This window comes from Pongo pygmaeus, chromosome 1 (genome assembly GCF_028885625.2).
Source record: "Pongo pygmaeus isolate AG05252 chromosome 1, NHGRI_mPonPyg2-v2.0_pri, whole genome shotgun sequence".
In the NCBI taxonomy this organism is placed as follows: Eukaryota; Metazoa; Chordata; class Mammalia; order Primates; family Hominidae; genus Pongo; species Pongo pygmaeus.
The window spans coordinates 23353999-23425289 of NC_072373.2; the positions used below are offsets into that span (position 1 = coordinate 23353999).

General features: G+C 44.5%; 1 protein-coding gene and 2 pseudogenes across 2 annotated transcripts; all 3 read left to right on the forward strand.

The window, feature by feature from the left end:
• Positions 1–2621: 2621 nt before the first annotated feature.
• On the forward strand, positions 2622–3001 carry LOC129034667 (large ribosomal subunit protein eL34-like; annotated as a pseudogene).
• A 2012-nt stretch (positions 3002–5013) lies between these two features.
• Positions 5014–49033, forward strand: ACBD3 (acyl-CoA binding domain containing 3). 2 transcript variants are annotated; one of them, XM_054449861.2, is made up of 9 exons: positions 5014–5439; positions 27519–27660; positions 28600–28740; positions 28823–28897; positions 31830–31988; positions 34143–34317; positions 38898–39084; positions 41119–41403; positions 46903–49033. In XM_054449861.2, exons 1-9 carry the CDS (start codon positions 5154–5156, stop codon positions 47112–47114), a joined length of 1662 nt encoding a protein of 553 aa, XP_054305836.1. In that variant the 5' UTR covers positions 5014–5153; the 3' UTR covers positions 47115–49033. The 2 variants fall into 2 exon arrangements, with proteins under 2 accessions (XP_054305836.1, XP_054305898.1); XM_054449923.1 differs by lacking the exon at positions 28823–28897 and having other exon boundaries at positions 5027–5439.
• LOC129034705 (uncharacterized) lies at positions 47117–49033 on the forward strand (annotated as a pseudogene).
• Positions 49034–71291: the final 22258 nt, after the last annotated feature.

Here is a 71291-nt window from a genome sequence, read left to right on the forward strand (position 1 = left end):
CCCGGGAGGCAGAGGTTGCAGTGAGCCGAGATCGCACCACTGCACTCCGGCCTGGGCAAAAGAGTGAGATTCCATCTCAAAAAAAAAACAAAAAGAAAAGAAAAGTATCCTTTTTTTTTTTTTTTAATGAAAGCAAGTTTATTAAGAAAGTAAAGGAATAAAAGAATGGGTACACCATAGGCAGAACACCCAAAAGTATCCTCTTTTATAAAAGAACAGACATGGAGAAGATATTTGAAAGGTTTCAAAAATACACCTTTTTGATCAATCTGTGTGCCTCCTCACATATAAAAGACAGGGATATAGAAAAACAGGTAGTTGGCCAGGCACGGTGGCTCACGCCTGTAATCCCAGTACTTGGGGAGGCCAAGGCAGGCGCATCACGAGGTCAGGAGATTGAGACCATCCTGGCTAACACCGTGAAACCCCGTCTCTACTAAAAATACAAAAAAATTAGCCAGGTGTGGTGGTGAGTGCCTGTAGTCCCAGCTACTCAGGAGGCTGAGGCAGGAGAATGGCGTGAACCCGGGAGGCAGAGCTTGCAGTGAGCTGAGATCGCGCCACTGCACTCCAGCCTGGGCGACAGAACGAGACTCCGTCTCAAAAAAAAAAAAAAAAGAAAAGAAAAACAGATAGTTGCGCTGAACTGTTTATATAAGTTAGATTCTACTGTGACAAGTGCATTATAACAAAGATCTATTGAAAAGTCCTGGGGGAAGGAGGAATTACAAAACAGTAATGGATGTTTGTTATTTTATGGTAATGGTTATACAGGTATATGCCTGTGCCAAAACTCATCATATTGTAAACTTTAATATTTGCAGTTTATTATACAACAATTATACTCAATAAAGCATGGGAAAAACACGTTTCCTAGACTTGCTATTCAAAGTGTGGTCTGTAGACAGCAGCATCGGCATCACCAGAAAGCTTATGAGAAATGTATACTCTCAGGCCTCCCTCTATACCTACTGAGTCAAAATCTGCAGTTTAATAAGACATTCAGGTGAGCCTGTCTGGAACTCATCTCCCACAGTGAACTGTTAAAGGGAAGTTATATTCTCTAATTTTTTAATTTTAGTTTTTAGAAACAGGGTCTCATTCTGTCGCCTAGGCTGGAATGCAGTGACGCCATCATGGCTTACTGCAGCCTTGACCTCCCAGGCTCAAGTGATCCTTCCACCTCAGCCTCCCAACACATGCCACCATGCCCAGCTAATTTTTTATTTTTTGTAGAGACACGGTCTTCCTATGCTGCCCAGGCTGTTCTCAAACTTCTGGGCTCAAACAATCCTCCTGCCTCAGCCTCCCAAAGTGCTGGGATTACAGGCATGACGCACTGTAAACCCCTAATGTTTTTAGTCATTAAGGGCAACCACCTACACAATGGCCCTTGATGGTTCTATTAGCAAGAGGTTCAGATGCTTTGTCTGGAGGATGTTTGTGTTTTCCAAGCCTATTCAATGTGTTAAATTACAAAACAATAAAAAAGTCCATATAATTTTTTTAATGTATGTCTTTTTTTGAGACAGAGTCTCTCTCCATCACCTAGGCTGGAGCGCAGTGATGAGATCTTGGCTCACTGCAACATCCACCTCTCAGGTTCAAGCAATTCTCCTGCCTCAGCCTCCTAAGTAGCTGGGATTACAGGTGTCTACCACCACACCCAGCTAATTTTTGTATAAAAAGTCCATGTAATTAATTAATTACCATATTTTACTTACCTTCCTAGGTATATTCTACAGGTTTTAATAATTATTGTATACTTTTTAAAAAAATAACCTTTTTTTTCTGATTACAGAAGAAATGCTTATTGTGAAAACTTGGAAAACAGAATCTATTATTTCATGAAGAAGGGTTATATTTACCCTACTCATTATCATCCCAACAGTTATTGAATGTTAAAGGTAGAACACTGAGCTAAACACAGGGGAATATACATATATATAAAAAACATTTTGAAGGTTAGGCACATAATATGCATAGTTTTAAGCTAATGAAAGCTAAATATAAAGATCCAAGCTAAGTGGGAAGAACGAGCAGTAGAATTAGAGTTTTTAGTCCTCTACAACTAGAAGTGGGTTTACCATAAAGTTAATGAAGCTCAAGCTTCAGGGCCCCTTGCTTACACAGGCCCCTCCCAAGGCGCTTAGAGCGGCCTTAGCAGTATACGCTTCTGTAACAGTTTTGAGAGTAAGATATTTAAGACCTCTGTCTTCCTTTCTAACTTCCCTTCGTCATCCTCCTCTGGTTAGGAGTTATTGAAATGGCTATAGGCTTTGTGGGGGATTTGGCTAAGGGGACAATGAATAGGGATACATTTAATTTGGGGTTAGTGGCATGCATTTAAGTGGTTTGCAGTCAATTCTGTATGTTGTTAAATTATTGTTCACCATGGGTGTAGGAATGGCTTTCTGGAATATACCTACTACCCATTATGTCAATTCAGCCAGCACCATGTCACAAAAGTGCAAGGCCAAAGGGCGAAGGAACCCTATGTTGCCTGACACAGGAAGTACTTGGGTAGTGGAGGAGCAACAAGGTTTGAAAGAAAAGAAAGAGCTAGTAAAATTCTTCCATTCTTTTTCCTCTTCTGGGGACGTTGTCTATAGGCACACAGAATGGTCCAGCGTTTGACATACTGTTGTAGGCTTTCCTACAATACAGCTTCTAATAAAACTAGGCTGTCCTGAACCCCTGGTAATAGAATTGCTTACCTTTATACCAAGAAGGCTGGGAAAGCACCAAAATCTACTGTGGTGTGTACCCAGGCAGACTTCAAGGGGTTCGTGTTATAAGACCCAAAGTTCTTATGAGATTGTCCAAAACACAAAAAACCATGTCAGCAGGGTCTATGGTGGTTCCACATGTGCTATATGTGTTTGTGACAGGATCAAGCATGTTTTCCTTATCAAGGAAAAGAAAATCATTGTGACTGTTGAAGGCACAAGCACAGGGTCAGAAAGCTAAATTAAAAAATGAAGCTTTTTTGAGTAATTAAAAGACTTAAAAATATGCTTCCAACCATCAGAAGTGGAAAATTATAAGGAGAGGGATCAATTCTCTCAATGCCTAATCAAAATGAAGTTTCTGACTCACTGAGAATCTAAGTCATATCTGCAATTATAACTGTACCATACTTCTGTTTTTATGTGAATCATGCAAAAGGGAATAGATTAGAATCCCTATGTTTATGGGACATAAACTTATAGTTTTACTACAGTGAGTCTGTCTGTACGTGAAGTTGTATGTCTTATCCACCGTAATGGATCAGATCCTGTCTGAATGTGGAATACAAATCTTGTCCTGAAAAAACTCTCAGCCGGGCGCGTGGCTCACGCCTGTAATCCCAGCACTTTGGGAGGCCGAGGCGGGCAGATCACGAGGTCAGGAGATTGAGACCATCCTGGCTAACACGGTGAAACCCCGTCTCTACTAAAAATACAAAAAAATTAGCCGGGCATGGTGGCGGGCACCTGTAGTCCCAGCTACTCAGGAGGCTGAGGCAGGAGAATGGCATGAAACCGGGAGGTGGAGCTTGCAGTGAGCTGAGATCGCACCACTGCACTCCAGCCTGGGCGACAGAGAGAGACTCTGTCTCAAAAAAAAAAAAAGAAAAAGAAAAAGAAAAAAACTCTCTAGGGCTTCAGTAAAAACCACACACAAAATTGTCACTGAAGCAGCCAAACGGCCATAAAAATCTCATAGCACATCTGTGAAACTTGAGATTTCCCAAACTGAACAATAACCCTAAAAAAGTACGTAACAATATCAGTAATGAGTTGTGATGCTGAAATAAACTTATAAACAATTACTAAGAAACAAATTTGATCAGCCATGCTGGAGAAAAGACTGATCTTCTCTTTTCTTTATAGAAAATTACAAAATAGGCTGGGCGCGGTGGCTCTCACCTGTAATCCCAGCACTTTGGGGAGGCTGAGGCGGGCAGATCACATGAGGTCAGGAGTTTGAGACCAGCCTGGCCAACATGGGGAAATCCTGACTCTACTAAATTTACAAAAATCAGCCAGGCGTCGTGGTGGGCACCTGTAATCCCAGCTACTCGGGAGGCTGAGGCAGGAGAGTTGCTTGAACCCGGGAGGCAGAGGTTGCAGTGAACCGAAATTGCACCACTACACTCCAGCCGGCTTGGCACAGCAAGACTGTCTCCAAAAAAAAAAAAAGTTACAAAATAATTGTTATAGGAAAAGGCAATCAAAAGTACGTGGCCAAAACAAAGGTGGGAAAAATGATCATAAATGGTGCTCCCAAAGTCTGGAAACACAGGTGAATATACATAATGTCTGGGGCGACTTCAATCTTTTAGAAAAAAATAGGTTTCTGGGCTCTCAGACGCCCTGTAGAAGAATATCAGGCAGTCAATGAAAATATTATGGTTATGTGTGTGATGTTTGTGGGTTTTGTTAACTTTTAAAATGTCATTTGTTATTTCTTTCTCTTTCTAAATATACATTCACTTTCCTACCCTTCTGCGCTAACTTTTTGTACTCTTTCCTAATGAGGGTCCCCACAAATTGTATGAGATGCGCTTCCTCCAAAACCAGGATCAGCCCCATCTGCAACCTCAAAGTCACTGAATTTCTCTGCAGTCTCAGTTTCCCCTTTTAAAAAAATTGGGAATTTGCCCTGCATTTCCTTAGAGTTGCTGTGAAGGCCAAACGAGATGGTGGTGGGCAAAAGAGCTCTGCCAACCACGCAGGCCCCCGCAAATGTGAAGGGCCTCTGACCTCGAGGGTTGGGTGCTGGCCGACCTCGTCAATCCTCCCTGCTCCAACCCCCGCGCGGGGCTCCACTGACCCCGCCCCTGCTGGGCACTGACAGCCGCAGTACCGAACCGAGCGGTGGGGGTGGTAGCACCCGCCCACCTGGAGCAACTGGGATAGGAAAGGATGGGGTGGGGGGGGAGGGGAGTTCGGGACCAACGGGAGTTGGGGAGCCTGAAGAGTGGTCGCGGAGCCAGCGCAACTGACGGTTCCGGAGGGGGTGGGGCACCAGGCCTCAGCCCCTCTCCAGGAGCCCTCCAGCCTCCTCAGCAGCGGAAGTTCCGGTGTCGGTAAGCGGAGGTCAGAGGTCAGCAGGAAGTCGATACGTGGCCGCCGCCTGTCCCCGCTGAGGAGGTGCAGCAGCCGGAGATGGCGGCGGTGCTGAACGCAGAGCGACTCGAGGTGTCCGTCGACGGCCTCACGCTCAGCCCGGACCCGGAGGAGCGGCCTGGCGCGGAGGGCGCCCCGCTGCTGCCGCCACCGCTGCCGCCGCCCTCGCCACCCGGATCCGGTCGCGGCCCGGGCGCCTCAGGGGAGCAGCCCGAGCCCGGGGAGGCGGCGGCTGGGGGCGCGGCGGAGGAGGCGCGGCGGCTGGAGCAGCGCTGGGGTTTCGGCCTGGAGGAGTTGTACGGCCTGGCACTGCGCTTCTTCAAAGGTGAGCCGGGGCAGCCCCACCCCCGCCACTTCTGCCCGGCCCCGGGAGCCCGGCATGGGCTGTGGTCCCCAGGGTGACTGGACCAGACTTGCCCTCACCCACTCATATTGGGCTGTGGTGACTCAAGCGGGGTTCCCTCCTTGGCGGTACTCGAAGTTTGTCACTACCCGCTTGGCCACTAGGTCACACCCCTGAAGGGCCTGCAACCTTGGTTTAGCAGTCATGTCCCGCCTCCCAGAGGTTACCGGGACATTTTACCTGATTTAGCTTCTGGGATTTCCAGGAGCCCCGGTGGAAGAATGAGCCCACTTTCTTCCAAAGGATCCCATTCTGGGATTGCCTTTTATTATTATTATTTTTTTAACTGATGCTTTTCTTTTCCTGTTTCCCATGGCTTATCACATCAGGAGTCGCCGATTTTTACCCTTAATGGAAGAAATCTGTCAAGAGGTTCCATACATAGCCTTTCCAGCCGTTCTTGGGAACCATAAACTGGAATAGGACTTGATCCCCTGGCAGATTGATGTGGCAGAGAGGAGGAAGTAAAGTGTTAAGCTCATCATCCCCTCCGGCTTGTCAAACTCTTGAGGAGAGATGTCCACTATGTTCTAGTAACTTCTAGGTGGTTAAAATTTTACATTGTAAGCAATGTGGAAGAGTGAATTCTCAGAGTAAGGCCTAACAGTACGTTCTGTGCTTTTCGCATAATAAATTGTTAAATGTCTCTTGTCTTAGAGCAAGATTGTAGTGTGCGGATTTTTTTTTTTTAATTGGGTGATTCACTTAGTCAAATGGTGGAGAGACCAATCACATGATTTTTGTCAGTGGGAAAAACTGATGAAGAGCCCGTTAGTTTGATTCTTAAAGATACTTAGTCTTGTAGGGCAAATGGACAGGGAGGGACATCAGCAAATGAAACTTTAGAAGTGGTTGCTAGGTTCCACGTACATTCCAGAACAGCATATTTATGACACTTTGCCCAGAGGGAGTACCTTTTGGAGTACATATTTTACTAGCCGAAGTTGAGTAGTTCAATGTAATGATACACACGGAAGTTGTTTTTCTCAAAATAACTTTAATTGTGCAAACTAGTGAAAGTTTTATAAATTTTCCAGAACATTTGATCATTTCACATTCAATGACATATTCGTGGTCATTGCACAATGAGTTGAGCCCTCTGTGTACTAACTAGCTTGGGGAATTGGTAATGGCTAATGGGTTTTGGATCATTTGACTTTTAGATCACCGGCTTGAATTTAGAGTTTGCTGTAGTGATGATATATTACCACTTTATAAAAATCAGGTGGTTTCTGTACAACTCATATAGCTACATTCCATCTTAAATTTTTATTCTTGGAACTTATTTTTCAGTAAAGTATATTGTAGCAGAGAGTAAGTGTAGAAATGAACTAATTCCTTTTTTTTTTTTTTTTTTTTTTTTTTTGAGCTGGAGTCCTGCTCTGTTGCAGGACTGAGGGAGGCTGAGGCAGGAGAATCACTTGAACCCGGGAGGCAGAGGTTGCAGTGAGCCAAGATGGCACCATTGTACTCCAGCCTGGGCGACAAGAGCAAAACTCTGTCTAAAAAAAAAAAGAGAATCGCTTCAATATGGGAGGCAGAGGTTGCAGTGAGCCGAGATCATGCCACTGCACTCCATCCTGGGTGACAAAGTGAAATTCTGTCTCAAAAAAAAGAAAAAGAAAGATTAAAACACTGTAACATGTAGTACACTTAGCATTGTTTGGAGAGTCAGGAAGCTCTGGATTCTAGTTACCTTGTAAACTAGACAATTAACTTTTCCAGAATCAGTTTCATATGTATAAAGGGAGCTGGATTCGATGAAATATGATGTCTCAGATTTAAGATTCAGTGGTCTTAACCTAACAGATTATTTTAACGTGTCTCGAGTGGTAGGAATCCTGGGGAAACTTATAACTTGGGGCCTAGGTGTTAGTCACCTTAGAGAATATAGCTACACTGATAGGTGTGGTTCACTCACTTCCTAAATTAAGTTCTCAAAGCAATATCCAGGTACTAAAAAGGAGAAATAGCTGTGTAGCAATTAAAAGCTACCTTTCTGCATGTATCATTGGAGGCTGTTAGTATATGAGACACTAACTGACAAAAGAAAGGGAAGGATGTAAAAGCAGTCAGAAGAGTTATGGAATGTATGTGGAGTGAGCCAAGTAATGCTGCCTTTGTTTTTTTTGTTTTCGTTTTTGTTTTTTTTTTGAGACCAAGTCTCACTCTGTCGCCCAGGCTGGAGTGCAGTGGCGCGATCTCAGGGCTCACTGCAAGCTCCACCTCCCGGGTTCACACCATTCTCCTGCCTCAGCCTCCCAAGTAGCTGGGACTACAAGTGCCCTCCACCACGCCTGGCTAATTTTTTGTATTTTTCGTAGAGAAGGGGTTTCACCGTGTTAGCCAGGATGGTCTCGATCTCCTGACCTCATGATCCTCCTGCGTCGGCCTCCCAAAGTGCTGGGATTACAGGTGTGAGCCACCGTGCCCAGCCTGGTTTTTTTTTTTCTTTTAGGCAGAGTTTGATTCTTGTTGCTCAGGCTAGAGTGCAATGGCGCGATCTCGGCTCGCTGCAACCTCCACCTCGAGGTTCAAGTGATTCTCCTGCCTCAGCCTCCCGAGTAGCTGGGATTACAGGCATGTGCCACCACGCCCAGCTAATTTTGTATTTCTGGTAGAGACGGGGTTTCTCCATGCTGGTCTCGAACTGCCGACCTCAGGTGATCTGCCCACCTTGGCCTCTCAAAGTGTTGGGATTATAGGCGTGAGCCACCGTGCCTGGCACCTTTGTTTTAATGTGTGGATTTTTCTAGTGGAACACTTGGTGTTTTGTCAGTCTTGCAAAGACTTTTAATTGCTATTATATGGTTTTGTACCAGTATCTCACGAGAATTAGAAATAACATTACATTTTCGGCCGGGTGCGGTAGCTTTTGCCTGTAATCCCAGCACTTTGGGAGGCCAAGGTGGGCAGATCACAAGGTCAGGAGATCGAGACCACCCTGGCTAACATGGTGAAACCTCATCTGTACTAAAAATACAAAAAATTAGACGGGCGTGGTGGCGGGCGCCTATAGTCCCAGCTACTTGGGAGGCTGAGGCAGGAGAATCACTTGAACCCTCGAGGCGGAGCTTGCAGTGAGCCAAGATTTCGCCACTGCACTCCAGCCTGGGCAACAGAGCGAGACTCCGTCTCAAAAAAAAATAAATAAATAAAGGAAAGAACATTACATTTTCTCTTCCACTGTGGAATAAATATGAATCTTGAAAGCATGGATATATTTTTCCATTGCAAATAGCTTGGATTCGAAATGACAAGCCCTGTTTCTTATTCCATCCTTGTCAGGGTGGTAATAGGCCAGTGACTGAATCGATTATGTCAACTACTCTTAATTTTTTATGACAGTAAAAGTAAAATAGATGGAGATAAGGGTAAATGTAAGTTAGCATTTTACCATCTAAATTTTGGACATTATTAACTCCTCAGTATGGATAGTTTTATATTAGGTTACAACTATAAATGAATAGTACATTATCTTTTGCTTAGAATCCAAAAGAGGAGTTAAGGACCCAGTGACAACTGCAATACAGTGTGGAGGCCTGAGGGAGCAGATGCCATTCCAGAGGGGGGGAAGGCCAAGAGCCATGAAAGCCATGAAAAGTCAAAGCATGTGTGTTTGCAAAATTGAAAATAGAAAGCAGTTTGATGGAGAGAGTTGGGAAGGTAACTGAGTTCAATTCTTGGACGGACTTGCATGCCATTGTAATTTTTTGTTTTCTGAGACGGAGTCTTGCTCTGTCACCCAGGCTGGAATGCAGTGGCGTGATCTCCGTTCCCTGTAACCTCTGCCTCCTGGGTTCATGTGATTCTCCTGCCTCAGCCTCCTGAGTAGCTGAGCTTACAGGCTTGTGCCACCACACCCAGCTAATTTTTGTATTATTAATAGAGATGGGGTTTCACCATGTTGGCCAGTCTGGTCTTGAACTGACCCCAGATGATCTGCTCGCCTCGGCCTTCCAAAGCACTGGGATTACAGGCGTGAACCACCACGCCTGGCCATGTAAATATTAATAGTTCGGCCTTTTTGTCAGTAAATTAGAAGATGAACCACTGGAGGTTTTTAAAGAGAGAGCAAAGTTGCTCAATTCTTTTTTTTTTAAGACAATGGTTTTGTTACGCAGGCTAGAGGGCAGTGGTGCGATCTTGGCTCACTGCAGCCTATGCCTCCCAGGCTCAAGCCATCCTCCCACCTCATCCTCCTGTGTGACTGGGACCACAGGCACGAGCCACCACGCCTGGCTAATTTTTGTATTTTTTGTAGAGACAGAGGTCTTGCTTTGTTGCCCAGCTGGTCTTGAGCTCCTGAGCTCAAGCAATTCACCCGCCTTGGCCTCTCAAAGTGCTGGGATTACAGGCATGAGCTACCATGCCCGGCCAGAGTTGTCCAGTTCTATTTTAGCAGTGTTAAGCTAGGTTTTCTTATCTCCATGGGTTAAGGACCCACAGGAATCCAGTGGGTTCGTTTTATTATGGACTTTTTACTTCTTGGATGGAGTTGACCTGGGGAATTGTATTTTGGTTTTTAGAGTTCTTTGGGGTGGACTTTTCCTTCTCTAATACTTTATTACTGTATTACATTAAGCTGGTAGATTGTTTACATTAATTTAAAATTTCAGAGTAATAATTTTCAATAGTTATTGAGTAGATGTTTACTAAATCTCAGGTACTATGCCAAAAACTGTATATACAGTATTTTGTTTAATCCTCCAAGAGGCCTTCTGTAAGGGTATTAACCCCATTTCTGAGTTAAGGATCCTGCCTCAGGCCCCTCAGTTATTTGGAAGGTAAGTCTTGGACTCATTTTCTTTATGGAATAGTTAATTCTACTAGCATTGCTATTGATTATACCCAATTATGTTACTGATAGCAGAGTATTATATGTTGGGAGAGAATTATATTAATGATAGCAAACAAATGGACAACTGAAATGGTTCCATTTCCTCTTGTCTTTAAACAGACAACTACAAGAGCATTTATAAATGGCTTCGTTAATGTTTTAAAATACTGTACAGCTGTAATTTATTCATTGGAAACATATATAATTAGTGTGCCTTGGGCCGGGCGCGGTGGCTCACGCCTGTAATCCCAGCACTTTGGGAGGCCGAGGCGGGTGGATCAAGAAGTCAGGAGATCGAGACTATCCTGGCTAACACGGTGAAACCCCGCCTCTACTAAAAATACAAAAAATTAGCCGGGCGCCGTGGCAGGCACCTGTAGTCCCAGCTACTCGGGAGGCTGAGGCAGGCGAATTGCTTGAACACGAGATCGTGCCACTGTACTCTGTCTGCCTGGGTGACAGAGCGAAACTCTGTCTCAAAAAAAAAAAAAAAAATTAGTGTGCCTTCTGGACTTCGGTGGTCTATCCTCAGATAATTTCAAGTTTGTTACTATGGAACATCTATTAGAGTTCTTTTTCCCTTTTATTATCTTTACCTTTAGACGTAAGTATGTAATACTGTAGGAGGATATATAGACCTAAGAGAGACAGATATAAAACAGAAAAACAATTATAGCCACCAAGTTCATGTTAAATTTGAGCTGAACCAAAACTTTCTTTGACTGGATTCAGGGATGTGTATGTGTTGTTGTTGTTGTTTTATTGTTGTTGTTTTTTGTTTTTTTGTTGTTTTTGTTTGTTTGTTTTTGAGATGGAGTCTCACTCTGTCACCCAGGCTGGAGTGCAATGGCACCATCTCAGCTCACTGCAACCTCCGCCTCCTGGGTTCAAGCAATTCTCCTGCCTCAGCCTCCCGAGTAGCTGGGATTACAGGCACATGCCACTACGCCCGGCTAATTTTTGTATTTTTAGTACAGACGGGGTTTCACCATGTTAGTCAGGCTGGTCTCAAGCTCCTGACCTCAGGTAATCCACCTGCCTTGGCCTCCCAAAGTGCTGGAATTACAGGCGCGAGCCACTGTGCCCAGTGTGTATATGTTTTTAGTGTAAGTGATTTTAACATTTTCCTGAGGCTTCCCTTTATCACACATGCAGTGCACTAAAGTACACAAATACTAAGTGTGTAGCTTGATGAGTTTTCACGAAGTGGACAGTGTAGCCAATGCCCAGGAGCAGATGTTTTATTAGTTAACTAATACAAGAGCAACTGTGAATTAGTATTTAGAAAGGTAAGCTCTGGAGTCAACACTCTTTAGGGTGTGTTTGTTTTCCTTGCTCTGCCACTTAATTTTGTTAACTTTTTGTGCTTTCCTGTACTTAAAGGGTTGTTTTATGAATTATAAGAAATTATATATATAAACTCTTAGCAGAATGCCTGGCTATTGGTATTTTTGTGGCTGCTTATGTTGTTAAAAAGGAGGTACTTCTGAGAATTGATTATGGATGTTTTGAGTTAATGGAGGGGAAGTCTTAAAACTTTTACTAAGCAGTTAGTATATGCTAGGCAATTCCCAGAGTGTTTCCTACTCATTGATTCAGGAATACTGCATTGTATTATCCTTTTTTTTTTTTTTCTGGAGACAGAGTCTTGCTCTGTTGCCCAGGCTGGAGTGCAATGGCCCAGTCTTGGCTTACTGCAACCTCCGCCTCCTGGGTTCAGATGATTCTCTTGCCTCAGCCTCCTGAGTAGCTGGGACTACAGGCACGTGCCACCCCACCCAGCTAATCTTTGTATTTTTAGTAGAGACGGCGTTTCACTATGTTGGCTAGGCTGGTCTTGAACTCCTGACCTCATGATCCACCCACTTCAGCCTCCCAAAGTGCTGGGATTACAGGCGTGAGCCACTGCACCCGGTTGGTTTTTCAGTTTTAATATTTTTTTTTTTTTTTTTGGAGACGGAGTTTCACTCTTGGTGCCCAGGCTAGAGTACAATGGTGCGATCTCGGCTCACTGCAACCTCCGCCTCCTGGGTTCAAGCGATTCTCCTGCCTCAGCCTCCCAAGTAGCTGGGATTACGGGCATGCACCACCACACCCGGCTAATTTTTGTATTTTTAGTAGAGACGGGGTTTCTCCATGTTGTTCAGGCTGGTCCCAAACTCCCAACCTCAGGTGATCCACCCACCCGGCCTCTCAAAGTACTGGGATTACAGGCATGAACCACCACGCCTGGCCCAGTTTTAATATTTCTAAAAGATGGATTTTAATCAAAGTGTATTCTCTGTGAGGCAACAGTGTGATATGGCCATGAAATAAAACAGATTTGATCTTAGGCTGCTTTGGTGGAAATATGGTACCTACGATGAGGGAAAGAGAGAGAGAGTCCTGCTCTCCTCTGCACCAAGGAGTACACCTCAAACAAGCCCTGGATACTACTTGTGTGAAGCATCATCCTTTAGGGTTAAAAACAAAATGGAGCTCATTCAGAAGAGAGCAACTTGTACCTAGTGGGAATTCAAATCCCTGCCATTATTATCATAATGGCTGCTGTTTAGTCAGTGTCTGCTCTATGCAGGCACTATACCAAGATTTTGGAACACATTTCTAACCCTCACATGAACCCTAAGGAGCAGTATTTATTTTATTGATAACAAAACAGATTTCAAAAGATTAAATAACTTGTCCATGTTATATACTTAATAGCAGAGCTGGGAATTTAAATTTGAGGTATGATTGACTAAGCTGGGAATGTTTAGCCAAGAGAATAGAGAACTCAGGGCAAACACAATACGTATTTTGTGACTTTCTTGAGGTCTAATTAGTTAGATTTGTTTTAGTTAATGCTGAGGACAGGAAATAAACCCTGTGGATGGAGTTGAGAGATACCACCTCAGAATAAAGAGCTAAGAATCACAGCTATTCAAATATGGATTAGACTGCTTTGGGACAGTGAGTTCTTATCACCAGGAAGTATTCAAGCATAGGTTAGCAATTGCTGGGTGGATATTGTAGAGAGGATTTGAGATTTAGTTTGCAGTTCAATCACCTATCTTTAACATCCCTTCCAAGCCATAGATTTTATGGCCTTCTTTCATTAAATGAAGGCAAGAAGGGACATTGAAATAATTTGGTACTTTCCTTTGCCTCCAGAGAGAAGAGAAAAAATATGATTTCTCCTATAAAATAGCAATTGAGGTGTGAGCCTAATAGTCTTTTTTTTTTTTTTTGAGATGGCGTCTCGCTCTGTCGCCCAGGATGGAGTGCAGTGGCGCAATCTCGACTCACTACAAGCTGCGCCTCCCAGGTTCACGCCATTCTCCTGCCTCAGCTTCCCGAGTAGCTGGGACTACAGGCGCCTGCCACCATGCCAGGCTAATTTTTTTTTTTTGTATTTTTAGTAGAGACAGGGTTTCACCATGTTAGCCAGGATGGTCTCGATCTTCTGACCTGATGATCCGCCCCCCTCGGCCTCCCAAAGTGCTGGGATTACAGGTGTGAGCCACCGCACCCGGCCCCTAATAATCTTTTGTATACTTAATTTCAAGTGGGAGGGACTTAACTGTCATCTTTCAGAGCTTTGGACTTGGTATCAAATTATGCTGTCCTATTTGAACTGTAAAGTTAAATACTTGTAAGTTTAGTAAGAACATAATGTAGATCCCATTATCTGTTTTTAATTGCCTGAAAAATGTGTTTTGTATATCATGTTAGTTTCCTATTGCTCTTGTAACAAATTACCACAAATTTATTGGCTTGGGCTGGGTGTAGTGGCTCACGTCTGTAATCCCAGCACTTTGGGAGGTTGAGGCAGGTGAATCACTGAGTTCAGGAGTTCCAGACCAGCCTGGGCAATATGGGGAAACTCCATCTCTGCAAAAAAAAACCCCACAAAAATTAGCCGGGCTTAGTGGCTTGTACGTGTAGCCCCAGCTACTCAGGAGGCTGAGGTGGGAGAATCACATGAATCTGGGAGGCAGAGGTTGCAGTGAGTGAGATCGTGCCACTGCACTCCAGCCTGGGCTACAGAGCAAGACCCTGTCTAAAAAAAAAAACAAACAAATAGTGGCTTAAAACAACTCATACTAAAAATCCATCTGCACTTAAGATTTTCTTGCAAGCCCTAACATGTGTACCGGACAACCTGTTCAGACTCTCATGGTTGGGAATATCCTCTGATGATCTGACTCCCATAGTCTATGGATTAAATTGATAGAAGATCTGATTTGTATAGTAAACTCCTCTGTTCATACTGGTATTGACTGTTCCTGATTCAAGATGACAGCTACAATGGTACTGTCAAAAACAGCTACATGGGGCTGGGCACAGTGGCTCACTCCTGTAATCCCAGCACTCTGGGAGGCCGAGGCGGGCGGATCTACGAGTTCAGGAGATGGAGACCATCCTGGCTAACATGGTGAAACCCCATCTCTACTAAAAAAAAAAAAAAAAAAAAAAAAAAAAATACCAGGAGTGGTGGTGGCCACCTGTAGTCCCAGCTACTCGGGAGGCTGAGGCAGGAGAATGGCGTGAACCTGGGAGGCTTGCAGTGAGCTTGCAGTGAGCCGAGATCACACCACTGCACTCCAGCATCAACCGGGACCACTTGAACCAGTCCCAGTTCAAGCGACAAAGCAAGACTCCATCTCAAAAAAAAAGAAAAAAAACAGTTACATGGGAGTTTGTTCCTTTGCCGCATTGTGCAGTGACTGGTTTCACCCAGTACTTTGATGTGAGAATAAGCACTTTCCTCATATCAGGAATATTGTGGGTGTTTCCTGTTACTCACTGCTGAATGTAATCTTCAGTACATTACCAATTATGTTTGATTGTATGTGATTAAAAATAATGTGCACATTTTTTCCTCAAAGTTGCTGGACATGTTTCTTCGAAAGCAGTTAGTAAGCAATTTCTAGCAATTTATCTACTAACAAATTTTTTTTTAATTTACTGAGAAGAAATATTAAACTATCTTATTGACAGTCATGAATCAGATAAACTTTATAATTAGCCTTATAATTTTGCTGATTATTTGACATTGTGAGTCAGTATTCACAAAACTTGAGGCATTTTTTTCTTCATGTATATTTTACTTTTCATATTCGTATAGTCACAGTTTTTATGATAGTAATTTCCCATTCACTCATAATACCAAAAGTTAAATCGTGCTTTTCTGAGTGCCCTCTTGCCAGAGACCACCAGGGTCACAACTATTGTTAAAGAAGGTGTAAAAAATTGTAATAAATATGACCACGAGCAAAGCAAACAAAAAACCACGCACACACTCTTACCGTTCTGTAGATTAGAGATAGGTCCTGTTGGAGTAAAATCATCAAGGTGTCAGCAGGGCTTTGTTTCTTCTGGAGAGCACCTGCAAGCTTTTTTTTTTGAGACGAAGTCTTGTTCTGTAGCCCAGGCTGGAGTGTAGTGGCGCGATCTTTGGTCACTGCAGCCTTGCAGCCTCCACCTCCCTGTCCCGGTTCAAGCAGTTCTCCAGCCTCAGTCCCCCCGAATAGCTGGGAATACAGGCACATGCACCATGCCCAGCTAATTTTTGTATTTTTAGTAGAGACAGGGTTTCACCATGTTGGCCAGGCTAGTCTTGAACTCCTGACCTCATGATCCACCCGCCTCGGCCTCCCAAAGTGCTGGGATTACAGGCGTGAGCCACCGCACCCGGCCGCAAGCTTTTGTTTATGCCCCTTCCTTCATCTTCAGAGCCACCATAGCTTCTTCAAATCTCTGACTCTTCTTTCTCCCCTTCCATTTATAAGGACCCTTATGATTACATTGGGCCCACATGAGTAGTTCAGGAAAAGGCCAACTGCAACCTTAATTCTGCCTTTGCAAGTAACCTAACACATTCACAGGTTCCAGAAGTTAAACATCTTTGAGGAGCCATTATTCTGCCCACCACTTGTGTCGTAGTAGCTTATGAACTGATTACTGAAATTGTGCACGAGTTTATTCGTTTTACCTTTTTATTAAAAATGGAAACCAGAGCAATTGAAAAGGTGAAATTGTACTACAACATTTATAATGAAAAATAGTCATCCTGTTTTCTGGTGATTTTCCCATTTCCTAGGCCCTCTCCCCAGAAGCGGCGGCTTTCCATTATTTTAACTGTTTCTTCTGGTATTTGCTTCCATTTTCCTACTGCTGTTTTAATTAAAAGAAAAAAATTCTAATGTATGTCTATATCTCTCTTTCTCCTTTCCTCCTCTCAGACTCCTAATTTTGTTTTGTGGTTAAATTGTTGTCTGCTGTTTGATTTTATGTTATTCATTGCTGAAACAGATTATACACTTTGATTACATTTTTGTTCTTGTGCAAACCTTTTTATAAAGACATATATCTTAAATGTCCTTAAATTCTTGAACCAGTCTTAGTGTTTGTGGTAAGACTTAGTTAAGTTGGCTGCCCAACTGTCATCCTGGAAATTACCTTCACCTTTTCCTGTTGTGTTAGATTCTGTTTTCCCTGAATCACTTATTTTCCTTTGTTGTTGTTTTTATTTATTCCATTACTTTGGAAATGCACACCCCTTAATATCTTCTTGTGAAAAGAGTGCATGAGACCATGCCTTTCCAAAAATGTGTTTGTTTTACTGTCACTTTTGATTTATTTGATTGGGCATAAAAGTCTAGATTGGAAATAATTTCCCTCCGGAATTTTGAAGGCATTATTCCATTCATTGTTTTCTTTCTTCTTTTTCTTTTTTTTTTGAGATGGAGTCTCACTCTTTTGTCAGGCTGGAGCGCAGTGGCGATCTTGGCTCACTGCAACCTCCGCCTCCTGGGTTCAAGCTATTCTCCTGTCTCAGCCTCCTGAGTAGCTGAGATTACAGGTACATGCCACCATGCCCCGCTAATTTTTTTTTTTTATTTTTAGTAGAGACGGGGTTTCACCATGTTGGTCAGGCTGGTCTTGAACTCCTGACCTCAGGTGATCCGCCTGCCTTGGCCTCCCAAAGTGCTGGGATTACAGGCCTGAGCCACTGCTCATTGTTTTCTAGCATTCAGTATTCTTTTTTTGTTTGTTTGTTTGTTTTTGAGACGGAGTCTGGCTCTGTCACCCAGGCTGGAGTGCAGTGGCGTGATCTCAGCTCACTTCAACCTCCGCCTCCCAGTTCAAGCAATTCTCTGCCTCAGCCTCCCGAGTAGCTGGGATTACAGGCACCCACCACCACACCCAGCTAATTTTTGTATTTTTGGTAGAGATGGGGTTTCACCATCTTGGCCAGGCTGGTCTTGAACTCCTGACCTTGTGATCCACCCGCCTTGGCCTCCCAAAGTGCTGGGATTACAGGCGTGAGCCACCGCACTCAGCAGTATTCATATTCTCAAGAAGTCTATAGTCATTCTGATTTTTTATCTTGTGTATGTGACCAGTTTTTCTTTCTAGAAGTATGTAGGATCTCCTGTTTAATCTCCATGTTAAAAAATTAGAGAATTATTGTCTCCTTGTTTGTTTTCAGTGATTTTGCTGAATACTTGATAGTCTTTTCAGTTTGGAAACTTGGGCCCTTCATTTCAGGGAAATTTTCTTGTTTTCTTGTTTTCTTTCTTTCTTTCTCTCTTTCTTTCAACAGAGTTGCGCTCTTGTTGCCCAGGCTGGAGTGCAATGGTGTGATCTCGGCTCACTGCAACCTCTGCCTCCTGGGTTCAAGCAATTCTCCTGCCTCAGCCTCCCAAGTAGCTAGGATTACAGGCATGTGCCACCATGTGCCCGGCTAATTTTGTATTTTTAGTAGAGATGGGGTTTCTCCATGTTAATCAGGCTGGTCTCGAACTCCCGACCTCAGGTGGTCCGCCTGCCTCGGCCTCCCAAAGTGCTGGGATTACAGGCGTGAGCCATTGTGCCCGGCCATATTTCTTTGGTAATTTTCTCTGTTTTCACTCTTTGGTACTGATAATCGATCTTTTGGATTAAACTGCTAATTCTCTTACCTTTTGTTCCCTATTTTTCATGTTTATATTTTTGCTCTATTTTCTAGGAAATATCCTCAGCTCCATCTTCTAGATTTTTGGATTTTTTTTTTTTTTTTACATTTTTAATTTCCAAGAGTTCTTTTTTCTCTGAATTGTCTTTTTTTTTTTTTTTTTTAAAGTATCTGGTTTTGCTTCATGGATGCATTAGCTTCTGTTTCTGAGGATATTGACTATAAATTTTGAATGTTATTTCACTGTTAAAATTTATTTTAGTTTTTTTGTTTCCATGTTGGAAGCTTTCCTCAAATGTCTGGTGATCCTTGAGTATTTCATGTTAAAGGATAAGGTACAGAACACCTAATTGTAACATTAAAGTAGAAACCTTTTTTCTAAGGTGATGAGATGGAAGTTTTGTAGAAGAACCCTCAAATATCAGCATCTTTCAAATCAGTGTCTGTAGGTCTTTATTTGGGGCCAGTTTTTCAAGAAAATACTCCTATCTCCTGCATGGGATATATGAATCTGGTTGCCAACATTCAGGAACTAGGCAGGAGAAGTGGGGATGAGTGGGAGGTACTTACCATTTACTGGGGAAACATTTCATTAATCTAATAGTATACTCTAAGCCAAGTGTCCTAACATCTGGAGCATCCCTGATTTACTTTCTGTAGTAAATATCCAGCCCTCTACTGAGTAGGGGCAGGGTAGCCATCTGCCTGCTTGGGGTTGCCAAACACAGTAGGAGGGAGGATGGCTCCTTACATCTTATATAGACTTTAAACCAGATTCTTATTTTCTTCTACACTTCAGCTTTTAAAGAACCTGATGCCTTCAGTTTGTGAACCTTTCCAGGGTTCTCTTTTTTTTTTTCCCCCAAGACAGAGTTTTGCTCTTGTTGCCCAGGCTGGAGTACAGTGGCACGATCTTGGCTCACTGCAACATCTGCCTCCCGGGTTCAGGCGATTCTCCTGCCTCAGCCTCCCAAGTAGCTAGGATTACAGGCATGCACCACCACTCCCAGCTAATTTTTGCGTTTTTAGTAGAGACTGGGTTTCACCATGTTGGTCAGGCTGGCCTCGAACTCCTGACCTCAGGTGATCCATTCACCCTGGCCTCCCAAAGTGTTGGGATTACAGGCGTGAGCCACCACACTCGGCCCTTTCCAGGGTTCTCTAAATTGGCTTCCTTATTCCTTTTAGTGGGATTTCATTAAGGATCAGAGGTAATTGTGTGTGTTCAATCTATCATGTTTAACTGGAGGTTTATCTGCATGTTTTCTTTTCCAAGCAGAATTTGTTTTTGGTTTTGTTTGCCATAGAAAGCAGAATTCCAAAATTGATTGAATTAAATAACTTTGTAATAGTAATAATTAATGAGTGCAAGAGCCAAGGATGATGCCTGTGTTCCCTTCTGGGAGGACTGAAATAGAACTTTCCTTTAGGAATAGTGCCCTGGTTAAAGACTTTCGAGTTTCTACAAGGCTTTTTGTGTCTGTGCAGTTAGTGGTACTTATTACTTTCCTGCTAACTACATTTAACGTTTATGGTACCAGAAATAATTTAGAAGAAAATTATTCTTGGCCGGGCATGATGGCTCATGCTGTAATCCCAACACTTCGGGACTCTGAGGCAGGCGGATCACCTGATGTCAGGAGTTTGAGACTAGCCTGGTCAACATGGTGAAACTCCATCTGTACTAAAAATAAAAAAATTAGGTGTGGTAGTGCACTTCTGTAATCCCAGCTACTGGGGAGGCGGAGGCAGGAGAATCACTTGAACCTGGGAGGCGGAAGTTGCAGTGAGTCGAGATTGTCCCACTGCACTCCAGCCTGGGCGACAGAGTAAGACTCTGTCTCAAAAAAAAAAAAAGAAAAAAAAAAAGAAAATTACTCTCATCTGATTTAAAAGACTAAACTCTTGTGATGTGTCAACCAGAGCCACCTGAAGAGTAAGAGAGAAGCAACCTTTTGTGTAATACTAATAGTCTGCATAACAATATAGATTGTGAAGGATTTTTATTTTTCTGGTTTTTTTTTTTTTTTTTAAGCTTAGAACTTCAGTACTGTGTGAACTGTGCTATACCAAAAGTGGTAGGGATTAGCACAGCCTCCTGGGTTTTGTATATTCCTTGGGAGAATAATCTCTTAACCTCATCCCAAAGGCTGAAAATACATTGCTTTGACTTTAAAAATGTGTGTTAAAAAAGATAATGTGTATGTGTGTTTGATTACAAAGTACATATGCTTACTGAAAACTTGGGGAAATAAAAAATGAATAAATAAAATTAATTTGTAATACAGTCTTTTAAAAATAATTATTAGTATTAACATTTGAGTTTTGTTTCATTTTGAGACAGGGTCTCACTCTGTCACTCAGGCTGGAGTGCAGTGGCACCATCATGGCTCACCACAGCCTCAATGCCCAAGATCAAGGGATCCTCTCGTCTTGGCCACCCTAGTAGCTGGGACTGTGGTACACGCCGCCATGCCCAGCTAATTTTTGGGTTTTTTGTATGTGTGTGGAGACAGGATTTCACCATGTTTCGCAGGCTGGTCTCAAACTCCTGGGCTCAAGCAATCCACCTGCCCTAGCTTTCCAAAGTGCCAGGATTATAGGCATGAGCCACCAGGCCCAGCTGGGTTTGTTTGTTTGTTTGTTTGTTTGTTCGTTTAGACAGGGTCTTCATCTGTCACCCACGCTGGAGTTCAGTGGTGCTTTCACGGTTTATTGGAGCCTCGACCTTCAGGCTCAAGCAATCCTGAGCCTCCAGAGAAGCCTGGATTTCAGGCGCATGCCACCACACTCAGCTGTTTTTTAGTTTTTTGTAGAGATGGGGGTCTTGCAGTGTTGCCCAGGTTGGTCTCAAACTCCTGGACTCAAGTGATCCTCCCCCTTCAGCCTCCCAAAGTGTTGGGATTACAGGCGTGAGTCACCGCACCTGGCTGTTTGTTTTCTTGATTTTTTTTTTTTTTTGAGACAAATTTGGCTCTCATCTGGAAAAATTATTAATTTGGAGATTCAGTAGTAAGATTTAAAGAAAGGATTATAGAGCAATTATTTTTATTTTCTTCAGAGTCAGAATCTCAATGGATTGCCCAGGCTAGATTCTAACTTGTGGATTCAAATGATCCTCCGGACTCAGCCTCCCAAATAGGTGGGACTACAGGTGCATGCCACTGCAGCTGGCGATAGAGCAATTCTTAAAACTAGTAAGTGCATAAAAGAGTAAATGGGAATGCCAGGACAGTTCACAAGAATGGATATACTGTTTTGTTCATTCTCATAGTAGTTGACCCATAAAGTCAATTTCTTTTGTGAGATTTGCTGGGCGTGTTTTTTGATGAAGGCCTGTAAACAAAAACGTAGGCTTAAGCACTGAAGTTCACAGAGGTCAATGAATCTGTTTGCCTGACCAGGACTAACACTGAAAACGTATTCCTCTTTTTTTTTTTTTTTTTGAGACAGAGTTTTGCTCTTGTTGCCCAGGCTGGAGTACAGTGGCACAATCTCGGCTCACTGCAACCTCCACCTCCCAGGTTCAAGCAACTCTCCTGCTTTAGCAGCCCAAGTAGCTGGGATTATAGGTGTGTGCCACCATGCCTGGCTAATTTTTGTATTTTCATTAGAGACGGGGTTTCGCCATGTTAGGCTGATCTCAAACTCCTGACCTCAGGTGATCCACCTGCCCCAGCCTCTCAAAGTGCCAGGATTACAGGCGTGAACCACCGTGTGTGGCCACTTATTCCTCTTTTTAAAAATACATTTATTGGCCAGGAATGGTGGCTCACGTCTGTAATCCCAGCATTTTGGGAAGCTGAGGCAGGCAGATCACCTGAGGTCAGGAGTTCAGGACCAGCCTGGCCAACCCAATATGGTGAAACCCTGTCTCTATGAAAAATACAAAAATTAGCCGGGCATGGTGGCACACACCTGTAGTCCCAGCTACTCAGGAGGCTGAGGCACGAGAGTCACTTGAGCCCGGGAGGCAGAAGTTGCAGTGAGCCGAAATCACACCACTGTGTGCCATCGTGGGTGACAGAGCAAGACTCCATCTCAAAATAAATAAATAAAAATACTTTTTAAATTTGCACTATATTTTTAATTCTGCCAGGTGTAAAAAGGGCAGATATTAAAATAACATCCAAAAGTACTGAAACTCTACCAGGCACGGTGGCTCACACCTGTAATCCCGGCATTTTGGGAGGCCAAGGCGGGTGGATCACCTGAGGTCAGTTCAAGACCAGCCTGGCCAACATGGTGAAACCTCGTCTCTACTAAAAAATAAAAATTAGCCGGGCATGGTGGTTCATGCCTGTAATTCCAGCTACTTGGGAGGCTGAGGCAGGAGATTCGCTTGAACCTGGGAGATGGAGGTTGCAGTGAGCTGAGATTGTGCCACCACACTCCAGCCTGGGTGACAGAGCGAGACTCTGTCTCAAAAAAAACAAAAAAAAATTTTTTTACTTACCATCCCTCAAAGCCCCTGCACCTAGTTTACATTATCAAATGCTTGAAATAAAGAAGCAAGTTGGCCAGGCATGGTGGCTCATGTCTATAATCCCAGCACTTTGGATGGCTAGGGTGATTGATTACTTGAGGCCAGGGGCTCGAGACCAACTTGGGCAACATGGCAAAACCCTCTCTCTACAAAAACACAAAAATTAACTGGGCATAGTGGCACTCACCGGTAGTTCTAGCTACTCAGGAGGCTGAGGTGGGAGAATCCCTTGAGCCCAAGAGTTCAAGGCTACAGTGAGCTGTGATCGTGCCACTGCCCTCCAGCCTGGGTGACAGAGTGAGAACCTGTCTCAAAAAGAAGCAAACTTATCATCTGGTAGGAAATGAACCCTCCCCTCATTAGTAGAAAACCCAAATAGCAGTATTTTACAGATAACTTTATAGCAATAGTCAGAGATTTCAAAAAATTTTTTTCATATCCACTTGCCCCATCTATTAGTTCAAATCAGCTTCTTGCAGCAAAAAAATAATTTTGTATGTGTGTATGTTCGAAATTGCTACTTTGCATGACTAATCAGAAAAGTGGTCTTCAGGTGAATAGTTTCCGTGTGATTTTATCTTTACTGACATTTATTTAGATAAAACCACTTAATTGAATTTGTTCTTAAAAAGAGAAAGGAAAAATGCACTCTCAGGCCCACCACATCTTTTTTTCTTGAATCATTGGCAGCATATGTTCTTTTATAGGCTCAAGATAAAATGACATAAGTTAATGTCTTTTTTTTTTTTTTTAATTGGAATCTTGCTCTGTTGCTTAGGCTGGAGTGCAGTGGCATGATTTCGGCTCACTGCAACCTCCATCTCATTCAAGCGATTCTCCTGCCTCAGGCTCCTGAGTAGCTGGGATTACAGATGTGCTGCACCACCACACCCAGCTAGTTTTTGTATTTTTAGTAGAGAGAGGGTTTTGCCATGTTGGCCATACTGATCTCGAACTTATGACCTCAGGTGATCCATCTGCCTTGGCCTCCCAAAGTGCTAGGATTACAGGTGTGAGCCACTGTGCCCGGCTGCTTAATGCCCTTTTTTTTTGTTTTAAAAAACAAAAACTCAGCTCACACCTGTAATCCCAGCACTTTGGGAGGCCGAGGCGGGCCGATCACGAGGTTAGGAGATCGAAACCATCCTGGCTAACACAGTGAAACCCTGTCTCTACTAAAAATACCAAAAAATTAAAAAATAAAAGAAAAATTAGCCAGGCAGGCCGGGCGCAGTGGCTCAAGCATGTAATCCCAGCACTTTGGGAGGCCGAGGCGGGTGGATCATGAGGTCGGGAGATCAAGACCATCCTGGCTAACACAGTGAAACTCCGTCTCTACTAAAAATACAAAAAAAATTAGCTGGGCTTGGTGGCGGGCGCCTGTAGTCCCAGCTACTCGGGAGGCTGAGGCAGGAGAATGGCGTGAACCCGGGAGGTGGAGTTTGCAGTGAGCCGAGATCGCGCCACGGCACTCCAGCCTGGGTGACAGAGCGAGATTCTGTCTCAAGAAAAAAAAAAAAAAAACTCTAAATCACAAGGCTAAGATCAGAAGCTGGAGCTATTTTTCAAATTATCACCATTTGTTAAAAGCGAGAAGGGGGTGGGCACAGTGGCTCACGCCTGTAATCCCAATACTTTGGGAGGCTGAGATGGGTGGATCACCTGAGGTCAGAAGTTGGAGACCAGCCTGGCCAACACGGTAAAACCCCATCTCTGCTAAAAATATAAAAACTAGCTGGGTGTGGTGGCGCACACCTGTAGTCGTAGCTACTCAGGAGGCTGAGGCAGGAGAATCACTTGAACCCAGGAGACGGAAGCTGCAGTGAGTCGAGATTGTGCCACTCACTGCACTCCAGCCTGGGCAACAGAGCGAGACTCTGTCTCAAAAAAAAAGTGAGAAGGAAGTTGTTCTGGGCTGTTTCTCTAATAATTACCTGTGACATAGTAGTATAAGAAAACTTTTGGTGATTAATATCCTTATCAAGTATTTGATGATTAATGTCATCACGTATTATGTGTTGTATGTGCTATATATACTTTTATACAGCTGGCAGCACAGTAGGTTTGTTTACACCAGCATCACCATAAATACTTGAGTTACATGTTGCATCATGTTATGGTGGCTACCACACCACTAGGCCATAGGAGAATTTCAGCTCCATTATAATAATCTTATGGGACTACAGTCATATAAACAATCTGTCCTTTACTGAAATGCCATTATGCAGAGCATGACTGTACCACGTTGTTTCGACTTTCCCTTATTGATAACCTTTTAAGTTATTGCCAGTAACAAGAAAACAGTGCTGCAATGAATGTCCTTGTATCTGCCTCCTTCTATATATTTGGGAGTGCTTGTCAAGCATATGTAATGAGAACTGGAATGACTGGATCATAGGGCATACACATTTATAATTTTGAAATACAGGAGTCTCTCCTTGTCCATGGTTTTGCTTTCCCTGGTTTCAGATACCTGGGGTTAATCAAGGTCTGAAAGTAGGTGAGTAGAGTACAGTCAGATATTTTGAGAGAGAGAGAGAGATCCCACATTCACATAACTTACTGTTGTATATTGTTATATAATTGTTATATTTTATTATTGTTAATCTCTTATTGTATCTAATTTATAAATTACAGGTATGTACATTTAGGAAAAACATAATATATATAGGGTTCAATATTATCTGCAGTTTTAAGCATCCACTGGGGATAAGATAGGGACTGTTGTGTATTGCCAAATTGCCCTTCAAGGTAACTATAACAGTTTATACTTTCAGCATTCATATATGAGAATGGGTACCTGTTTGTAAGATCTTAATAACTTTAGATGTTATGTTTTTTGTTTATCTGATGGGAGGTGGGGTCTTGGTATCTAATGCTTTTAATTTATATTTCTTGACTAGTGGGGTTGAGTATCTTTTTGGATGTTTATTGGCAGCTTCTATATTTTTTCTTCTCTGAGTTTCCTGCTGTTCTTTAACCCATATTCTTCTCACTCATTAGTGATTTTATTTCACCACTATATACATGAATGAGACATATAGGTAGTATATACTACTTTCAAGCGCCCTCCCCGTTTTCTTTAAATTTGGTAGTCTGTTGTCATTGGAATCAACCAGTAGTTAATGCTACCATTTATCAAAGAAGCAGAACTGTTCTCTGAGTATTTCCCATTTTACCAGAACCCAATTTCATACGGCTTTTAAATGTTGATAGCAGTTGGTCTTTATAGATCAAGCCGGTCGCACTCTTAATTGCCTATATGGAAACCTACCAGAGCCAATCAGATGAAGGAAAGAAAAGCATTAATAGTTATTAATAATAATAATCCTATTACCTCTGAAGTAGCAACCTCTGAAGTGTAACCCTCTCTTTATTGATGAATAAACTGAGAGGTTGAATGGTCACATAGCTAAGAAGTGTCTCAGCTGAGATTTAAACCCAGGCCATCCAATTCCAAAGCCTTTTCCACCACATCATACTGCCTCAGTGGGATGGATACATTTTTGAATACAGCCTTTCAAAGTGTATGTAATCTCTTATGCATGATCATGTTAAAAGGGACTAATATAAAATTATTTTAAGTTTTTCTTTTCTCTTTTGGCTAAAAATTATTTTTAAAAGCTATTTTAAAAACCGATTGTTGGGCTGGGCATGGTGGCTCACACCTGTAACCCCAGCACTTTGGGAGGCTGAGGCAGGAGGATTGCTTGAGCCCAGGGTTCAAGACCAATCTGGGCAACACTGTAAGACATCATCTCTGCAAAAAGTAAAAAATTAACCAGATGTGGTGGCACGTGCCTGTAGTCCCAGCTTCTTGGGAGGCTGAGGCAGAAGGATTGCTTAAGCCTGGGAGGTCAAGGCTGCAGCCTGACTGCAGCTTGACAGATGGGTTTTTCTGTAGCAGCTTTAGCATAAATATTGATAGTTGGCTTATTTTTACAACCTAATTCAGGGTAGGCATGGTGGTTCACACTTGTAATGCCAGCACTTTGGGAGACTGAGGCGGGAGAATCACTTGAGCTCAGGAGTCCGAGACCAGCCTGGGCAGCATAGTGAGACCTTGTCTCTACAAAAATAAAAACATTTTCCAGGTATGATGGCGCATGCTCCTGTAGTCCCAGGTAGTTGGGTGGCTGAGGTGGGAGGATCACTTAAGCTCAGCAGGTTGAGGCTGCAGTGAGCTGTGATCGTGCCACTGCATTCCAGCCTGGGCAATAGAGTGAGACCTTGTCTCAAAAAATAAAATAAAAAAATCAGCATACAGGATTTCTGTCTTAGGTTTTGTTATTAATAAAATGTAGTAATTGGGCCGGGCATGCTGCCTCAAATCCCAGCACTTTTGAAAAGGAGGCTGAGACGAGAGGCTTGCTTGAGCCCAAGAGTTCGAGACCAGCCTGGGCAGCCCTGTCTCTGCAAAAAGACAGGTTTGGTGGCACGCACATGTAGTCCAGCTACTTGAGGGGCTGAGGTGGGAGGATCATTTGAGTCCAGGAAGTCAAGGCTGCAGTGAGCCGTCATCACACCATTGCACTGTAGCCTGGGCAACAGAGTGAGACTCTGTCTAAAAAAAAAATTTTTTTAAGTAGTAATTGAAATAAAAATTTCACTATTAGTGTTTGTGTCTATTACAGGCAGTTTGTGACATACTTTGTAGCAAAGCTTTAGTATATAATGCTGAAAATTGTGTATTTTGCCTGTGCTGATTGTTTTCTTTGTGTTTCTTTTTCTTATAGAAAAAGATGGCAAAGCATTTCATCCAACTTATGAAGAAAAATTGAAGCTTGTGGCATTGCATAAGCAGGTTCTTCTGGGCCCATATAATCCAGACACTTGTCCTGAGGTTGGATTCTTTGATGTGTTGGGGAATGACAGGAGGTAACAGTGTTTTTCTGTATAGTGAATTTAATGAGAATAATGTTGGCAAAAGGTACAATGTGTGTTGGTTAAGACGTGAATAGCTGGTTCATTAGCTTGGAATAAGAACTGAACATTTTTGCTTGCAGCTTCTGGAGTCTTCAGATATTTATCTGTTTTTAGCTTAGAGATGTTTATGGTTAAATATTGTGGAAGAACTGTATTCATCTGATTATGAACGTAAGACAAGTAGAGCTTCATTTGATTCTTCCCAAATAATATTAAAAGTAGCCATTTAAAATATATAGTAATTGATTCCCTTACTGAGGCATAAAAAAAATTGTGAGAAAAAAAGAATACATTGAGTATTTTTGTTTAATTAAGGCTCAAATATTATATAAGAAAAATAGGCCGGGTGCGGCAGTTCACCCCTGTAATCCCGGCACTTTGGGAGGCCGAGGTGGATGGATCATTTGAGGTCAGGAGTTCAAGACCAGCCTGGCCAACATAGTAAAACCCCATCTCTACTAAAAATAAAAAAATTAGCTGGCGGTAGTGGCACACGCCTGTAATCCCAGCTACTCGGGAGGCTGAAGCAGGAGAATCACTTGAGCCTGCGAGGCGGAGGTTCCAGTGAGCCAAGATCGCGCCACTGCACTCCAGTCTGGGCAACAGAGTGAGATCCTGTCTCAAAAAAAAGAAAAAAGAAAAAAAAAGAAAAATTGATACCCTTTTGCTATATGGGAATCATCAGCAATGCAGTTGTTTGGATTGTATGTGGCATATCTAATTTAGTAAATCAATACATACTTGTTCAAACTTGAAGTTTTGAGCCTTTTGCTTCCAGTAGAATCATTCTTCATTTTAGTTACAACTGAGAATTATTCATATTTATGTTTAAATTTAAAAGTTCTGATTCTACTAAGAAGGGGAGGTAACTTTTCTTGTTATTCCTTACAGGAGAGAATGGGCAGCCCTGGGAAACATGTCTAAAGAGGATGCCATGGTGGAGTTTGTCAAGCTCTTAAATAGATGTTGCCATCTCTTTTCAACATACGTTGCGTCCCACAAAATAGAGAAGGAAGAGCAAGAAAAAAAAAGGTGAAGTTTGAGGGCATGGAATACTTTACTGCTGCGCATCCCAGTGTACTGATGCTTTTGTTTTATAGAGTGTCTGTTCTAGTTCTAGATCAGATGTCTTGCTTTCCTTGGATCCCCACTTCTTGTGGCAATTGTTCAAACTTCCTGATGTGAGCAGGTATTTATAAGTTTTGGGGGGAGGGAGGACTGCTTCCTACTGGCCGTGCCTTTAAAAGGAACCTCCCATCCATCATGGCAGCCTTCCTTTTGTTTTATGACACTAAGTTTCTGAATAAGCCCCACCATAAACTCAACCACTCCTTCCTCCCTATCCTCTGGTCTGACATACCCTTTGTTGCAGTCTCCCTTGAGCTTCTAGAATACTTATGCTCCGTTTCATGGTTTGCATCTATGCTACCTTATATAGACATTCATGTTGGCTTTGGCTTCCAGCTGGCTTATTGATTATTTTTAAGTTTTGGAGGAGGAGCTACTGAATGTGCTGTTTATGCTTATGGGATTCTCTGTTGTAGTTGTGAATTAGAATTATAGTTACACCTTATTTATTTAGTGGCTATATTTTCATCAATTTTGACTATCTAAAATTTTAGGTGATGAAAATGATGCTACAAAACCAATTTTTCTTCAGGTTATGTTATACTTTTTTTTTTTTTTTTTTTTTTTTTTAAGATGGAGTCTTGCTCTGTTGCTATTGCTCAGGCTGGAGTGCAGTGAGACGCTCCTCTGCCTCTTGGGTTCAAGCAGTTCTCCTGCCTCAGCCTCCCGAGTAGCTGGGATTACAGGTGCCTGCCACCAACCCAGCTAATTTTTGTTTTTAGTAGAGATGAGGTTTCACTATGTTGGCCAGGCTGGTCTCAAACTCCTGACCTCAGGTGACCCACCCGCCTCGTCCTCCCAAAGTGCTGGGATTACAGGTGTAAGCCACCTCGCCCAGCTGATGTTATTCTTTAAAAACAATTGATTCTCTGGTTTCCTACCTTAACCTGGATTAGAAATAACAGATTAGAAGAGAAAATAGCTAGATAATTAGGGACATAACAGAAAGCATGAAAAATAGACACGAGAATTATAAAAGCATGGCAGTCAGGGGTCATTTAATATGAAGTAATATGAAGGTAAACTTCTCCATTACAATAGTATGATGTACAATTTTTATGTTTATAGCTGTAACCCCTGAGTCATCAAGAGATGGAACATTAGATATTATTTATTCCTGTTTAAGATAATAGGAAATTGCTTGATTACATTTTCAGAAGATAGTTATCCAAAGAAAGTTTTTTAATCCAAAGGAAAGGTTTTGATTCTTAGGAGAATAGAATGAGATTTAACTGGAAAATTGATTTATGTCCTGCAGTCCATTGTGTAGTGATGTTGGATCAATCAGGTATCGCTAGGATGTCTATAGAAGTATCTATATATTGCTTTGTAAGTTCTTATTTTAATGATATATATGCATATTTCTCTTAAGCATTGTCAAAAGTTACTACTCAACATATAGAGCTGCATTTTCTTTTTAAAAATATACTTTTGTCATGGGATAAAGTCCATATAGAATTATTTTAAAGTGTTTAAGAGTAGACTTCATCTATCCTGAAGCTTAAGCTCTGGCTTGTGAACCTTCTTGCCCTGTACCAGCTGTGACACATTAAAAGTAGGTCATGGCCAGGTGTGGTGGCTCACGCCTGTGGTGGCTAACATCTGTAATCTCAGTCAGTACTTTGGGAGAACGAGGCGGACAGATCACTTGAGTCCAAGAGTTCAGGACCAGCCTGGGCAACATGGCAAAACCCTGTCTCTACAAAAAAATACAAAAATTAGCCGGGTGTGGTTACAGGTTCCTGTAATTCCAGCTACTCAGGAGGCTAAGGTGGGAGGATCATTTGAGCCTGGGAGGCAGAGGTTGCAGTGAGCCAAGAACGTGCCACTGCACTCCAGTCTGGGTGACAGAGTGAGACCCTGTCTCAAAAAAAAAAGTAGGTCATGTTATTGCTATATTTTGAGACTTGGCTGTGGCTCATGTAGTTGTTAATCACTTAGGAGTTAGAGGGGAGAAAGGTGAGGTAGTCCAGACAGTTCTCGTGGTAGGACCAAGAAATGGTGTCTTATCTGATACTCCTTAGAAATCTTCTCTTTCATCCTGTCTGCAGCCTCCCTGAACACCATACCACTCTCAGACCCTGAAGATGTCCATTCCTAGCACAATAGGATCTGTTCTTTTTGGAAGGGTCTTGTGGGGTGGGTGAAAGCTGGGCAAGGGATGCCCTGAGAGGTTAACCGTTCTTTTCTTTTTTAAATTAAAAGCTTTACAAAAATTTTAATTTCAGAAATAATACACAAATATATGCAATATAAAGATTTTCATTTATGGCAGTATGTGAAACACAAATTGAAAAAAATCTTTTTTCCCACATTTCTTTTATTTCTGCTCTCCTCTGTATAGATAATAACTGATAAACTTAGGGTATATCCTTCCAGATCTTTTCCTTTGTGTTCACCTTTTTTTTTTTTTTATTAAGCAAATGTATTAAATGTCTTTACATATTAGGCATGTATTTCTATCCTTTGGCTTTGCGATGTTTCAGGGTGGATTTTTTACTTCTATACATGTTTGTCGAGTGCTTGTTCTTTCCAGCACTGTGCTAAGCCCTGAGGATGTAGTAGTGTGAGATAGGCAGTCTCTTCCCCTGTGGAGCATCTACTTTAATGGGTAATGCAGATCTATTGCTGAATGTATCACACAAATTTAATTATAATGACAGCAGGTATTATGAAGGAAAAGCTTTTTAGTGCTGTGAGCCTATATTAGAGGGGATCCTTCAGGGTATAGGAATATCATAATGATTTAAATAGTGTCTTATGGTGGACACATTTCTGTTGCTATGCAACAATAATTATTCTTGATGTGATTTGTATATTGTGAGATTGATTCCCTGTAAGTTTTTGCTAGTAAAGTGTATGTATTTTAAATTTTGATGTATATATCCACATTGTTCTCTAAAAAGGTCATGTCAGTTTTCCCTGGGAACTAAAGTTTTATTTTTAAACGGGATTCAACATATAGGGTTCATTCTCTATCCTTTGCCTTGTAGGAAGGAGGAAGAGGAGCGAAGGCGGCGTGAAGAGGAAGAAAGAGAACGTCTGCAAAAGGAGGAAGAGAAACGTAGGAGAGAAGAAGAGGAAAGGCTTCGACGGGAGGAAGAAGAAAGGAGACGGATAGAAGAAGAGAGGCTTCGGTTGGAGCAGCAAAAGTAAGTTTATTATATGGCTTATGTTTTAAAATGAGAAATGGAAAAAAAATAGAAAATAAGAAATGAGTGGGCTAGGTGTGGTGGCTCACGCCTGTAATCCCAGCACTTTGGGAGGCAGAGGTGGGCAGGTCAGCTGAGGTTGGGAGTTGGAGACTATCCTGGCTAACACAGTGAAACCCTGTCTCTATTAAAAATACAAAAAAATTAGCTGAGCGCAGTGGCACATGCCTGTAATCCCAGCTACTCAGGAGGCTGAGGCAGGAGAATCGCTTGAACCCGGGAGGCGGAGGTTGCGGTGAGCCGAGATCGCGCCATTGCACTCCAGCCTGGGTAATGAGCGAAACTCCGTCTCAAAAAAAAAAAAAAAAGGAATGTATTAGAAGGTTTTGGCGTTCACTTGCAGAACCCAGAGATTGGAAGCAGGAGCTGAGGTTGCTTGGTTGCGCTCTCTGTTTCTTGTCTCTGCTTCTCTCAGCTTATGTCTCTGCTTCATTCTTGCTCTCTGCAAATTGTCATTGTCTGCTTTGGCATATGCAAGGCTATCCCAGGATTTATTTGGTCTATGTTTCCATGCATCTGACAGAGACTGGCTGGAATCTGTGAGACCCAGTTGCAGTTTCCCAGGACAGAGAATCTTGTTGGTCCAGTCTATGTCAGATATCCATTTATAGTCCTTAGTACAAGATTTGGAGGCTGCAACTATTGCTTACTCAGTAAGGGCTTTGAGACTCAGGGACTGACAGGTTCTTCAAGAGGGAGCTGTGGGTATAAGGAGGCAGTGAGTATAAGGAGGGAGCTGTGGGAAGTCAGTCTGAATTTGTAGGGGTGGCATGACTTGTAGGTTAAACCAGAGAACATGAGAGTCCATTGATTTCTTCTCATTATTTCTGGGTAGTTCCTCAGAAAAAGGTTTAGTGCTAGCCTCAAACTAATCCAGGGCCTCATTCAACTTTGGAGAAAGACTATGAATGCAGCTCTTTTTTGGGGGAGGTTGTCCTAGGTGGATCGAGTGTCGTGCTGTATGCAGGACTTTGTGAGGATTTGCTTTGTTATCTATTAATAGATGGCTTTGAGGTCTCTGTTAAGTTGGTCACATAAGTAAGTTAAGAAGCATGTGGTTGCTGGCCGTGGTGGCTCATGCCTGTAATCCCAGCACTTTGGGAGGCCGAGGCGGGTGGATCACTTGAGGTCAGGGGTTTGAAACCAGCCTGGCCAACATGGTGAAACCGTCTCTACTAAAAATAAAAAGGTTAGCCAGGCGTGGTGGCAGGTGCCTGTAATCCCAGCTACTTGGGAGGCTGAGGCAGGAGAATCGCTTGAATCTGGGAAGTGGAGGTTGCAGTGAGCTGAGATCACGCCACTGCACTCCAGCATGGGTGACAGAGTGAAACTCCGTCTCAAAAAAAAAAAAAAAAAAAAAGCAGCATGTGGTTTATCTATAAAAGAATATGAGTATCTCTAAACTAAGCATGCCAAGATACTTTCAGTATTTCCTCTATTAAGACAGGCTTTAAATTAAATGCTGTGGACCCTTAATTTTTCACTGGCTTTATTTATACTTACCAGGGCCACCTGTAACATCTTCCAGCTATTCTTCTGCCTCTTACTGTTTTTTATGTATTTAGGTACAGAAGCCATAGCCAACAGTTAAATACCTCATCTATGTCAGAGATGACAGTCCATCATCTTACAGCATCATGGTAAATTAGTATAGCTCTGGAGCCAAACTGCCTGGATTTGCATCAGGCTCTAGCATCTGCTAGCAGTATAGTCTTGGGCAAGTTACTGAACCCTCTTTCATAGGGTTGTTGTGAGGACTAAATGGGTTAGTATGTGTGAGTACTTTCAACACTGCATGGCACATAGTAAGGGCACAATAAATGTTAATAATTATGATGGTGGTCATGATGGTGATGATCATATGCTTATCTTCTATCCCGAATTTTCCTGGAAAATCCTAAGTAAAAAATTAGAGGCCAGGCTTATTTTCTTAAATCTTTCTTCTGGACCCAGAACACATACTAACTGGTGTACATTACTAGCTTAGTTGTTTTTAAGAGTTACAGACTATAAAAATAAGTAATAAGGACATTTTATTTTGTCATGAACAATCTCCTGTAGCCAGACTAGTATATATATTTTTAATGTTTTTAGGCAGCAGATAATGGCAGCTTTAAACTCCCAGACTGCCGTGCAGTTCCAGCAGTATGCAGCCCAACAGTATCCAGGGAACTACGAACAGCAGCAAATTCTCATCCGCCAGTTGCAGGAGCAACACTATCAGCAGTATATGCAGCAGTTGTATCAAGTCCAGCTTGCACAGCAACAGGTACGATAGACAACCCTAGAATTCAGCCTTAGAGAGAGTTTTTAGTTTCATTGGAACCCAAGTTCTTTTTTAACAGTCGCAAATGAATTTTGCATTAGTTAGCCTCTAAGGTGTAAAGTAACTTTTGGGTGATCTTTTAGGCAGACTTGAGAATTGCACAGGCAATTGTGAGAGAAAATATGTGTTATCGAAGCAACCGATGATGTTATATTGTCATAAGGGTATTTGGGAGTTGTATGGGTTGAGTGTCTTTACTGTGAGTCTGGCATAGACCCTAATAGTGGTCCTGGAACATGAGGACCTGAGTAACTAGCCATAGTTCAGAGATGTCCTTCAGGCTGTGCACTGTCAGAGGCTCGGACAGCCTCCAATGGGAGGACTCCTCTGCCCTAAGACTATGGGCTGGTTCTGCAGAGCTAGCTTGGGTCCATTTGACTTTGTGTTAGGCAGCATAGTTAGGCAGTGCTCATAACAGCACGTTGCTATTCCTCCTCCAACTGCCTGCCCCCAAATATTTTGCTTCCACATAGGAGAGGTTGGTTTAGGTAAAAGAACATGGGACTGGGAGTCTCATAACACTTGGATTCTCTTCGGGCTTTGACATTACCTTGTTTGATCTCAGACAAGTTATTACTGCTCTGATTGTTCTACCCTTTCTTTCAGTCCGTAACAATAGGATATAAAATCAAAGCACCTGTCCTGTTAACCTCACAGGGCTATCAGAGGAGTCAAATGAGAAAAGAGTTACCCTGTGAATGATTTTTGTACTTGTGGAAGACACTAATTTTACATTCATTTTTTACATCTTGTGCAGGCATAAAATACCTCCTTAAACTTAATGTAGCTTAGTTTAACTTACTTAATTTTCACTTATAAAGCAGTTACCACCTGTCAAAAAATCTGAGTGAAGAAAAGTGTTACATTATAGTTGCTCAGCATTTCTTACTGCATGAAATAATCTTTGTTGTTTTTGCCAAACTCTTTAAATTCCTTGAAAATGTGTATTCTTACTAAACAACCTTTTCTCCTGAGTCTTTGGCATCAGTTAGAAGTTAAAAAGCACTGCAAGTTTTTTGTAATCCTGAAGAGGAGGAAAAGATGCCAAACCAGAGTTTATTCAAGATAAGTGGTATTTTTGAGAGATTTATTCTCTCTCCTCTGAAGCCTGTTTCTACTTTAGTTTCACTTCCATTTTCCTGCTTCTTTGATAGGCAGTGAGATCATTTTTAATAGCACATACACTCCGTCCTGTTTATAGGTTGCTATCATTTAATGAGAAGAAAGTCAAATAGGACAAAACCACAAATCTTTGAAACAAAACTAGAAAGCCATAATGGAGGCTGGGCATAGTGGCTCATGCCTTTAATCCCAGCACTTGGGGAAGCCAAGGCCAAAATGGTTGCTTGAGGCCAGGAGTTTGAGACCAGCCTGGGCAACATAGGGAGACCCCATCTCTTAAAAAAAGAAAAAAAAATTAGCTGGGCACGGTGGTGCACGCCTCTAGTCCCAGTTACTTGGGAGGCTGAGGCGGGAGGATCACTTGAGCTCAGGAGTTTGAGGCTGTAGTGAGCTATGATGGCGCCACTACATTCCAGCCTGGGTGACAGAGTGAGACCCTGTCTCGAAAAAAAAAAGGCATAGGCCAGGTGCGGTGGCACATGCCTGTAATCCCAGCACTTTGGGAGGCTGAGGTGGGTGGATCACCTGAGGTTGGTAGTTCAAGAACAGCCTGACCAATATGGAGAAACCCCATTTCTATTAAAAATACAAAATTAGCCGGGCATGGTGGTGCACATCTGTAATCTCAGCTACTCGTGAGGCTGAAGCAGGAGAATGACTTGAACCCAGGAGGTGGAGGTTTCGGTGAGCCAAGATTGTGCCATTGCACTCCAGCCTGGGCAACAAGAGCGAAACTCCATCTCAAAAAAAAAAAAAAAAAAAAAAAAGCCATAATTGAGATTAGAGTGATCAAACTCAGTTTATCAAATTGATTGGTTGTTTCTGAGAAGAGAAAAGGAAAGGGACTGGGGAAGGAACAAAGGGAACTTTACTCTTATAAAATATTAATTTTTATATAAATAACAAAATGAACACATTTGTTAATTTTGGGGTGTAGATACATTTGTGGTTGTTTGTTATGTTGCTTTTATACCTTTCTGTGCTTTTTTAAACTTCCTAATAACAGGAAGAGAGTATGTAAATATATCATTACAATCTGTTACATGTAGTACAATAGATTCATGGTCGGGGGATCCCAGAGAAAGTTGTTTTTCTGCTAGAGCCTTTCAAGAAAGGATTAGTGGAGGAGAGGGACCATTTGAGCTGGGCTTATTGATCATCAAAAATGCTCTTTTGCTTTCCTGTCATGCAGTGAATGTTCTGAGTGTGCTGACTTGTTTTGATTTTAGGTACTTTTTCTGGAAGCTAGTATCCCTTCTAGAAAATTGATGTGGAAATTATTGAAAATCCAGACCTTGGAAGAAGATATCTTAAAATCTTAAGCGTGTTATTAACCTGTATTAGCAGCAAAGAGAGGCATTGCTATTCATTTAAGTAATTGGCTTGTAAATGATACATTCAATGAAATGTGTGTAGAGATATGCCAAAATATATCGTTATCCCTACCCCATGGGATCATAAAGGCTTTTTTCCGTGTGTGTGTGTGTGTGTGTGTGTGTGTGTGTGTGTGTATGTGTGTATTTTTTTTCCTGCAGTGAACATATGCGTACTTGCTTACTTGTGACAGTGTTTCAGTTTAAAACATTGCTTACATGCCCAAATGCTCATCAACAGTAGAATGGATAGATTTTATCTTTTCATGAGGGAATAACTTAATAGTAATGCAAACAACAAAATACAATTACTTGTGATCCTATAGATGTAGCTTATAAAAGTAATGCTGAGTGAAGGTAGCCAGACACAAAAAAGAACGTATACTATACAACCCATTTCTTTAAAGTTTTAAAATAGACAAAGCAAATCTATAGTGTTATAAGTCAAATAGTTGTTACCCTTCAGGGCAGGTGCCCAGAAAGGGGTACCAGGGAATATTCTGGATGCAGATACTGTCTTGATCTGAGTATTAGTTACATGGATGTGTTTGATTTATGAAAATTGATCAAGCTATGTAATATCATTTGTACACTTTTCTACATGTATGTTGTAATTCAATTTATAGTTCCCCACCAAAGTTACCTAAGTAATACTCAGATATTTGAAGTAGTATCTGTCCATATTGATTTAGAAGAGGAATGTCCCAAAATAGTCCTTTGGATTTAGATGTTTTTACTGCCATTTTGACTCAGAGGACATTTTGATTTTATATTTATGAATACACATTTCAATCATAACTATATAAACAGTGACAAATTTTCATTGAGAAAATATTTTTAACCTCAAATTGCATCCTGTAAGTCTGTTTAATTCTTAGGTCGGGTGGGGGGAGGGGGGAGGGATAGCATTGGGAGATATACCTAATGCTAGATGACGAGTTAGTGGGTGCAGCGCACCAGCATGGCACATGTATACATATGTAACTAACCTGCACATTGCGCACATGTACCATAAAACCTAAAGTATAATAATAATAAAAAATAAAATTAAATTAAATAAAAAAAAAAATTCTTAGGTCAGCATTTTACAACATTACCAATTTTCAGTTTCATTGTGATCATAATTTTTCCCTGAAGTTTTAATTTATTGATTTTTGGGGGTCAATTATGTTAGAATAATTGTCCATATTTGATTTTTTTATTACTTTGGGGGCCCATACCAGATTTTGCCAATTATAGCTTCTGCCTTTGTGAATTTTCTTCTGTGACTATTCCCACCAAGTTTAATTTAATTTTTCTAATTCAAATTTTGTGTATTTAAAGTTTATCAAGATTTTTTTCTTCCATCAATTTTAAGAGCACATGTTACTGTGTTCAGTTTTTGCCTTTAATAGTTTTATTTTGGGTTGATTATTTCTACTTTTTTTTTTTTTTTTTTTGAGATGGAGTTTTGCTCTTGTTGCTCAGGCTGGAATGCAATGGCACGATCTCAGCTCACTGCAACCTCCGCCTCCCAGGTTCAAGCGATTCTCCTGCCTCAGCCTCCCAAGCAGCTGGGATTACAGGCCGTGCGCCGCCATGCCCAGCTAATTTTGTATTTTTAGTAGAGACGGGGTTTCACCATGTTGGTCAGGCTGGTCTTGAGCTCCTGACCTCAAATGATCCACCCACCTTAGTCTCTCAAAGTGCTGGGATTACAGGTGTGAGCTACTTTCCCTGGGCTTACTTACTTTAATTTTTCCTGGTTAGTTTTTATGGTGATTCTCAGATCACAGAAATGTGAGCCTTAGTTGCAGGTTTTTGTCCACATTAATTTTTATTGATTTTTTATTATTTTTAGCTGTCAGTTTGATATTGTACTACTAATATTCATTATAGACAGGATAAAAACTGATAAAAATTTATTAGTAATTTCTTGAGCATAGCACTTTGGTAGGGCAAAAGCATGGTATCAGATGTACTCCAGGGCAGATGTCCTATTTGTTAGCCTTCCTGGTCAGTGTGTCTTCACTTTCTCTTGATTTGTAGGCAGCATTACAGAAACAACAGGAAGTAGTAGTGGCTGGGTCTTCCTTGCCTACATCATCAAAAGTGAATGCAACTGTACCAAGTAATATGATGTCAGTTAATGGACAGGCCAAAACACACACTGACAGCTCCGAAAAAGAACTGGAACCAGAAGCTGCAGAAGAAGCCCTGGAGAATGGACCAAAAGGTAGGTTTTGCATACGTGTTTGTTCAGATGTCATAATTCCGAATCTGTGAAAGGCAAAAGTCGTGAAGTCAGGTTATGATTAGCTTTTGAGAACAATTACATATTTGTGAGAGTTGAACATTTTTTTATTCTTTTTAGTCTGAATCTGATGCTCTGGTGACTCATAGACCAGTGTAGAAGAGCAAATCAGATGTCTTTGGACACTTTTAAGACAAAAGTTATGTTTTGTCTTATCATATATATATAAATTATCTATTGCTGCATAACAAATTACAGGCTGGGCGCAGTGGCTCATACCTGTAATCCCAGCACTCTGGGAGGCTGAGGCAGGAAGATCACTTGAGCCCAAGAGTTTGAGGCTGCAGTGAACTATGATTCCGCCTGCCTGGGTGACAAAGCAAGACTCTCTCTCAAAAACAAAAACAAAAACAAAAACAAAAACAAATTACACCTAAATTTAGTAGCTTGAAATAACAACAAACATTATTACTATCTTGCACAGCTTCAACAGGTCAGGATTTCAGGAGCAGTTTAGCTGAATGGCTCTGACTTAGGCTCCCTCATGAGATTGCAGTCAAGATGTTGATGCCAGGACTAGAAGATCTGCTTCCAAAATGGTTCTCTCACATGGCTGGCTTTTGGCCAGAAGCTCAATTCCTGGCCCCATGAAACCTCTCCATAGGGCTTCTTGAGGGTCCTCAAAATAGTTACTGGCTTCCCCTAGCAGAAGTGGCAGTGTCTTTTATGCCTTGACTTTGGAACTCCCAGCATATTCTGTTGGTCACACATACCAATCCTAATATATTGTGGGTGGTGACCTCACAAGTGCATGAAGACCCAGAGGTGAGGATCCCTGGGGACCATCTTGAAGGCTGGCTACCATATAAATAGATATATTTTTGAGACTAACGTATCATGTTACCTAGAAAATAACTGCATTTTCAAAGCTCTACTAGCTTTCCATGGGCAGCTCATTTGTTCATTCAGCAATTAGTTGGTTTCCTGAGTGCTAGGGGTACAGTGGTGAGGCAAAATAACACACAGAAAATATAGACTGTAGCTGTGATAAGTATGGTGATGGAGAGAGAGGTACATTATCTTTGAGAGAATGTAAAACACGGAAGTGTGACCTAGGCAGAGAGGCCACCAGAGGCTTCGCAGAGGAAGGGACAATTGACCTGAGATATCTGAAGCAAGAGGAGTTAACTAAGTAAGGAGGAAGAGGAGAGCATTTCAGTGACAGTGGTCAGGGATGGTGGTATGGTTCATAAGAAATTTGGTTTCAGAGATCTTCCTTGTCTGTTTAGAACAAGTAATAATTGCTTCAGAAAAGGCTTTGAAATCCCTTGGTTTACTGCCCCCTTCCCTTTTTTTTTTTTTATCAAGGGATTATACTAGCATTTTCAAATGAGAGAAAATATTTCAAAGGCTCTGTGACTAACTTTGAAAAACTTACTGCATAGTCAAGTGCACATAGATACTGCTCAGTAACAAGACTTTATCCCTTTTTCTCAATCCCTAGTGGTTCTAATCCTGTCCGAGTTTTTGTTTCTTTGAGCTCCTTTAGAATAGCCCCTAGAACTTTGGGATAGTTGGAGGTGAAGAATTTTTCAACAGACAGGCTGAAGTCAAAGTCCAGCTTTCTTTGTTCACATCCACAAGAGTAATTTATTCCTAAAGTCAGAATCTCTCTTCCTTGCTAGAATATTTCCCTCACTCCACCTGGGGCCTTCCCAAGGTCATTCTTGAATCCCCATAGAGGGAGTGTTGAAAAAAATTCGTTTCTAAAATTGTGGGCTGCCATTGTTACTTGAAGAAGTATGATGACCTCTGAGTGCCTGCAACATTGTTAAACATAGTAATCTGGAGAGACTCCCATGGGGAGGCTTTTTTATTCCTCCAAGTCCTTGATCTAAGCTAGACCATATTGTACTTGGTGCCTGAGTACAACTGATCAGGTAGTCCTATGAAAATGTGGCTACCTGCAGGGTGAAGGCTCTTTTTCTTTAGCTTTTTAATTCCTGTTGCCTTTAGAATCTCTTCCAGTAATAGCAGCTCCATCCATGTGGACACGACCTCAGATCAAAGACTTCAAAGAGAAGATTCAGCAGGATGCAGATTCCGTGATTACAGTGGGCCGAGGAGAAGTGGTCACTGTTCGAGTACCCACCCATGAAGAAGGATCATATCTCTTTTGGGAATTTGCTACAGACAATTATGACATTGGGTTTGGGGTGTATTTTGAATGGACAGACTCTCCAAACACTGCTGTCAGCGTGCATGTCAGTGAGTCCAGCGATGACGACGAGGAGGAAGAAGGTAGAACCCTTGGTCCATATTCAGTAGCTGCTGGGTTGTGTGTTGGCAGAAATGGTACATAGTTCAGGTGTCACCCAGCCTTATTCTTCCAGACTAACACTTCATGCTAGGGAACACTTTCTTCATTAGTGGGACCTTGGGCTGAAAATGTTGTGAGAACAGGCTCCTTCCTGTAGGGCACTGGGGCCTGAACCTGAATTTTTCTGAATGCCAGGAAAATCTATTTGGCAATTTGCTATTTTACTCCTTTCTGAATACTGTTTTACTTCTAACCTTGTGTGTTGAAAAGCCAAATATGCAAGATCACTTCAAAAAAAAATTTTTTTTTTTTTGAGATGGAGTCTCACTCTGTCGCCCAGGCTGGAGTGCAGTGGCGTGATCTCTGCTCACTGTAGTCTCGGCCTCTTAGGTTCAAGCGATTCTCCTGCCTCAGCCTCCTGAGTAGCTGGCATTACAGGCACGCACCACTGTGCCCAGCTAATTTTTTGTATTTTTAGTAGAGACGAGGTTTCACCATGTTGGTCAGGCTGGTCTCGAACTCCCGACCTTGTGATCCACCTGCCTCGGCCTCCCAAAGTGCTGGGATTACAGGCGTGAGCCACAGCACCCGGCCCACTTTGAAAAATTTTAAAGAAGCAAGTAAGAATTCCTGTCAACCCTGGCATTTATTTAAGTTTATATTGTTGATACTAGCTTTTTAGGTCATTATTCTAAAATTTTTTATGTAAATACAGAAACTCACCAGAACATTCCACTTAAAAAAATTTCAATTATTTTTCCATTTGGAAATCCCTATGTTGCTAGAGTGGAATTTTTTTTACTTCCTCTGAATAAGTAGACAAAATTGGGTGTTTTAAAGGACAGTCTAAAATATCTTGGTCTAAGAAATAGGTTATAAATGTATTGCTTTTTGAGAAGATGGTCTCTTTATTTTTGTTACCCAGGAAAGTTAGAATGTAGGGTTTGTTTATATACACTTAATAAGCACTTAATTTATTTGTTGACTTGGTTGAAAGTGATATGGAATGCATGCCCTGTGAGAATGGAAAAGCACCATGTCTCAGTTCTTCCAGACTAACTGACCTTGCAGGTGGCTTGTAAACAGACTGCTTGTTCTTGAAGAGGGTTGGCAATGTTGCTTTACACATTACAGTGGGATAAAGTTAAAACGATATGGTTGAAAGTACATGGAATAAGCCTGAAAGTTCTATCAACTTGTGAAATACGGAGTTGTCCAATCATATTACCATACCATGCAACACCCTGGGGCCTCTGGGGCTATCTACAGAAACATACACAGTAGGTGTGCCGTAACATTTCTTGAAATTAAGTTTAATATTCAATTTAACAGTTAATATTTAATGCTAATCAAAAGATAATCCAAAAATAATTCCATACCATTATCTACATGAACCATCAGAGTATCCCAGAAATTTCAGTACATCTTGCAGATTGACTTTTACCCCAGTAGCAGATTTAAAATCCTTCATTATACCACAGGTCCAGATTCTAACTGGTAAATATGGAAGCATGAGCTGCTTTGTCTTACATGGCATTTTGTTTTCATCAGTCTTTATTCCTGAGTACCACCAGCAAGGTAAAGCGTTGCCCATAAATAATACTGACTGAGACAGAAAGAAAAAATGTAAGATTGAAAAAGCCTGGGCTGGGCACGGTGGCTTACGCCTGTAATCCCAACACTTTGGGAGGCCGAGGTGGGCGGATCACAAGGTCAGGAGTTCGAGGCCAGTCTGGCCAACATGGTGAAGCCCTATCTCTACTAAAAATTTAAAAATTAACCGAGCATGGTGGCGGGTGCCTGTAATCCCAGCTACTCAGGAGGCTGAGGCAGGAGAATCACTTGAACCTGGGAGGCAGAGGTTGCAGTGAGCCGAGATCACACCACTGCACTCCAGCCTGGGTGACAGAGCGAGACTCCGTCTCAAAAATAAAAAAAAGAAAAAGCCTGTCTGGGCATGATGGCTCACGACTATAATCTCAGCTTTTGGGGAGGCCAAGTAAGGAAGATCTCTTGAGGCCAGAAGTTTAAGACCAGTCTGGGCAACCCGTTTTGTAGAGTGACACCCCATCTCTACGAAAAAAATTTTTTTTTAGTTAGCTGGGTGTGGTGGCATGTACCTGTAGTCCCAGGTACATGGGAGGCTGAGGCAAGAAGATCACTTGAGTCCAGGAATTCGAGGCTGTAATGAGCTATATGATCACACCACTGCATTCCAGCCCAAGCAACAGAGCTAGGCCCTCCCTCTAAAAAAAAAAAAAAAAAAAAACAAACAAACAAACAAAAAGCAGTTAGAGAGCAGGACTGTAGCAGATTAGCCAGGGGGCGCTACTGTTTTCTCATGTGACCTTCAACAACATCAGAACCTGTTCTGTCCTTTCTGTTGCATCACAGGGACTCATTAAAGTCAGACTCTCTGCACATGTCTGGGAAGGAAAGTTTTTTGTATGCGTACAAATTACTGTACTTACAAAGAGCTTTTTGAGGCCAGGCATGGTGGCCCCTGCCTGTAATCTCAGCACTTTGGTAGGCCAAAGCGGATGGATTGCTAGAGCTCAGGAGTTCAAGACCAGCCTGGGCAACATGATGAAACCCTGTCTCTACCAAAAATACAAAAAACTAGCTGGGCGTGGTGGCGTGCACCTGTAGTCTCAGCTACTTGGGAGGCTGAGGTGGGAAGATTGCTTGAGCCCAGGAGGTAGAGGTTGCAGTGAGCTGAGATCAAGTCACTTCACTCCAGCCTGGGCCACAGAGCCAGATCCGATCTCAAAAAGAAAAAAAGGAGAAAAAAAAGATGGCCGGGGGCAGTGGCTGACACCTGTAATCCCAGCACTTTGGGAGCCTGAGGCGGGTGGATCACCTGAGGTCAGAAGTTCAAGACCAGCCTGGCCAACATGGTGAAACCCCATCTCTACTAAAAGTACAAAAATTAGCCGGGCATGGTGGCACATGCCTGTAATCCCAGCTACTTGGGAGACTGAGGCAGGAGAATCACTTGAACCTGGGAGATGGAGATTGCAGTGAGCCGAGATCATGCCATTGCACTCCAGCCTGGGCGACAGAGCCAGACTCCGTCTCAAAAAAAAAAAAACGAAAGAGCTTTGTGAATAAGAATTCTCTGTTCAGAAGTTGGTTGAGGTAATGTATTTCTCCTGGCTTGCCTATTAGAGAGCTTCTAAAAGGTGGTTACTGCCTCGTTTGAACCCTCAGCTGATGATAGTTTTGGGGTTATATTGGTGTTGGGAAGATCACTAGTGAAAATGGCAGGGGTTCATTTCTAGAGGTGAGAACCTTAATATCCTTGATCTTAGTTCTAATATGTCCCTCAAATGAAAGATGGCATTCCCTATACTTGTACCATTCCTAATCATAAAATGATTTGCAGCTAAAACATTTTAGCCTCACAGCAGTGAAGCTTTATCATTCCTAAGAATTGTTCATTACGTGAGCGTCACTTTATCCCATTTAAAGATTTAGCTCACAAACTGTATTTGTCCATATGCCTTCGAAGCTACTGTCCTACCGTGTCTTGTATTTCATATGGTAGAAGAGTCTGAGTTTTTTGGTTTTTGGTTTGGTTTTTCTTCCTTAGGTCTTGAAAGGTAGACAGAGGAGTTTGCTTTCTCTGAAGAAGCATGGATGGTAACACATCCTCCTGTTTTAATTCTCCACTTTCTTCATTGTTTACAGGTCCTAAACCTTGGCTTAAATTCATAAAAGATGCCTTTTCATCTATCCCAGTAATCTTTAGTTTTATAGATTTAGAACAAAATTTGAGTCTTGAATCAATGGACCAGTCTATTTCTTGGATGTCAACAATAGTGTACATTTTGGATGGTTCTGTATTTCTCATTTGCACGTGAAACATGCTTAATTATAGGTATTTCTGTGGTAAAGTAAATCTGGTTTTGACCTACCTTTATAAGAGTGCCATCTGCTTTTTTAAAATAAACTTTTAATTTTAGAATAGTTTTAGATTTACAGAAAAGTTACAAAGATAGTACAAAGAGTACCCATATACCCTGCACCAAGTTCCCTCTGTTGTTAGCATCTTACATTGTACTGTGGTGCACTCAACACAGCTAATGAAACAATATTGATACATTGATTCATTAATTAACTAAAGTCCATATTTATTCAGATGTTTTTAGTTTTTACCTAATGTTCCAAGATCCATTCCAGGATGCCACATTATAGTCAGTCATCATATCTCCATAATCTGCTATAGACGGTGAGAATTTCTCAAACTTACCTTGTTTTAAATTCCTGATAGTGGCCATTGACAAGCATCACTCAGTGTGTTGCCAGAATTCACTCTGCCATGTTATAAACCTGAAAATCCATGCCTGTAGTCCCAGTCTCTTTAAAAAAAACAAAAAACAAAAAAAACATAAACCTGAAAGTCTTGTCTTCTATGCTGAATACTGCCTTGACCTCTTTTCTTTGAGCCGGTTTGTATTAAATATGTTAAACTGAGACTTTGAAGCTGGTTCATAATTTTCTCATTCCTGTAGGTTTCTAGAGGCATTTTTTTTCCTAACCTCATAGCATTACAGTTCAGATAACTATTAACAGGGGCAAACCTTTCAGAGCCCATTTTTTGCCACTTAGATCATCTCTGGGTTAAATTGGCCTAGTGAATATAATTGAATTTTCAGAGTATCTCTGAATGCCTATCTCTCTACTATGTTTTTTTCATTTTACTGCTTATATTTAAGATATACAGAAAGCAGTAGTCCTCACAAATCATCTTCCATCTTTTTAAAATGGGGAGGACTCGTTGGTCAGAAGGAGGATGATGAGAGCAACATTTTCATGTTACTCAGATGAGTGAAATTCCTGGGGATGAATTAGGAATTGAATGGCTATGGAAAGGGGAAAATGGGACCTAGAAATAGGAATGGTAGTAAGCACAGAAAGAGATAGGATGCTGACCACTGCTACCACTAGATGTTCATCACTGGGCTGTCAGGGCTCAGAACAGGGTTTGGTATATAGCACATACTCAGGTATTTGAATGAGTGAGTGAATGAATGAATGAATGAATGAATGAATGAACGAACTAATAAATGCTCACATGCACATAACTTGTTAAATGGTTCAACAGAATTCCCAACAAGAGCAGTTTCTCAAAGAAAGGATAAGCTGGGTGCGGTGGCTCACGCCTGTAATCCCAGCACTTTGGGAGGCTGAGGCAGGCGGATCGCAAGGTCAGGAGATCGAGACAATCCTGGCCAACATGGTGAAACCCCATCTCTACTAAAAATACAAAAATTATCTGGGTGTAGTGGTACGTGCCTGTAATCCCAGCTACTTGGGAAACTGAGGCGGAGGTTGCAATGAGCTGAGATCATGCCACTGCACTCCATCCTGGGTGACAGAGCAAGACTCTGTCTCCAAAAAAAAAAAAAAGGATAGATTTTAATTGCTTGATGCAAGGGTGGTTTTCCTGAATCATTGACTTGTCTCTGTTCTTACAGAAAACATCAGTTGTGAAGAGAAAGCCAAAAAGAATGCCAACAAACCTCTGCTGGATGAGATTGTGCCTGTGTACCGACGGGACTGTCATGAGGAGGTGTATGCTGGCAGCCACCAATATCCAGGGAGAGGAGTCTATCTCCTCAAGTTTGACAACTCCTACTCTTTGTGGAGGTCAAAATCAGTCTACTACAGAGTCTATTATACTAGATAAAAATGTTGTTACAAAGTCTGGAGTCTAGGGTTGGGCAGAAGATGACATTTAATTTGGAAATTTCTTTTTACTTTTGTGGAGCATTAGAGTCAGAGTTTACCTTATTGATATTAGTCTGATGGTTTGTGAACTCTTGCTGGGAATCAAAATTTCCTTGAGACTCTTTAGCATTCATACTTTGGGGTTAAAGGAGATTCCTCAGACTCATCCAGCCCTTGGGTGCTGACCAGCAGAGTCACTAGTGGATGCTGAAGTTACATGAGCTACATGTTAAATATTTAAAGTCTCCAAAATAAAACACCCCAACGTTGACCTTACCCGGCTGATGGTTAGCCCCTTGCTGCCTGCTCCATGTGTCTTATGAGAGCCCGTAGTTACAGTGCCCTCTAATTTGAAATCCACAAGTTAATAAGTCTATATCAGGTGCAGCTGGCTTTGATTAAAGGTCATTTTTAAAACTTAAAAACTCAAGACCTCACAGATTATAATAGAAAAAGAAATGGCCTCAGTTTGATCTTGTTTGGAATGACCCAGATTGTTTCTGCTTTGGGTGCAGCTGTTTAGTTCAGAGTTATATTACAGAGAATTATTTTCTGAGATAATCTTAAACTAGAATGTTCAAAACTAATTGATAATTGAAGTATCAAGATACGTAGAACACCTCAGAGATTTTTTTTCAGGAGCTTCCACAAACTTTGAATCCTTGTATCTTTATTTGGTATTCATACTACTAGTAGCAAAATACGGGTTTTTTGTTTTGTTTTGATTTGGCTTCATAGAGTATCTCAAGTTGAAACTTTTCTGCACAAAGAATAAAATTAGGGATTTTATGAACTCAAATTGGCACCTCCTGAATTAAAATACATAAAATCATTTAAATATAATTCAGCATATGGGAAGTAACATTGCACTAATATGGAAATCACTGCCAGAGACAGTCTATTTTCTTTTAATTTGTTACTATTTAGTCACAAACCCCACATTATTCCAGTTTGGAATTACTTTTTAAGGAGAATTGGAAATACATATGCCCATACTTAAATTTTATAGCTTTAATTTGTGTTATTTCTTTATTGACGGGAAGAGATACATCTTTTTTTCCTTACTGAAAACAAATATGGATTAATTGCCTCAAATTTGTATAAGTGATTGGCTAGTGATTCTTGTTTTCAGAAGGGAGAGTGGTGTAGATAGAAAATGACAAAGATGGCAATATACACTTAATGTTGTTATTATATGTTGTTACTGAAGTACTTAGATTTTTAAAATTTCAAATCCTAAATCACTTCTTGTAGGAGGGTTTTCATTAACTGCAGTATATACAGTTCACTACATATGGGTTGTTTTTTTGTGTGCTGTATTTCTTTCTGTTTTTTAATACCTGGTTTTGTACATATCTAACTCTGTTCTCTTTTGGTTGTTCAGAAACTGGATTTTTTTTTCTTAAGCAGTGCTTAATTTGTGTTTTTAAATTTTGATTCAGAAGTAGTCCTAGCTCATAGGTGTTCATATTGTTACATCCAGAACATTTGTCAGGCTCTCTGTCAGCTGTCATGTACATATGGTATAGAAACCATGGAGTTAGGCACTTCCTGGATTTTTTTTTATGAGAAAAATACTGTATTTAAAATGTAAAATAAACTTTTAAAAAGCAGGCACTAATATATATTTCTTCCAGCCTTTGATTACAAATTTGTCCTTGCACATGTTAAGATGAATTATCTCCTAAAAATATCATTGTTCTTAGGAGCAGTGTATGTTACTTTACATAGCAGCGGTTCCTGTCATGTGTTCATGTCAGAATATTTTTGGTTTTAAACTTTTTTATTGCCTTTGGCTGTTGATTAGTACAGTACAAGTGCAATTTCAAAAAGATCTTGAAAGTAATATATTTAATCAATTAAAATGTTTATCTGTAACTTGTTGATGTTTCATTAATATAGTTACTCTGAAGCGTTAGTACAGTATTTCAACATTTGGGTAGGAGAAAAAGAAATGTTTCAAACATCTGTTTTGTTTTAAAAGGCTCTAGTTGAAAAATAACTCTTTCTGGCCGATTATTTAGTTTTACTATTAATTACCTTACTGAGTTAAAATAGATTTAAATTTTTCCACACTTTTAAATGCAAAGGCTAGCACTGATTTTTCTTATTGAAAATGACTAGGTTATAAAGTTGTTTCTCTACACTACCATGTATGTAGTATGTTCCATGAAATATGTGGACCCTGCACACTTCAGTGGATCTCCAGAGGCAGAGCCCTTGCTTGCTCAGGGTGGATGATTGCAGAGCACTTGTGGGGAAGTGCCCAATCAGTGTGATATGGAGTCCCAGAATGAGGTTGCTACATCCAGATGGCCCCACTGATAGGCAGGGTGACCGGCGTAATTTTTTTCTTTTGAAATCTGGGGAGACAGATGAGGTGACCATCTTGGTATTTTTGCTGTGTGGGATACCATAAAGCCAGACTGAAGACGCGTTAAGGAGAGCAGTTGAGGTAAGCACATATTGGAAACCATGCTACTGAGTCTTGACCATCTGTCTTTTGGAGCAGGAGAAGCAACCGGTTCAAAATAATAAATAATTGCTAATAATTCATTAGGGCTTAAAGTTCAACAGTCAGGGGCCAGGCGTGGTGGCTCACACCTGTAATCCCAGCACTTTGGGAGGCCAAGGCAGGCGGATCACGAGGTCAGGAGATCGAGACCATCCTGGCTAACGTGGTGAAACCCCATCTCTACTAAAAATACAAAAAATTAGCTGAGTGTGGTGGCACGCGCCTGTAGTCCCAGCTAGGCTGAGGCAGGAGACTGGTGTGAATCTGGGAGGCGGAGCTTGCAGTGAGCCGAGATCACACCACTACACTAGCCTGGGCAACTGAGCGAGACTCCGTCTCAAAATAAATAAATAAATAAAAGTTCAATAGTCAGTAGCCGTGCTTGGGGGTGCGCACCTGTAGTCCCAGCTACTCGGGAGGCTGAGGCATGTGAATCGCTTGAACCTGGAAGGCATAGGTTGCAATGAGCCCAGATTGCACCACTACACTCCAGCCTGGGCGACAGAGCAAGACTGTGTCTTGGGGGAAAAAAAATAAAGTTCAACAATCTACAACCAAAACCATCTTTGCTTCTCTCTCTGGCTTTTTCTCAGTTCAACACTGTCTGCAACCTAAACATGTGTGCCTGTGTATCTACTTGGGGTAGAGCAGATCTTCATTTCCATTCATTAGCTTTTCAAATTACATGTTTATCAGTATTGGACTTTTGTCTCATGTATATCTCAGTTCTTCAGTTTTCTTAAAAAAAATTATTTTATTTTTATTTTTTTTTTGAGACAGGGTCTGTCTCTGTCACCTAGGCTGAAGTGCAGTGGTACAATCACAGATCACTGCAGCCTTGACCTCCTGGGCTCAAGCGATCCTCCCACATCAGCCTCTCTGGTAGCTGGGACTATAGGTGCATGCACTACCATGCCTGGCTAATTTTTGTATTTTTTGTAGAGATGGGGTTTTACCATGTTGTCCAGGCTGGTCTCAAACTCCTAGGTTCAAGTGATCCACCCGCTTCAGCCTCCCAAAGTGCTGATATTACAGGCATAAACCACCGCACCCCACCCTAATTTTTATATTCTTAGTAGAGATGGGGGTTCACCATGTTGGCCAGGCTGGTCTCGAACTCCGGACCTCAGGTGATTTGCCTGTGTAGGCCTCCTAAAGTGCTGGGATTATAGGCGTGAGCCACCGTGCCAGGCCAATAAAAATCATTTTTATCTTTTTCCAAGGTCATTAACTTAAATGTCTCCAGTTAAAGGTAACACACCTTTTTTGGGCATGGCAAAGTATGGAAATGTGAACATGTTTTTCATAAGGTCTACATTTTGCAACTTAAAATTCCAGGTTGTGTTTTGGGGAACTTTTTTTTTTCTAATTTTTTTCAGACAGAGTCTCGCTCTGTCACCCAGGCTGGAGTGCAGTGGCGCGATCTCGGCTCACTGCAAGTTCCGCCTCCTGGGTTCACGCCATTCTCCTGCCTCAGCTTCCCGAGTACCTGGGACTACAGGCGCCCACCACCACACCTGTCTAATTTTTTGTATTTTTAGTAGAGATGGGGTTTCACCGTGTTAGCCAGGATGGTCTCGATCTCCTGACCTCGTGATCCACCCGCCTCAGCCTCCCGAAGTGCTGGGATTACAGGCATGAGCCACCGCAGCCAGCCTGGAGAACTTTTAAATATTGTTCTATCGTGTTCTTTTAATCAACTGTGTGTTCTTCCATAGAATGTCTTTTTGGCTGGTTTTCTGTTATTGAACATTTAGGTTACTTCTGATTTTTTCTGTTATGTTATTAGAAGTGATGTTCCAGTTATTTGTCTCCCCGCAAATCTGCATGAGGTTTTCAAAAGTATATACCAAGAAGTGGATACTGGGCCAGGTATGGTGGCTCATACCTGTAATCCCAGCACTTCGGGAGGCTGAGGTGGGCAGATCACTTGAGGCCAGGAGTTCAAGACCAGCCTGGCCAGCATGGCAGAACCCTATCTCTACTAAAAATACAAAAAATAAGCCGAGCGTGGTGGCAGGCACTTGTAATCTCAGCTAGTTGGGAGGCTGAGGCACGAGAATGGCTTGAACTCAGGAGGCAGAGGTTGCAGTGAGATGAGATCGTACCACTGCACTCCAGCCTGGGTGACAGAGTGAGACTCCGCCTCAAAAAAAGAAAAAAAAAATGGATACTGGATCATAAATTCTTGGCATTTTTATTTATTTTATAAAGAAATAAATTTATTCCTTCCTGAACTACTAGGGAGGCAGAGGCCAGAGGATCACTTGAGCACAGGAGTTGAAGGCTGCAGTGAGCTGATGGCACCACTGCACTCCAGCCTGGGTGATAGAGCAAGACTCTGTCTCAGAAACAAAATTCTGAAAAAGAAAAAAAATTCTTATACATGTCTACTTATGCTCATGGGCAAGTTTCTCCAGTGTATATAGCAAGAAGCAGAATTGTTAAGCCGTAACTATGTAGGTCTATTTTAGACAATACAAAACTGCTCTTCAAAGGTGGTGCCAATTTAAACTGCCAATAGTAAAAGAGTTCTTGTCTTCCATATCTTTGCTGAATTGTCAGATTTTGTAATTGTACCAGTTTGGTGGGGTGTAAAACAAAATCTCATCTGTGGTTTCAATTTATATTTTCTTAATAACCAGTGGCGCTGGGCACGGTGGCTCATGCCTGTAATCCTAGCACTTTGGGAGGCCGAGGTGGGCAGATCACTTGAGGTCAGGAGTTCAAGACCAGCCTGACCAACATGGTGAAATCCCGTCTTTACTAAAAATACAAAAATTAGCCGGGCCTGGTGGCACGTGCCTGTAATTCCAGCTACTCAGGAGGCTGAGACAGGAGAATCGCTTGAACCCAGGAGGCAGAGGTTGCAAGAGCCGAGATCGTGCCATTGCATCCCAGCCTGGGCAACAGAGTGAGACTCCATCTCAAAAAAAATAAATAAAAAATAACCAGCGGGGATAACCATCTTTTCATATGTTACTGGCCTTCTGTGAGTTGTATATTTTTATCCTTTGTTCATTATTCTGTTGTACGTGTCTTGATTTGTAGGCGTACTTTAAATATTCTGGATACTACAGTCTTTTTGGTCGTGTGCATCATAAATAATTGGTGCCACACTTTGCGTTTTTGGTCTCGAACTCCTGACCTCAAGTGATCTGCCCGCTTCAGCCTCCCAAAGTGCTGGGATTACAGGTGTGAGCCACCACACCCAGCCTTTTTTTTTTTTTTTTTTTTTTTTGAGACAGAGTCTCACTCTGTCGCCCAGGCTGGAGTACAGTGGCACCATCTCGGCTCACTGGAACCTCCACCTCCCAGGTTCAAGCTGTTCTCCTGCCTCAGCCTCTCAAGTAACTGGGATTACAGGCATCCACCCCCATGCCCGGCTAATTTTTTGTATTTTTTAGTAGAGACGAGGTCTCACCATGTTGGCCAGGCTGGTCTGGAACTTCTGACTTCAGGTGATCCACCTGCCTCGGCCTCCCAAAGTGCTGGGATTACAGGCATGAGCCACCGCACCCAGCCCTCATTTAGATTTATTAAACTTTCGTGGTTTGAGCTTTCCATATATTCTGTTTGAGACATGGTCTCTCTGGAGTACACTGGTACAAGCTTTGAACTCCTGGGCTTAAATGACCCTCCCACCCCAGCCTCCCAAAGTACTGGGATTATAGGTGTGAGCCATTGTGCTTGGCTTCCCCTGCTCCTCAGATTCTTCAGGTGGAAACTTAGGTTATTGATTTGAGCCTCCCTTTTTTTTAATCCAAAGCTAAAAACTTTTGAATGTTGCTTTTTTACATCTCATAAATTTGGATATGTTGGGGTTTCGTTTGCATTTAGTTTAAAATTCTTTTTTTTTTTTTTTTTGAGACGGAGTCTCACTCTGTTGCTCAGGCTGGAGTGCAGTGGCGTGATCCTGGCTCACTGCAACCTCCGCCTCCCGAGTTCAAGCGATTCTCCTACCTCAGCCTCCCGAGTAGCTGGGATTACAGGCACATGCCACCATGCCCAGCTAATTTTGTATTTTTAGTAGAGACAGGGTTTCACATGTTGGCCAGGCTGGTCTCCAACTCCTGACCTCAGGTGATCCACCCACCTAAACCTCCCAAAGTGCCAGGATTACAGGCATGAGCCACCGAGCCCGGCCCAGTTTAAAATATTTTCTAATTTCCTTTGTGATTTCTTCCTTGTTACATAGGTTATTTAGAAGTGTATTAGGCTCCATATATTTGAGGATTTCCCAAGTGTTTTTCTGTTGATTTCTAATTTAATTTCATTATTTCATTTTTTTTTTTTTAATTTACCAAGGCTTGTTTTATGTCCCAGAATGGTGTCTTTTAGTGGATGTTCCATGTTCACTTGAATAGAATGTGTAGTCTGCTGTCATTGGGTGGAATGTTCTGTAAATGTCAGCCAAGTTAAGTTGGTAGTGATGGTAAGGTTTGCTTGTTCTGTCAGTTACCAAAACAGGAGTTTTGAATTATTCAACTAAATTGTAGATTTGTTCCTTCCCCCTGCCCCCTACTTTTGTTTGGCCATTTTTGCTTTATTTATTTCGAAGTTTTCTGTTGGTGTATACACTTTTATGATTGTATGGCTTCTTGATGAACTGACCCTTTATTATTATGTACCATATCTCTTCATGTCTAGTTATATTCCTTGTTCTGAAGTCCATTTCATCTGGTATTAGTGTTGCCACTCGTGCTTTCTTTTGATTAAAGTTCACATGATATATCTTATTCCATCTTTTTTTTTTTATTTTATTTTATTTTTATTTTCTTGAGACAGGGTTTTGCTCTGTCCCCCAGGCTGGGGGACAGCTTAGAGCCCAGGAGATCAAGGCTGCGGTGAGTTATACCCAGTGGTGCAGTTATAATTCACCGCAGCCTTGACCCCCTAGGTTCTAAGCTGTTCTTCTGCCTTAGCCTCTCATGTAGTTGAGACTACAGGTTTGCACCACAACACCTGGCTAATTTTTTTTTACTTTTTGTATAGACAGGGTCTCACTTTGTTGCCCAGGCTGGTCTCTAACTCCTGGATTCAAGCCATCAACCCACCTTGGCCTCCCAAAGTGCTAGGATTACAGGCATGAGCCACCGTGCCCAACCTATCCATCTTTTTACTTTTTAACTTATCTATGTCTTTATATTTAAAGTGGGTTTCTTGTTGACAGCATATAATTTGAGTCTTTTTAAAATCCAATCTGACAGTCATTTTCTCTTAATTGGCATGTTTGGACAATTTACATTTAATGTAATTATCAATGTGATTGGATTTAAATATACAGTTTTGCTATTTTCTCTTTGTCCCATCTGTTCTTTTTTTTTTTTTTCTTGAGACAGTTTTGCTCTTGTTGCCCAGGCTGGAGTGCAATGGCGTGATCTCAGCTCACGGCAAGCTCTGCCTCATGGGTTCAAGCAATTCTCCTGCCTCAGCCTCTCAAGTAGCTGGGATTACAGGAATGTGCCACCACGCCCAGCTAATTTTGTATTTTTAGTAGAGACAGGGTTTCTCCATGTTGGTCAGGCTGGTCTCAAATTCCTTACCTCAGGTGATCCACCCGCCTCGGCCTCCCAAAGTGATGGGATTACAGGCGAGAGCCACCGCACCCAGCCCCCATCTGTTCTTTGGATTATTTTTTCCCTCTTGTATGGCCTTCTTTTGGATTGAGTATTTTTTGTAGATCTATTTTCTCCTCTTGTTGACTTATTACATTAGTTCTTCTGTTTTATTTTTAGTTTTGTTGTTTTTTAGTGTGCTTGGATCCAAAATATATATCTTTAACACAGCACAGACTACTTTGAAATATATTACACTACTTCACATACAGCATAAGAACATTACAACAGGCCGGGTATGGTGGCTCACACCTGTAACCCCAGCACTTTGGGAGGCTGAGGTGGGTGGATGGCTTGAGGCCAGGAGTTCGAGACCAGTCTGGACAACATGGTGAAACCCTGTCTGTACCAAAAATACAAAAAATTAGCCAGGCGTGGTGGCGGGTGCCTGTAATCCCTGCTACTCGGGAGCTTTAGGCAAGAGAATCGCTTGAACCCAGGAGGCGGAGGTTGCAGTGAGCCGAGATCATGCCGCTGCACCCCAGCGTGGGCGTCAGAGTAAGACTTAGTCTCAAAAAAAATAAAGAACATTATAGCAATATATTTCATTTCCTCCCTAGTAGTTTAAGAGTAGATTTTTGCCTGATTTTTTTTTCTTTTTTTTTTTTTGGAGACGGAGTCTCACTCATTCTTCCACTGGAGTGCAGTGGCGCGATCTCAGCTCACTACAAAGCTCCGCCTGCCGGTTCACGCCATTCTCCTGCCTCAGCCTCCCGAGTAGCTGGGACTACAGGCGCCCGCCACTACGCCCGGCTAATTTTTTTGTATTTTTAGTAGAGACGCGGTTTCACCGTGTTATCCAGGATGGTCTCGATCTCCTGACCTCGTGATCCGCCCGTCGCGGCCTCCCAAAGTGCTGAGATTACAGGCGTGAGCCACTGCACCCGGCCCTTTTGCCTGATCTTTTATGTGAGGGGTTTGCTTCCCTTCTCCGGTGGTTTAAAGTTTTTGTTTCATAGAAAAGAAGGGTTCCGGGAAAGGGTTTTCCTGCCTGTCCTTGGGATCAGCTGATCATTTCTGCTTGTTTGTGCTGCCAAGGGTGACTCTCCCTAGCCTCCTGCTCTGTACCACTGGAGGCCCGTCCTGGGAAAGTGTGTGGGTGACTGTGATTCCTCTTGTCAGGGTCTCCGCTGTTCAAAATTGATGCCCCAACACTTGACCTTTAAGAACAGTTAAAATTGGCCGGGCACAGTGGCTCACGCCTGTAATCCTAGCACTTTGGGAGGCTGAGGCAGGCGGATTGCCTGAGCTCAGGAGTTTGAGACCAACCTGGGCAACACGGTGAACCTCGTCTCTACTAAAATACAAACGAAAAATTAGCTGGGCGTGGCGGCGTGCACCTGTAGTCCGAGCTACTCAGGAGGCTGAGGCAGGAGAATTGCTTGCACCCGGGAGGCGGAGGTAGCAGTGAGCCGAGATCGCGCCACTACACCTCGGCCTCCCGAAGTGCTGGGATTACAGGCGTGAGCCGCCGCACCCTGCCCTCTTTCTGGGTTTTTAAGCTTCACTGCATGAGGATAGGTGGGGAGTAGGTACCATCCCATGAGAGGCCAAGCGGTCCCTGCAGAGTGAGGGCAGGTGGTCAGCCAGGCCAGCGGAGGGGAGACTGGAGGGAGCTGTCGATGCGGGGTGAGGGGGCAGGGGGCTGTGTTGCCCAGGCTGGTCTCAAACTCCTGGGTTCAAGCGATCCGCCCGCCTCAGCCTCCCAAGGTGTTGGGATTACAGGTGTGAGCCACCACACTACGCCCAGCCTTCAAGTTTCATCTTAGGTGGAAAAAAACTAATGTGCCCGGAGCCTGGCCCCTGCTAGCTTTTGCTGCATCTCCTTTCTGTCGCACAGACGCAGGCTGCTCAGCAACGTCTTACACCCCTCGTCTGTCCTGTCAACCCAGTAGGCTGGCTTCTGCCCTCACCAAAGATCACCAGCAGTTTCTGTGGATAAAACCTTTGACACCTTTGTATCCTGGGCTGCTTTGCAATATTTCACCCTCTTTCCTGCCCCTTCCTCCTTGAAAGTCGGCTCCACCCGGTGCTCTCCATTCCCTGCTGCCTCCCTGGGCACTCTCCCGCCCTCTCCCTGGCTCCTGCCTGTCCCCGAAACGCAGGTCCCTGGGATTCAACGGCTGCAGCCCTCTTCTCCCTCCCCTGTGCGCTCCCACCCGGCCCGCTGGCTTGGGAGCCTTCTCTCTTGTAGTCCGGGAAACATGAGCACCCCCTGCAAAGCGTTGTTTGAGGGTTTTGAGCATCCTTGTGTGTAAAACGCCTTTGGTAACCCGTGTTGACAGCTTAGACAATGGGGGAAGGAGGGCTCCTCGGTCCTTCCTGGAACCCTGTGGATCGGCTGTGGTGATGTGTGAACCCCCTGGAAACCTCAGTGCAGGATGTGGACACCTAGGCCTTTTCTCAGTTTCTACCCTGTTCTCAAAGGATGCTGACCAAAGAAGTGAGTGTCCACTGCTCTGCACCATCCGGCTGGTCTCTCTCCCCTCCTGCAGCTCTCACTGGCTTCTGAGCCCAGCTCCAAGCTGAGTGGGGAGTGGGTGTTTCCCCTAAAAGGAGTGCCATTTTCCCCACAGCAGGAAGGAGAGTGGACTTTGGCACTGGGAGAGGAGAGAGGTGCTGGCGGAAGGCCAGGCCTAGCACGGAGGCTGTGAGGGCACCCTGCCCTGGGCCCAGCCTGCGCAGGAGAAGGGCCCAGTGCACAGAGGGCAGCAGCATCAGAGCCAGGGCCACCCGGGCTCACTCCTCAGCCTGACATTGTCCCTAGGTGCGGTCTTCAGGGGCAGGGCTGTCATCAGGCTCCCAAACGCCAGGGCGAGGAAGCAGCATGGAGCAGGGTTCTGCAGCATTCAGTAACAATTCATTGAACACACACTCTTGGAGCACCTGCGCTCCCGGCGCCAGACGCGGGCGAAGCTGGGCATGGAGCCCAGCATGGGCCCTGCTGTCAAGTAACTGACATCCTGTTGGCCAGAGGCAGACCAAATAAGGAAAGGAAATAACAGATAACGAAAAGCAGTGAGAAAAGTGAAGGGATGATACGGGGTCCACTACCTTAGCTTGAGAGGTCAGGAAAGGCTCTATGAGGAGGGGCTGTTTGAGACCTGAACGATGTTAGCCCCGTGAAGATGTGGACAAAGCCTTCCAGGAAGGAACAGCCAGTGCAGAGGCCCTGAGGTAGGAACACGTTTGTGTGTGTGGAGGACGACGGCCGGTGAAGTGCAAAGTGAGAGGCGGGGGGAATAGCAGGGATGAGATCGGAGAAAGCGGCAGGGCACATCATTCCTTTGCAGGTGTGGTGGGGACTGTGGGGGAGGCATGAAGCCCAGGAAGGGCGTGATCTGGCTTCTATTTGAAAACATTTCTCTGGTTGCTATATAGAGAGTGGGGAAGCAGAAGTAGATGCAGGGAGATGAGTTAGGAGGTGAGGGCGGTGGTCCAGGTGGGGCTCTGGTGGCTTGAACTAGGCTGGAGCAGTGAAGACGGGAGTCAAATGCAGGATACATTTTGGAGACAGAGCTGACAGGTGACAGGACCTGTCTCGAGTGGCAATGTTTGGGGTGCTGCTGGGCCACCGTTTATGCTGAACATCCCCCCACCTGGTGTCCTGAGCAGTGTTGAAAAGTCCTTTGGATCCTCTGCCTGAGACCATGGCCACCACACCTGTACACGGTCTCACCCTGCGCACTGAGCGGGCCTCACCCTGCACACTGAGCGGGCCTCACCCTGCACACTGAGTGGGTCTCACCCTGCACACTGAGTGGGTCTGTCCCTGCACACTGAGTGGGTCCGTCCCTGCACTCTGAGCGGGTCTCTCCCTGTCCACTGAGTGGGTCTCACTCCATCAGAGTGGGTCTCACCCTGTACACTGAGTGGGTTGGTGTCACCTGGGAGAAGACACGTGGGGAAGGGAAGGGGAATCTCCTGTCGGTGCTGGAGGGAGGGCTGCGTGATGTACCTGGAAACGTAATGGAGGCTGCTCCCTTATTGCTGATGGGAACGGAGATGGCCAGGTTACCCTGGATTCTACTGGAGTCCCACTGGCATCTCAACTTTGTCCAAAACTGCCCCCAAATCCACCCTCCTGGATCCCTGTGTCTGTGAGTGGTGTCCTCTTTCTATCCTCCCTCCTCATCAGCGCCCAAGTCCTATTGCTTCCACTTCCCAAGGACTCTTAAGCCAGCTCCTCTCCCTCCCCGGGCTCTCACTAGTTCTCTGCTGAGTTGCTGCCCAGCCTCCTCATCCATCCAGTCTCTGCAACACAGCCAGGGAGCTTTCCAAAAGGCAGATCTAATGTCTCTCCCCAGCTTAAAACTCTTCAGTCCCCAAAAAATTCTAGACAAAAGCCATACTTTTAAGCAGAGGTCACTCCAAAGCGCAGCATCAGCTCCAGCTCCTCCTCCCAGGCCTCCTCACTGCTCCCCATTTGCTTCCAGGACATGCCCCCAAATTCATCAGTCACCCTCCTGGGCCTCGCCCTTCCGACTAACTTGACCTTCAGGACTCTGTCCTCCCTTCACAGAGGCCCAGGGACCCCCTCTGCACACAGCACAGGGCCCCTGTCCTCACACAGCTTCTCACCGCAGCCCTGACCTTGGACCACACTGGTTCTTACCTGCCCCTCTCTTCCACGACAGGAACCGAGGATCTGGCGAGCCCTGGAGGGCAGGGCCGTCTTTCGTGTGTGTCTCATGCGGTTCCTGACATAGCAACAGGACATTAATAATACGGTGAACACCAGCCCCTTCCCAGGAAGGGAGGAGGCGGAGGGTCACTAAGAGAACAGAGGAACCAGTCTTTCCAGGAAACTTGCCAGGCTGGGGAAGGTTGTGACAGGTTCCTTTGGTGGCACCAGAAGAGCTGAAGGGCGCTGCGTGGGCAGAGGCTGCCCAGGACAGCTTTGCCCGCTCACAGCAGCCTGCACACTGGTGGCACACAGGGTCAGTGGCCCTCAGCTCACGCCCACACAGCTGTTCTGTAAGCATGAATTTGAGGACGGTGGCAAGGAAAGAAGGTGCAGAAGTGGCTCTTCCATTGCCTCAAGCCAGTGTCCTAGGTAGTGTCCCAGCCTGGCCTTTGTTCCTTCGTCTCCATTCCCACCTAGTGAGGCCCTGGGAGCCGCCGAGGCAGCAGCCTGCGGGTGGAACTGGAAGGAGACCCTGGATTGGTGTCAGCGGGGTGCATGCTCAGGAAGCTTTCCTGAGGGTCAGCTACGTGAGCAAACAGGATCAAATTTGCTTTCTGGAGGCCCCACAGGACTCTCCCTGGGGGATCTTCCTGCCCCAGGGCCATGCCCTTCCCCAGCTGGCTCACTCTCCTGTCCCTATACCCCGACTCCTGCCAGTCTCTCCCCAGAATCCCATAGTTCTTTCTAGGTTTTTTTGTTTTGTTTTGTTTTTTTGAGACAGAGTCTCACTCTGTCGCCCAGACTGGAGTGCAGTGATGTGATCTCAGCTCACTGCAACTCCCGCCTCCCGGGGCCCCGCCCGGCTAATTTTTGTATTTTTAGTAGAGACGGGGTTTCACCATATTGGCCAGACTGGTCTCAAACTCCTGACCTCGTGATCCACCCACCTTGGCCTCCCAAAGTGCTGGGATTACAGGCGTGAGCCACCACACCTGGCCCTCTTCCTGGGTTTTTAAGATTCACTGCATGAGGATAGGTCCGGAGTAGAGGCCAAGCAGTCCCTGCAAAGTGAGGGCAGGTGGTCAGCCAGGCCAGTGAGGGGAGACTGGAGGGAGCTGTCAATGCGGGGTGAGGGGGCAGGGGGCTATTGTCTCATGTTCATTTCCACCCTCTGGAATAATCATAGAGGCGCACATTGAGCATTTACTTCCTACCAACTGTGGTGCTAAGTGCTTTCAACATGCTTTCACTTTTTATTCCCATTTTACAGAGCGGGATGCTGAGCCTTAAAGAGGTCAAGCCATTTACCCAATATAGATTATAGACAGCAAATAACTGGCAGACCTGAGAGTCCATTTCAGGGCTGTCCGGCTCCAGATCTCCACCTGAAATTAAGATGAAGGTTTCCAGAGTCAAACTGCCGGAGGTCAAATCCTGACTCCATCACTCACTCTGAAAACTTGGGCAAGTGACTTAGCTCTCTAAACTTCTGTTTCCTCATCTGTGAAAGGGTGTTGATAACAGAACCTATCTCAAAAGTTGTTCTGAAGGAGAGGGAATGCATGGAAGGTGCCGGGCAGAGGGCCTGATGAGAAGCATTCGGCAGGTGTGGTCGTCACGATGCATGATGGTAATTCATGGTCATCATGGCCCTGGAACTGGCCTGTTGAGGTTTAGCTGGAAGGAAACTGAGCTAGGTGGACCCCTCCACTCAGCACCCTTCTTTCCCTGCTACACAGGGCCCACAGCTGAACCCCTAGGTCTGAGGCACTACTGGGTTTTCCTTTGTTTTTTTTGTTTTTTTTTTTTTTTTTGAGACAGTGTCTTGCGCTGCCACCCAGGCTGGAGTGCAGTGGCACAATCTCAGCTCACTGCAACCTCCGCCTCTTGGGTTCAAGCGATTCTGCTGCCTCAGCCTCCCGAGTAGGTGGGACTACAGGCATGTGCCGCCACGCCTGGCTAATTTTTGTATTTTTAGAAGAGACTGGGGTTTCACCATGCTGCCTAGGCTGGTCTGGAACTCCTGACCTCAGGTGATCCACCTGCCTTGGCCTCCCAAAGTGCTAGGATTACAGACATGAGCCACTGCACCTGGCCCCGGGTTTGCCTTCTTACTGGAGCCAGGAGAACACGTGTGCATTCTTCTCCTTGTCCAGTCACCTCTTAAGGGAGTAAGTCTTCAGTCCTGGGACCATGACCTCCCAAACTCCTGGTGGGTTCCTATACCTGCTTTCAGGACCAGCACCACTGATTTTTCCTATTGGTCAGGCTCCAATACAGCTCAACATGGTACTGTTATTGAGACTGTCTTTAAGTAAAGTTTCAATATTTTTTCATCATAGATTTGTTTTCATTTTTATTTTTAAAATATTGCATTATCTATCTTGATTACTGACTTTTTTGGCATCCTGTTACATTTTGTGCCTGAGGCAAGTGCCTCACTCACCTCACCCTGGTCCCAGCCCTGCTGCATAGCGCTGCTTGAGTGTCCTCACAATATGGCAGCTGGCTTCCCCCACAGCCAGTGGTCCAAGAGAGCCAGGAAGCAGCGGCAATGTCTTTTATGGTCTAGCCTTGGAAGACACACTCTGTCACTTCTGCAATATCCTATTCATTACACAGGTCATCCCTGCTCAATGTAGGAGGCACTACATAGGAACGTGAATACCAGGAGACAAGAATTATGGGGTCACCTTAGAGACTAGCTACCACACCGAGTCTCCAGCCCAGACTCTTAGTGGCTGAGAGCAGCCTCCACAGAAGGAAACCAATAATCTGGTAAGCGAGTTTAGGGGCAGTGGGGAAATGCTGGTCACAGGATACAAAGTTTCAGTTAGGAGGAACAAGTTCTGGAGATGGAATGGATATGTTAACTATCTTGATTTAGTCATTCCACAGTGTATACATATATCAAAACATCATGTTGTACACTATAAATATATACAAGTTTTATGTGTTAACTTTTTTTTTTTTTTTTTGAGACGGACTCTCGCCCTGTTGCCCAGGCCGGAGTGCAGTGGCAAGATCTTGGCTCACTGCAACCTCTGCCTCCCAGGCTTATGCAATTCTCCTGCCTCAGCCCCCTGAGTAGCTGGGAATACAGCTGCGCGCTACCACGCCCCGCTAATTTTTGTATTTTTAGTAGAGACGGGGTTTCCCTACGTTGGCCAGGCTGGTCTTGAACTCCTGACCTCATGATCCACCCGCCTCAGCCTCCCAAAGTGCTGGGATTACAGGTGTGAGCCACCATGCCTGGCCAACTGTTTTTAAAAAACAATAAAACTGGTGAGGCTTTACCCCTTCTCCACCACCCTTCCCTCCCTTAGACCCTGAGTGGTACTGACTCAGAGCTGGCCCATGTGGGGCCCACTCACCTGATCACAGTTCATTGGTCCAGGAAGAAGCACCTAACCCAATTGGCTGTCTCCCAGGGTTTTTTAATTTGGCAGTGAGTGAGTTCCTCTGGTGGAAGATGGACCTTGTGGGTGATTGTTCCCAGCTGGGTGGGGAAATTAGCCTGGAGAGACCGGAGAACCCAGGCCTCAGCTCCCATTGTGCATGAAGCCGAGTGACATCTCTGTACTGCTTTTTAGTCCATTTTCTGCTGCCATACAGAATTCCACAGAGTGGACCAGACACGGTGGCTCACACCCTTTGGGAGGCTGAGGCTGGCAGATCACTTAAGCCCAGGAGTTGGAGACCAGCCTGGGCAACGTGATGAAACCCCGTCTCTACTAAAAATACAAAAATTAGCAGGGCATGGTGGCGCACACCTGTGATCCCAGCTACTCGGGAGGCTGAGGCAAGAGAATTGCTTGAATCCAGGAGGCGGAAGTTGCAGTGAGCAGAGATTGCATCACTGCACTCCAGTCTGGGTGACAGAGCAAGATTCCATCTCAAATAATAGTAATAATAATATAAAAAATTTAAAACAGAATTCCACAGACTGGGTGGAAAAGAAATTGATTTCCCACGGTTCTGGAGGCTGGAAAGTCCAAGAGCATGGCACCAGCATCTTGTGAGGGCCCCACCATGGCAGAAGGATGGAAGGCAGAGGTGAGCATGTGAGACAGAGAGCAAAGTGGTCCAGAATCATCCTTTTCATCAAGAACCCACTCCAGAGATGATGGCATGGATCCATTCCTGAGGGCAGAGCCCTCATAACCTAATTACCTTGCAAAGGCCCCACCTGCCAATGCCACCATCACAATGGCAATTACATTTCAACATGAACATTGCTGGGGACATTTGAACCATAGCACTCTGTTTTGTCCATGGTCTGGGCTTAGAACCAATAAATTACCCCTTCCTCCCAAGCCTTCTTGAGTTGGGTGATGAAGTTCTGTCACTTCATCACCTCTTCCTGGGTGGCCTTCTGTGGAAGATGATGCTATCGGCAGTGTTTCTCAGCATGTAGCCAGTGCTATCGGCATCCAAATCACCCAGGGCTCTTGAAAATATCAGTGCCTGGGCCCCACCTCCAAGCTGCTGAATCAGATTCTCTAGGGTGGGCCCCAGGCTTCTGCAATTTTAACATTGGAATTTGGGCAGGACTATGACACAGTGACTCACTGCCCCTCTCCAGCTGTCCTGTGTGTCCTGCAGTTCATGCTGGTTAGTGTTGACGGGTCTGAGAAACCCAAAATGTTGCAGCCCTGGGAGGTGGTATGTGGGCTCATAGCTTTGGGGAACCAAGTGGAGTTAAGAGCTGTGATGAAAGCACTGTGGGCGTTCCAGGCTGGGGTGGGGGCTGGAATCTGAGGAATATCTAGGAAAGTGGCTGGAAGCGGACAACCTTGTGCTGGCTGCAGCTCATTCTTAGTGGGCAGGTCTTAGCAAGTCATGTCACTCACAGCCCAGTTAAAAGATGTACTGGGCCGGGCATGGTGGCTCACGCCTGTAATCCCAGCACTTTGGAAGGCAGAGGCAGGCGGATCACCTGAGGTCAGGAGTTCAAGACCAGCCTGGCCAACATGGTGAAACCCCATCTTTACTAAAAATACAAAATTTAGCCAACCGTGGTGGCAGGCACCTGTGATCCCAGCTACTCAGGAGGCTGAGGCAGGAGCATTGCTGGAACCTGGGAGGTGGAGGTTGCAGTGAGCCGAGATTGCACCACTGCACCCCACCCTGGGCAACAGAGCGAGGATTCATCTCAGAAAATAAAATAAAAAGTTGAACCAAGATTGCAAAGTTCCCTTCCAGCTCCAAAACTCAAGCCAGGGGCCCTGTGAGGTGAATGATTTCCTTTCCTGGAAGTCTGGGCCCTGAGGTTGCTGAGGGCGCTTCCATGCAGGTGCTGCTTCCATCCAGGAACTGAGCTCTGCCCTTCCGTTTGTTTGTTCACTTCACTCCTCCCCTAGAGGCTGAAGTTGCTTCTGGGAAGGAGGCTGGGCACTTCTGGGCTGAGCCTTGTTTCCATAGCACCCAGCCACCCTGCCAGGAAGACACAGGTTTCTCCTGGTTGACTGTGAGAGGAATTTGACCCGCGCTCCGTTTCTTGCTGGGCCAGACTTAGGAGGAGGTACCGGGGCAAGCAGCACAGTGGGACTTGCAGGTCCTGGACCCAGCCGTTTATTCAGACCAGTTGTTCTGGAAGTTTGGGCCCCAACCAACAGCAACAGCAGCAGTATCAGGAAACTTGTTAGAAATGCAAATTACTGGACCCCACCCTTGACCTACTAAATTAGAAACTCTAGGGTGGGGCCAGCCATCTGTGTTTTTGTAAGTCCCCAGGTGTCTCTGATGCACACCGAAGTTTCAGAAACACTTTATGCATTGTGTGTGTGTGTGTGTGTGTGTGTTTTCTTTTTTTTTTTTCTTTTTTTGCAGGATTTGACAGAGTCTTTATCGTGGCTTCTGTTACATCTTACTCTAACTCAGGTTCATGGACACAATGCTGGAAAATCAATTCCTGCTCTACCCACGCCTCAACTTGTTAAGAAGAAACAGTATCTAACACCGAGGAACGTCACATCTTCGCCATTCCCACTTCCTTTCTGCCCTAGGCATTCAATGTGTGCCACCAGGGGCCATCAGGACTAGGGCTCTGCACCCACGGCAGCAGACAGGTGTGAAGCGCAGAGTCCCTCCTAACAGCCTCCCTCCAGTGTCGTCTTGGCTGCGGCAGCGAAGCAGCTCCGCAGGGCCTCGAACTCCCGCGCGCAGAAGTCCTTACTCAGGCGGCCGCCCGGGGCCGTGGAGGCCTGCACGCACCTGCCATACGCCGCGGCCTCGGCCCCGCAGGCGGCCAGCCGCTCCGGGAAGGCGCGGAGGCGCTATTCCCAGCGCCCCTCATGTGTGTGTTTTCAAAATGAGGTTTTGCACTGTCACTGAGGCTGGAGTGTAGAGGTGCCATCATAGCTCATTGCAACCTCCACCTCCTGGCCTTAAGCAGTCCTCCTGCCTCAGCCTCCCAAGTAGTTGGGACTACAAATGTGTGCTTGTTTTTTCTTTTGTAGAGATACGGTCTTGCTATGTTGTCCAGGCTGGTCTTGAAGCCCTGGGCTCAAGCAATCCTTCCACTTTGGCCTCCCAAAGCACTGAGATTATAAGCATGAGCCTCCATACCCAGCCCAAGAACCCCCACTTTATTGTGTGATCAACTGTTCCAGTTTGCCTAGGACTCTCAGTTTTAGCACTGAAACTCTGTTTTTTTTTTTTTTTGAGACAGAGTCTTGCTCTGTCGCCCAGGCTGGAGTGCAGTGGCGTGATCTCAGCTCGCTGCAACCTCCGCCTCCCAGGTTCATGCCATTCTCCTGCCTCAGCCTCCCAAGAAGCTGGGACTACAGGCGCCCGCCACCACGCCCAGCTAATTTTTTGTATTTTTAGTAGAGACGGGGTTTCACTGTGTTAGCCAGGATGGTCTCGATCTCCTGACCTCGTGATCCACCCGCCACGGCCTCCCAAAGTCCTGGGATTACAGGTGTGAGCCAGCGCGCCCGGCCTTTTTTTTTTTTTTTTTTTTTTGAGACAATCTTGCTCTGTCATCCAGGCTGGAGTGCAGTGGCACAATCTTGGCTCACTGCAACCTCTGTCTCCCGTGGTTCAAGCAATCCTCCTACCTCAGCCTCCCAGGTAGCTGGGACTACACGTGTGTGCCACCATGCCCAGCTAATTTTTGTATTTTTTTGTAGAGACAGTTTCACTATGTCGCCCAGGCTGGTCTTGAACTCCTTAGCTCAAGCAATTTACCCACCTCAATCTCCCAAAATGCTGGGAGTACAGGCATAAGCCACCGCCCTCTCTCACCCATTCATTCATTTTTTCAAAATCAGATCTGAGCTCCAGTCCTGGGAGCCTGGGGCAGCTTCTGATGCTAGGAGAGGCACAGGCCTGGCTACCACCATGGGTAGCAGAGGAGTGGGGTCAGCTCTGAACTTAGGAGAGTGATAGGAGGGAGAGGAGGCTGGGAGAGTAACTGGAGGGAAGGAGGGAAATTCTGCTGCTGCTGCTGTTGCTGCTGTTGCTGCTGCTGCTGCTGCTGCTGCTGCTTCTGCTGCTGCTGCTGCTGCTTTGAAGCTTTCCTGGGTAAATGGTGACAAGGACCACAAACCTCCTTACCTGGGCAAGGGCTTTGGGAGGTTTCAAAGCACCTTCACTTACATCACCCTACTGGATTCCAAATTACTCCTTAGAGCAGTGCCCATAAGAAATATTGCATTTGTCCAGTTTCTATTTCCTCTGCCTGAGCTTGAGCTGCTTTGGTGGCAGGGACCATCCCAGTGTCCTCATCAAACCTTCAGTGCCCAGTAGAGAGAACCCTTGCCCAATCTTCCCATCCAAATCCTGCATCTTCTGCAGGAGCTAGTTCCTCTGCAGGTCCTGGCAATATGGAGCACAGGGTCCATAGTTTTCCTCCCACCTATGGATTTCCTCTGGGCCATCACAGCCTGCCCCACAGACTGAATTTCAGCTCCCTGTCTTGGCCAGGGCACATCCTGTCTAACCACTCACGTTCACCCAGCTTTGCACCCTCTTCAGCCTCCCCACTGTTAAGCGAGGCAGCTGGCGGTGCAGGAAGAATATTCATCCATCTCCTAGAGCTAAAGAGTCAGACCCTGGGCCCAGACTCCTGCAGCAAGTCTGGGCTTCTGTCACAAGCGCCTCACCTTACTGGCTTTGGCGCCATCTAGTGGACGCATCTGGGTCTGCGGGGACCGCAGCCCTTCCTGTGACCCAGAAGCAAAACCAGCGATTTACCTGGCCGTACATTATTTTTGAGTCCCGAATCCCAAGAGTCCACTCCCAACCCAGCTCAGCATGTATTGTCCACTGCTTGCTTAGTGCCGGACCAACACACCTTCACCTCACATCAACAGGGACTCAAACAGAGCCTCTTCCCCTCAAATCCCAGCCCCATACTCAACTGTGTGCACAAAAGCAGGCATTCATCGTAACAAAGCAGAATGAAACAACTCAAACTTCCCTCAAGATGGGGAGCATGCATTCTATGGAATATTATGAAATGGAAAAAAGAGTTTGCTGGATTGGAAAAGTCTCCAAAAGCACATTAAAGAACAATACATACAGCATGATGCCGTTTATTAGAAGAAACAAACACAAGCCTGATCCACTGTTCACATACCCGTGTGAAATGTAGAGGGAGGGCTGGACACACACCAAGCTAATCATGGGGGCCTTTAGGGAGGGATGGGGGTGGGGGAAGGGTGAAAGAGGCCTTTCCTTTTACACAACTTTACTGTGTATCTTTTTATATTTCTAAGGCAAAAGGTAAATTAACCTGTGTTAAAGGTGGAGGGTGTCCAGGTTCTTGGCATCTTGAACAAAGAATTGGAAGAGACACACAAACAAAGCAAGGAAGGAATGAAGATTATTGAAAATGAAAGTACACTCCACTGTGTGGGAATGGGCCCGAGTGTAGGGTTCAAAAGGCCCTGTTACAAAATTTGGGGGAGTTTAAATACCCCCTAGAGGATTCCATTGGTTACTTCGGGTATGCCCTATATAAACAGAGAGGATGAAGTAAAGTTACAAAGTCATTTACCTGGTATGCCCTATGGAGAGGATATTTCCTGTTATAGCTGAAGTGTGAATCAGCCTTACGTTCCCTGCCTCCAGACCCTATTTTCCTGCCTCACCTGGTGCCAGGAGCTGAGTCGCTGCTGCTCTCCCAGGTGCTCCATGATGAGCAGTGCTGGCCTTCTGATCCGACTCTCCCACACCCACACCAGCCACCTTCCTGAGCCACCGGGCTCCCCAGTGGTGGCTCCTCTCCTTTGACGGCCTTGTCACCTCTCTGCAGTCTCTTCCCCTCACACCTGGCTGCTGCAGCCCCTCCCCACATCACTCCCAGCCAGGTGTCCTTCAGAAAGCGCCGGCTGCTGCTCCTCTGTTGAAGAGCCTTCATGGTGCTCAGTGGTGAGCATTCGGTGGGCTGATCAGCATCCGCACACCCCTCCTAGTAAGGAGCAATCCCCATTTTGTGAGCTGTCATGGGAGCCAGGGCCCTTCCTCCCACCTCAAAGGCTAAAGGGGGCAGCATTCCTTCTCACTTCCTGGGCATCTGGCTGACCCAGGCAAAGATGCAGGGACAGGAGCCCTCCCGCCCTGCAGCGGTGCCCAGCACCCCCGCCCATCATTATAGCATATGCCTGTGGAGTTGGGGCAGGGGCTGCATTCAGCGATGCTGCAGCCCAGTAGTGGTGGTGACCACAGTCACCTCCCAAGACTGTCCCCGGCTGTGGCTGTGGCCATCCAGACGCCTGGTCAGCTCCCTGAGCTCCCCACAACACTCCCAAGGACTCCTTTTCTACTTAGTCATCAGGGTTGGTTTCGATTGCTGGCCACCTCCCTTTGGGCCCTGGCCAGGCCTGTGGAGCTAGTCCTTTCCAAGTGTCACAGGTGAGTGACTGTGTGTGAGGGACAGCGGGTCAGTGTGATAGATAACCTGTTGTCCATGTAGGGAGATGGTGCTGTACCAAGAAGCTGCCAGGACCGAGATGTTAAGAGTCAGGGGATGTGACTTGCTAAAGGTAACCACGGGAGATAACTGTGCTGGGAAGTTGGTTTCAAGAACACTGGGAACCTAGGAAGCTTGGTGAGCACCCACTTGGACCTTCCCTGGCCTGGCAGGGCCTCTCCTTGGAGGGATAGCCCTGCAGCTTCCCCATCAGTGGGCAGGCTTGGGGAGGGCCTGGAGAGGAGAGGGGTCCCCTAAACACACCCAGCCCCAGGGCCTTAGCAGACAAGTGCTGGTGACCTATTATTCATACTTATTGTAGTAAACAGTCCCTTTTAGGCTGGGGGCTCACGCCTGTAATCCCAGCACTTTGGGAGGCCAAGACGGGCGGATCACTTGAGCTCTGGAGTTCGAGACCAGCCTGGCCAACATGGCAAAACCCCGTCTCTACTACAACTACAAAAAAATCAGCAGGGCGTGGTGGCGGGCGCCTTGTAATCTTAACTACCGGAGAGGCCGAGGCAGGAGAATGGCGTGAACCCTGGAGGCAGAGGTTGCAGTGAGCCGAAATCGCGCCCCTGCACTCCAGCCTGGGCGACACAGCGAGACTCCATCTCATAAAAAATCACAACAGTCACTTTTATGAGCAGTTCTCATTTCACCCCGCCTCTTCCACACACTCGGCAGGGCGGCTTCACAGGTGCCTTTCCTGCTGTCTGGGACCCTTTGCCAGACTCCTCTCCACCTGGCCACCCTTCTTTCCAACCAACAACGTGGCGCCTCGGTTCCTCCGGGTTCCTTCCTGCCCCGTAAAACCCCTGGCCTCCTGCCAGGCTCAAGAAATGCCCTCGGATCTCTTCCGTGCTTTCGCCCCGCAGAAGACACAGCCTAGGTCCCGCCTCCGTCACGGGACAGAGACTCAGAGAGCGCCCACGCGGGCCGGGCCGGGGCAAGGCTGCCTCACCGCCGCCCACCCATCCCCGGAGCCTTCAGCAGCGCCGAGCTCAGGCTTCCCTGTCTCCCTCCGGCCCCCGCGCCGGCCGTGCGTGCAGTGCTGCGGTCCCTGGGCTGCGCCCGCGCCTCGTCCTCCCTCCCGGGGTTGGTGCGGGTCTCCCAGGCCGGGCCGGGGCGCTGGACCGACGCCCAGGAAGCGGCCGCCGCCGCAGCGAATTGCCTGCTCTCGCTTCGGCTTTCACCGCCCAGAAAGCGGCGCCTCCGACCCGGCTCTTAAACGAGGGCCACTTTTATTATAAAACCCGGGGGTGGTCCGGAGGAGTCCGCCACTCGGTGCCCCTCACTGCGGCCTCTGGCCTTCGCCGGGAGGGCGCGCGAAGCCGGCGGCCCCGAGAGGCCGGGGGTGGGAGGCGCGGGGGCGACCCCGCCGCGTGGAGCCGCCCGGGACGCACGCGGGCCCCAGGAGCCCCGAGTGCAGTCCTTGCTGCGCTGTGGGAGCC

Bases quoted from the DNA above. Each gene is read 5' to 3' on its own strand.
- ACBD3 (XM_054449861.2), top strand. From the start codon at position 5,154: ATGGCGGCGGTGCTGAACGCAGAGCGACTCGAGGTGTCCGTCGACGGC. The intron at 5,440-27,518 runs GTGAGCCGGGGC...TTTTTCTTATAG, and splicing joins GGCACTGCGCTTCTTCAAAG to AAAAAGATGGCAAAGCATTT. The intron at 28,741-28,822 runs GTGAAGTTTGAG...TGTCTGTTCTAG, and splicing joins GAAGAGCAAGAAAAAAAAAG to TTCTAGATCAGATGTCTTGC.